Source organism: Malurus melanocephalus, unplaced genomic scaffold (assembly GCF_030028575.1).
Source record: "Malurus melanocephalus ecotype Western Australia unplaced genomic scaffold, MMel_1.1 scaffold_88, whole genome shotgun sequence".
NCBI classification, from domain to species: domain Eukaryota; kingdom Metazoa; phylum Chordata; class Aves; order Passeriformes; family Maluridae; genus Malurus; species Malurus melanocephalus.
Genome location: NW_026623320.1, coordinates 624496 through 696584, shown reverse-complemented (window position 1 = coordinate 696584; position 72089 = coordinate 624496). Strand labels below are relative to the sequence as shown.

General features: G+C 43.1%; 2 protein-coding genes across 2 annotated transcripts in view; both read right to left on the bottom strand.

The window, feature by feature from the left end:
- The window catches only part of GABRG3 (gamma-aminobutyric acid type A receptor subunit gamma3), a 155976-nt gene extending 152129 nt beyond the window's left edge, over window positions 1-3847 (bottom strand). The window contains exons 1-2 of the mRNA XM_057368128.1: window positions 3819-3847; window positions 3508-3656 (exon numbers count right to left, since the gene is read on the bottom strand). Of these exons, the coding sequence (XP_057224111.1) occupies window positions 3508-3656; window positions 3819-3847 (178 nt within the window). The remainder of the gene's footprint in view (window positions 1-3507; window positions 3657-3818) is intronic.
- Window positions 3848-14159: 10312 nt separating this feature from the next.
- GABRA5 (gamma-aminobutyric acid type A receptor subunit alpha5) lies at window positions 14160-68990 on the bottom strand. Its single transcript, XM_057368089.1, has 9 exons — window positions 68353-68990; window positions 60232-60353; window positions 58431-58498; window positions 58099-58319; window positions 42274-42356; window positions 23395-23538; window positions 17545-17697; window positions 16104-16315; window positions 14160-15175 (listed from the first exon to the last, which is right to left on the bottom strand). The coding sequence occupies exons 1-9, from the start codon at window positions 68436-68438 to the stop codon at window positions 14873-14875; spliced, it is 1392 nt and encodes a 463-aa protein (XP_057224072.1). The 5' UTR covers window positions 68439-68990; the 3' UTR covers window positions 14160-14872.
- Window positions 68991-72089: the final 3099 nt, after the last annotated feature.

Below are 72089 nucleotides of genomic sequence, written 5' to 3'. Positions count from 1 at the left end.
CTGAATTGGTTTAGTTTTTTCCTGAGATTGGTGCTTTTCATAGCATGCAACAGACCTGAATATCTCAGATCTATAATTGTAGCTGGTAAAAAAATAGGTGAAAAGATGCTTTACWTCACAAAACACTTTTCTTTTCGACCTAATCAGTACACTGTTATTAGCTGTTCAGTATGAAGTGCTTTCTTTTCTTTCTTTCTTCCTTTCTTTCCTTTTTTTTTCACTTCAAAAAGCCATGTATTTTTTGTGGTATAATGGAAACTTGCCAGATGCCACCAATAAAATGAAAACTCTCAAAAGCCATGATATTTACGGAGACAAGAACTCTGCCAAGTGTGTGGCCACAGGGGATGCARTCAGGCATTCCCCTGCTGGTAGAACACTGCTTTGTTTCCAAAGATCAAAGTCCCCTTTTAGACAGACAGGTCCTGTTAAGGTATCACTTTGCTAACAACCTTCACAGGTTAACTGTTTTGCCTAATGTTTAGGTTGTTCACTCTTTAAGAATCCTGCTGAGTGTAGATTGTTCATATGATCTGAGCAATAGCAATTTATATTGAAACTGAGGCCAAATATGGGCCAGGATGAGAGGGGAAAAAAAAAGGAGTAAGACCTGGCTTTGCATCCAAGCAGTGACCTAAACACTCTACAGTGGCTTAGATGTGTTTGGGTGACAGAGGAGGAGAGAGAGTAACAAAGTGTTCACAGCTCATTCACTGATGCTGACCTGGAGGACACAACAATTGCTAAAGTCAGTGCCCATACTATGGCAAAAGGGCACTCAGAATAGGCCTGCACAGTGCCAAGTAGTACCCAGACATACCCAAGCTAGCCAAAATATCAGCCGCTCTGAGAAGGATGAAAAACCACAGACAAGTCCCTGCTTATGCCAGCACGCACTTTGGTACATTCTACTTGCCACAGTCTTCTCTCCATGGATTTTGGTTGCAGAAGTGTCTTCCCAAGTGATCCAAAATCTTCAGTCCTAACCTTTGAAAGTGCAAAGTATTTCCTAGGCATTTTTGACAAAGGCCTTCTGTACAAAGATCATTTCCTCAGGACTGTTGCTAAAACTACACAATGTTAGAAATAGTAGATTTGCAATCAAGGATTAAAAAACTGAATGAAGAGCAGTGTCATATGAAACGGTCAGTGTTCCTGTCCTGTGGGTCAGATGATTTGTTTCCTGCCAGGTCCATGCAAATGTAAAGGCCCTAGTGACTGATATCAGTCCTGGATTGATTGCCTCAGAATTGGCAATACTTCTGCTTGATTCTGAGAATTACTCCTCTTTTCTTCTGGTTCATTCCACACTTCTTTTAATTTCCAAAGCACGCACTTTCTTATTGCATGCTCTGTGTTACCTGGTTCACTGCTTTTTTTTTCCTTCTGCTCTAGCTGGTATGTATTATACTTCAAAGTATTTGTATTAATACTGAGACCTTCAGGGCAGGAACTCAGTTCTGTTGCCAGGACACATCAACCATCCTGTTTGGGGGATAACCATCTCCCAGATGGAAAGGAAGATGTGCCTGTGTGTGAGGCACCAGCCTGCAATTCAGGGAAGTTATATGTAATGCCTCATTCTCTAGCATTCCCCTTGTGTTCTCCTTGCCAAACGCGACAGCTCCTCAACTTCAAAAGGGCAATGTTATTTATCTGCATCAAAGGTAGGAAAGGTGCAAAGAGGGACCAGGGAARGAAGCAGAGGTGAACTAACTTCTGTAGCATCTGAACAACACTCAGCTCCAGTTCTGAAATAGCCAGATTGCTATCAAAGAACAAAAATGGCCTAGGACCAAGACACTTGATAGAAATAGATGTAGTTGAGAACGGTAAAWTCTGTTTGATATATGAGGAGCTGCATAATTTGACTCCTTTCTCTAAAACAGGATTTACAAAATGTTGTGGAGAGACAGAAGGAATTATCTTGGTAACAATGACTTCCAGTGCTGTAAGATATGTCTGACCTCTACTGATTTCATGGCAACTGACACGAGGACTTTGAATGATTACTTTGCCCCACATAAGCATAATGTAATTCACTCTGCCTTAAGTCAGTGATCTGAGGACATGCTGTACAAAATAAATAAAAAAATTGTCTGAGACTGTCTTCCAGATGTTGATATGGGTGGGAAAGTGCATTAAAGCACTTCTCCATCAGATAGCTAAATCCAGTATGACAAACTAAGTAGAGAGAGATAAATGTCACTTTGTGATAAAACCAGACACATCTAACAAATATAATCTTTGTAAATACTACAGAAAATCAAAGTAATAGCTATGAAAAAGAACCAGATACTTTCCTTCATACCACAGGATATTCCTTTTTTCTGCAACTGTTGAATTATTGTGTAGCTATGGGACATTAAAAATTGTAATGATGAACATACACAGATGGCTCTTACTTCCCTCTAAACTGATCCAAAGGGATCACCTAGAAAGTTTATTTTTATCAAYAGATGTGCCTTTAGCAAACAATAGTTTCATTTATAATCACTGGTAGGAATTCTGCCTCTAATTTCTGAAATAAAATCAGGAAAAACAGGTTATATTAAGTGGTTTTTTTTGAGAATTCCTCATTCTGAGTTTATTTTGAAGCACATGCAAGATACAGTAAATATAAATGACAAATTCTCTCTGATTTCTGTCGTACAAACTTGCTGGGAACAAACTGAGAGGAAGTTGTACTAAAGCCATTGTGCTCTAGGGATGCAAATCAGGGAAAAAGGGCAAAATTGCAATAGGCAGAGCACTACAAAAAAAAAAAAAAAAAAACAAAAACCCCCCCCCAAAAAAAACAAACCAAAAACCCCAAAACTGGTTTGAAATACAAAAGCTCATTATACAAATTAAAAAAAAAAAAAGGTAGCCCGAGATGGTTACATGCAGGTATCTACTGGTTGTTATCTAAATTTTATACCTAAATGTACTAATACTGACCATGAGACACTTCAGTTACATAAGGTTTCYTTTGGAGATGTCTGACAGTTTGTGGAAGAAGGTCTCTGGTCTTGCCCTACACACAGGCAAGTCACTTTTTCTTCTCAGCATTAAGGAACACAACTTTCATGAGCATATTTTTAAGAGAATAGGTCAGAGAATAGAATAGCTCATTCTTCTCTTGCTGTGTCCTACTTTTTGCCTTTAATATGCTGAGGTTTTATTTGCTTCTCAGAGTGTGAGATTTTCAGATGCATGGACTGGTGACAAAAGACGTAAGTACGTTCCTTACTCTGACAAAGACCGGCTGAATAYTTAAGAACTAGCCCTTCTATATCCCTACACAAACTCTGTACAAGCAAACCAGATTTTAGGACCCTAACCTACCACTACATTTTCTTGTGAGAATTAGCATTTTTAAAATACTGACTTGGAAATTAACTTCAGCCAAAAAAACTTAATTTCCACTTTCCCAGACATTTGTGCACACTTCTGGAATATAGCAGAATGACATTTTCTCTGCACCTGGAGAAACTTATCCTCATTTGTGCAGAAAGAAGTACTTACTTCCAATATCTGGCCGCAGCTTTTTGTCATACTCTCTCAACAGCTTGTTTAGTATAAGAGTCACATCCGTGTCTTGTGTTTTTGGAGCTAAAACCCATTTTTGGTTAGTTGTTCCATCTTCATATTCATCCTCTTCAATCTTTGTAGAACTGAAAAATAAATGAAACACATAGATGTTATTTTACATAACTAAAATAAGAGTTGATGTTCTGGATTAAACTCCACCCTCATCTGAAGAAGTTTTAGGTATATCCCCTGGCTTTGAATGTACTCTGCCTTTCACTGGCTTTGCAGCAGGATGTTCCCATTACCAATTGTTGAGTATCTGTGGATAGGTCATGACTGACAATTATTTAGAAATTGTCTTCTGTAAGTCTCTTCAAAAAGTTATACTCTAGGAGATAAAGCAGCTATCAGAGTAGTTTGTTTTTTTTTTATCCTGTGTTTTAATGAACCTATTCCGACTAGTATTTACAATATACTTTTACAAAGAGCTAACATCTGCAGTATTATTTTATTAATACATCAAGACGACTGATTCATCTCTTGCACAAAGGCTAATAAGAGTATTAAAAATTCAGATCTGTTAATGCTTCCTGATCATTTTATCCTATTAATAAATTATTATATTCTCAGTGCCTGAATTTCAGAGTTTAATGTATTACAAGGCTTAGAATTAAGAGCTCACTCCTTGAATTTAAGATGGATTATCACAAGCACACAAATACGTTGCATAAATTAATCTGCATTTCCCTGCAGCTTTAATGACTTTTTTAAAAAAGCAGTACTACAACAAGAGTTGCAACTTCTTTCCTTCATAGGTGGATGATGTTTCTTTTAAGCGTATATTAATACAAATGTGGTGAAACTACAGTTTGCCCAGAAWTCACAGCTAGAGCTATTTTCACACAAGACTAATTTCATTTGTGCAGCTTTTTGTGCACGGACTGTAAAATGTTCATTTGAAGACGTATCTTAGAAACCAAATCTGTTTGATGCCTCTCACTGGAGAAAATCTATGACAGTTAGACTGAGATGAAGTTATTAGGAGAAAAGATAAGCTCCGTGGTGGAACCTACAGTAGGAAATCATGCATTGCTTCAACCTGCAATTGCCCGGGGAATGTGATATAATTTTSCAACATTTTTACATAAATGTCAGTAATGATGTGAGGTGCAAAGCAGTGGAGAATGAGAGGCACCAGCCTTGCTTGTTCATGGGATGTGCTACACGCATCCGTGCAAYTTTTTTCTCTCCCTCTCTTTTTCTCCACAGTGACACTCCTATCTTTTAATATACCTCAGGTGTCCAGAAGACTTGATGGACACCCTATGAGAGCATAAAAAAAAAAATTTAATCATAGAGCATCTTTAACCCTCGCATTGCTCAAAGAYCACTATTTGAGAATTCAATGAAACTTTAAACTGAAACTGCTTTACAGCCAATATGCCCCTAAGGATTAACCATGAATCACTTAATACAACTTAACAATTTGCAATTGCTCTAGGCAAAATTTCTGCATAAAAATATTTTTTAAACCTAGACCCTAAGGATCTTCCACAGAGAGTACTCATATAATTAAGTTGCAAAAGTAGAGAAAATTTAGACAAAATTTTGATTAGACAACTACTACTTCTCCGTTATTGAACTGTATTTTCTAAAAACTTGGCTTCTTTTTTTTTTTTTCTTTTTGTAATTCACCCAATGAGCATTAAAAAAACTCAGGAGAATTTTGGGAGATTTTTTTTTTCCATCAGATTTATGATAAGCCCTATGTTTTAATACACCTGTTACAAAGCCAGTCTCAAAGGAGGCATCATTTCCAAACATATGTGGTAGATATTTCCAAGCTGAAACTCTGCAGTGATGTTGAATTGCTGATAGCAAAGAAGGACAAATAATATGTCTTTTTCTGCTGCAGCCACTACGACTTTACCACAGGTATTCAGAGTGTACCTGGAAATGAGAACTGAGTTCAGGTAGTATCATGATTCTCATTTCACAGAGACTCTGCTTTAAAACAAGTCACTGAAAAGAGTCTAACTGACAGCACTGACAGACCTTTTCGATCCCCTCACTCTTACAGCTTCTTTCCTAGAACGTACCTCCAAATCATTTTAATCCCTACCGATCTTCTAGATTAAGACTGGAGGTGGGAGAGGTTTCACAGTGGATCAGACTAGTACACTAGACATATTTTTCAATCTTTTTTGTTTTCTCCTTCAGTAAGTTATTATTTCACTTCCATTGCTTGCCTTTACATAGTTAAGCTCCTTCAAGGCACTTGAGGTTGCATTTTTCATCTGTAACTCTACTGGTGACTGCCAATTCCTTTCATATTCCTGTGATCCAGAYGAACAACTATAGGACAATGGCAGGCTAGTCTCAAAATGGGAAGGGAGAAAGGCTACACGCCTTCCTCCAACTCTTCACAGGTCWCTAGTTTTGATTCTGTGAGGAGACAGAGACTGTGCATAAACTGCAAGGGAGGAAGTCAAGRGAACTCTGAGAGGTTGCCAGGAAAGGGTTTATTTCCTGCAATAGGYGTGTCCCACACTTGTCTTGGAGGATGGCATGAAGCACCCCTAGTTCCTGGGGGGATTTGGGAGATAAACACTACTCAGGTGCAGGGCAGGCTGCCAGGGAAGAGAGGGGCAGGCCTCTGAGCACGCCTGTAGCCCGGTTTGTGGTGGTTCCCACAGGGGGAGCTGAGRTGACTCCCTTGCCTGGGTTCTGCTGTGAGGGTCTACGACAGCCCCGGACAATCAAATGGACCTAAGTCCCAAAGGTCAGGGCTGAAGCTGGCGCCTCTSCCCCTCTGGCCTTTGACAGTGTATYCCGGAGCCCGGCCGGGGAGCCCCTTCCCAGGCGGGCACCGGGGGCTCAGGCACCCCGCGATTCACCCTCTCCCCCCTCAGGCCGGCCCCGCCCGCAGAGCCCCGGGGGTGGCGCGAAGGGAAGCGGGGGCCGCGGGGTCCCCGGCAGCCCCAGTCGCCGTCCCATCGGCTGCCGGCAGCCGCCGGAGGGGAAAACTTTCTGCTGGGCCGGCTGAGGACAGGGCTGGCGGGCGACCTCCGGCTTCACGGGAAGGGACAGCGGCGGTGCCACCGCGCCGAGCGCGCCGCTGAGCCGGGCGGGTCCCGGGATGGGAGCGGGGTAAGCCGTGTTTGGGAACAGAGCCCTGGCACGGCGCGGGAGAGGTGGGGAGAGCCCGCTGGGTGCCGAATATTGTGCAAACTCCGGCAAACGGGACTTCAGCCCGCCAGCCCCAGTGCGAGGGGAGAGGGGCTGGAGGGAGACGAGGGGAGCGCAGACTTACCAGGCTTGGAACACTGAGAGGAGGAAGAAAACCGGCAGGAGCTTAGCGGACATGGTCCGGACAGCGCTGGCCAGGTGAGAGGTGCGGCAGGATGAAGGAAACGTTGCAGAATGTTCACATGGAAGGGAGAATGAAGGCAGTGAGGTGAAGGTWTGAGCCTCTCCTCCTCTGTATTCTCAGCTTTATACCCTGAAGAAAACACTCTCTTGCACAACGCTCCAAGAAGGGAGGGGGGAGGCGAGAGGGAAAAGAAAAAAAAAAAAGAAGTGGGACGAGGGGGAAATCCCCAGCGGAGGGGCTGCCAATGCCAGGTATAAATCAGGCTCCGCGGGCTGACAGGTGTTGAGCGGGCACTGAGCTGCGGCGCGTCCCCTTTGCCGGCAGCCAGTTGCCGGGCGCAGCGGCGCGGCCTCTCCCGCTGCCCCGGCTGGCGCTGGCCGTGCCCCCAGGGCGGTGCAGAGCGCCGAGCAGCCCGGGCCCCGCCGGGCCGCGGGTGCGGCGGGGCGGGCCGGGCCGGGCCGGGCCGGGCGGGGGGCGGGCTGGGGCGGGGGGAAGGGGCGCACCTTGCCCCCCCCGCGGAGCGCCTGCCCGCAGCCAGCCCCGCAGCGCGGCACCGGAGCGCTGCTGGGGACCGCCCCGCATCGGAGAGCACCGCGTCCCCGCTCCCTGCCCAACAGGTACCCGCCTCGCCGGCAACTGGAGGAGCCGGGAAGTGAACCCTGCCCCCGCCCCAGCGGGCGCACACACACGCACACAGGAGAGGGGGAGCAGCAAAGCCGCCAGCCGCAGTCAGCCGGCAGCCGGCACTTCTCCCCGACATCACCGGCCCGATGCCCCAGACGGGGCGGCCGGTGGAAGGATACCCCTGCTGTTTTGCTGCTGCCCTCATGCCCAAACCCCACAATCACTTGGCGAATGCCCCCCTACCCCCGCCCGGGGCTGGAGGTGCTCTCTTCAGACGGAGAGAGAGAGGTCGGGTGCTAGTCTTGGGGTGATCTGAGYGACGAGCATCCCGATATACACACAGGTGCAGATCTATTTAAACGGTGCGGCTACTTACATGGAAGRCAAACACAACCCAGTGTGTTTCTATACGCCTCTTTATCTAGCTGAATGTATGCAGAAGTTTTCATGCATTGTACAAATGCACGGATACACATTTATATGCACAGCGTATGRCAGTAAAATGTATACACGGAGAAAAGAAGAAAGATCCTGTAGACCAGGTTAGGTGAACTTAAGTGTACATTGTGAACTTTAGAGAAAGTGAGGTTTTTCTGCTGTGAAAACTCGGAAATGAGGCAATAATCAAGTGTATTCAGGGCAAAAATAGTTTGGGTTTGGACATCTTTTTTTTTCTTTCTACTCCATCAGGAACAGCACAGATGTGATTTTTAGCGACTTCAGTTCTCTTCATGTGTGTGGCTTTGCGATAGGCATCAGGGTAATTGGAATGTTCCCCATTGTTTTCAGAATGGGAAGTGACAAAATTTCACGTACACAGTGATAATTTCAAAAAAAAAAAAAAAAAACTCTGCCACAAGTACAGCGAGTCAATGCTTTCCTGTGATCAGAAATCTCGGGAGTATAAATCTCTGCTTCTTTCTCCCTTAGACATAACTTCCACGTTCTGGGGGAGTAATTTTAAATTGTAACATTGCATTAAAAAAATAATTCTGGTGGAAGATGCAATCTTGCTTTTAGAATAACTCCTACATGATGCCTAGAAGAGCTGGCTGTAGGGAGTTCTGTTYCTGAAGTTAATTTTTGAAGGAACGACCCAGCTTAAGGAAAATCCTTTGTGAGCCAGGCAATTAAGTCGCAATTACTCACTTTAGGGAGTTTATTTTCAACCTTTCAGGTTTTGTTCGGTTTTATTTCCAACCTAAACGCCTCTTTACTGGATTATATAGCAGTTCTTTCCTGTTTAYGTTGGCTAATTGCAGTTAGCGTGAATTGCTAATAATCAATTTTTACAAAGCTTGTGCTCTTTTCCGCCACCAGCAGAGAAATGCGGGTGGAATGCTGGCCGCCTGCTGCCCTGAGAAAATAAGGGAACGGACTGCGAAAGCTCGGGGGTTGCCTGGATTTCAGCAGCGATAGCTATGCTGACGGTCGAGCAGCACGCCGACCGGCTGATGTGAAGTTTGCGGGCACAGCGGCGCTCTGGGGCGGGCGGGAGGCGGGACGGGCGAACGGGGGAGCCGCCGCCTCTCAGCGAACCGAGAAAGTCCCGCCGGTGCCGGTCAGTCCTGGTGGCACAGGGCTCCGGCACCGCCACACGGCGACAGTTTGCAGGCACCTGAATGCTGAAGGCTGGTGCTTGTGCCAACATCATTTAGGGCTCCGAGGTCGCGGTTCCCACGTCCCGGCTCGCAGTGGCCGCGCGTTTGGAAAGCAAGGACGGGAAGCGCCCTTCATGCAAGGTGGGGTTTCCCTTGCGCTGGCAAAATGCGTATATAGAAAATATAGAAAAGTGCATATGTTCACGCACACGCTCAATTTGAATAAATAAAAGCTTAGCCCAGCCCCGGCACCCCTGCCCGGGAGCCCTGCCCGGAGTCCAGCAGCGCGAACATCTGGGGCGATGCTGCAGCATCCGAGAAGGCTGCGGACCCCCGGGCCGGGGGAGTTCGCTTTGCCGGCAGCGGGAGGGGATGGCTGGTGGCGGCCGTGCCTCTGCCACCGCCCAGGTGGGCGGCACGAGTAAGCCAGATGGTAGGTGGCAGAAAGACCCSGAGGAGAGACACACCGGCGGCGATTTACGAAGATAAATGGCGAGGGCAGGTCCAGCTCCGCATGCCCGCTCTCGGCGGCCCGGCTCCCGGGGACCCCCAGGCGGGAGGGGAGGGGGTCGGGGGCGGCTTCCCCGCAGCGGCGGCTCCGTCCGGCGCCGCTCCGCCTCTTCCCCGCCCGCCAGCCCCATCCCGCCCTCACTGCATCCTGCCGCGGTGGCGGGATCCTCTGGCGGCGACGGCGGGAAGCGCTGGGGATCGGGTCGGTTCCCCACCCCGGGCTGCCTCCAGCCGGCGGCAGAGCGCCCGGTTACCCGTGCGCCGTCACCGGAGCTGCATGTGGCCATTGAGTCACTCAGATCTCGAGAAAGACCCTTACAGGGGCCCCTCTTTCCTCGCAGAGTGTCAGAAATCCCCAAGGCTCGCTAGGAGCAATATGGTTAATTATTGCCTCCTTCTCCGCAGGCTGTAAGGAAAAAGATAAGGTGAGGTTTAAGGTTCTGTTGCTCTCAGTGAGCTATGYGTTAATGCCGAAGGGATACTTCAGCATCACTCTTCATTACACCTCATGCCTCCGTCATTTCTGCTCCTCCTCATACTCACATGCTTTTATTTTACTTTTAAGCACACTCTCCACCTTTGCTGAGCCCTTTCAAATTGTGTATTCAGGTAAGGGTCATTATTATTCAGCACATGTTTTAACAAAAGAACATTTTATCATACCCTATAATGWTAGTAAAATATTTGTATTCTCCAGCACAACAAAATGCATCCACGTTTTAACTAAGCTTTCATTGCATTTTCACAGAAGGTAACTATTTTTCAACCTGAGGCATACCTTTGTGGTATCTCTTGTGTGGTGGGGAAGTGTGAGTCTCTGCAAGGAGCTGTGCAGGGAGCCAGTTAGCATAAATAAGAGGGAGATACCGAGAAGGGAATGGGACTCACGGATGAAATCCCTCCCTTGCTACAACTGGGAGCCCCCTCTCTAGCACTGAACAGTTTAGGCACCTRAACTTTTCTGAGATTCAGCTTTGAAGGAGAACCCTACTGGTGGTTTACCTGGCAAGCCCAGTGCTAGCTATATACCACCAGAAGCACAGAAGAGAACTGGGGCTGCTTTGAGATAAAAAAGGAAGGACTGAAACCTGTCTCCAATAGATCATGAAGTTCTCCAGCTGAAGGCTTACCAGAGATTTTTAAATCTTGAGCCAGTTYATTCTGATTGAAGGTCTTTGTTGCTCTTGTTGGAGCCTTGAGGTAGGAAGCTCAGAGGYAGGAAGCTCAGAGGACCTCAGAGGTCGCAACGCTTTCTGTATGCCCTTACTTCTGCCCTTCAGGACAGGGCTCTCTGCTCTCTGGTTCACAGGCAGRACAGATAGAATCCCTCCTGATGCTGTTGGGTTGCAGTTTTTCAGCAGATTTGCACAGATCTCTGGCAGAAGCATGGGTATCCAGGGCAGGCAGGGTTGCTTCTGTGAGGCCAGACCACCCCTGAGCAGCTGTACTGAGGACATCAAAATCACCAGCCCCCAGTGAAGGGAAAACTGAGCCCAGATCCACTGAGGCCAAAACTGCCTTGGGTGGCTGGTTCAAAAATTTATTATCATGTATGTAATAAACTTTAKGGAGCGGGGGGTGGGGGGGTTGTTGCCCTTTGTGTAGTAGTTTTCCAACCTAAAAATCCAGCCTATCATTGTTGGTCCAGTCCATTGCAATCTATCAGTATTTCTCAAAAATTCTCCAGATTAATCTCACTGAAATTAATTGTGTCTTCAATCAATGTTCTTCCTTTTTAGTTTGCTTTTAGCCACGGCTAATTTAAATGGCAACTTTTAGGACATGATGACTGTGAGAAATGATAATTGTTTTTGAGTAAGGCAATGAAAAGGAAATAATGCATTACAGAATGTGACACTTGCACTTGAGTCTAAATTAGGGGTAATCATAGGAAGTTCTCTCAAAACTCTTTTGGGCTTCATAAAATCTAACTTCCAATCTTTCTGTCTTGTCAAAACTGAACAAATGTCTCTAACAATGTAGTGGAAGACGCAAAATTGGTAAACTGAGAGTCATCATGCAATGACCATACTTAAATATTTGTAGTGAGATAAAAGCAAAAGGTCAGAAAGAATTCAAGCAATTTTATCATTTCAGTGTCTCTGAGAAGCAAGGGTATTGGGGGAAATACATCCTTATTACAAAGAACTTTATCTCCAGATTTAAAAAACAAATAGCTATGTAAGTGCTACATTCATCTTCTCTGCATAAAATGAATAGCAAAGCAGTTCCATTCAGTTTTCTTCAAAGTTKAATTTAGATGTTGAGCAAGAATTTTTGAAAGACAAGATTATTTCACAAAATCATTACTTTCTCAGTTTTGTACCAATATGTTCAGTTATTCCACAAAGGACATACATACTCTATTTAGAAAAAAGCAGAACACAACTCAAGATAACAGAAGAGGGTTCAGCTTTGGAAAATACATTGTTGCTTAAATTCCTCCTTGAAGTAAGCTGACACAGCTCAAATATCAGAAATTAAAAATCTCTTCCATTGTATTTGACTTGGTTTTTCGTTCTTAATGGGTGCAAATAAGGAAATTTGGCAGCAGTCTGCACACACTTACCCTACAGTGCTGAAATACTGTAATTTACTTTTCAACTCTTTTTTCATGAAAGTATAAATGAAAAACTCAATGAGAAGCAATACCTATTTATTATTCCTTTTGGCCATGACAGAGCTGTGAAACAGATGTGTGCTGCAGGGTCCCAGTTCACCCATGCTGGGGACAGTGACACAGCTCGCCCCATCCCTGAAAGCCCAAGCTTCTTCCAGGGGACACCAGAGGAGGTTGATGCACATCCAGATACCACCACAGCCTGGGGCAGGACAAGGCCAAGGTGTTTTGGTTGAGCCAGGACCAGGGAATTGCTCCCATCTTCCACAGTTCAGATGCCATCTCAGTGAGTAGTGATCTCCCACACAAACTGTTCCACTGACTGTGGAGAGTTTGAAATTGTGAAGTATTGTGTTATGTGAGGCAATAGCATTTAAGTATTCCAGCCTGGAGTCTTTTGGYTCATTGAGGCATCTTCCAAACTATGGGACAAAAGCTAGTGTTCATGCACAAGCATATGTGCAGGTAGACCCATATTTGTGGAAGATGACTTTTATGTAAGTAAAATAGATCAGACTTWGAGGTCCTTTCACTGATTTGCACAATGGAGACCAGAGAATAATGCTGTCATACAGAGTAAGAGTTGTGTGTAAGCAAATAAAGCACAGAAACTCTCAGGGGCAGACTCCAGAATTGTCCTGGAGAAGATGCTACAAAGATGGCTCTGAGTTTCCCATTCATGAAACTCAGTCACGAAAGTGTCGTGAGTTTCTCATCTGAAGAAATAGCSAAGGGACTTAACAAAATTTTGCCTTCCAATAAGCACTGCAATTTTTCACTGGTTTTGACCCCTGAAGAACCAAAGCAGATGATGAACAAGGAGGTGCGTGGCTGCTTAAAGACATATGGGAAGCCTACATGAAAATAGAGATTCACATCCTCACCTTGGCTCAGACCAGCWCTGAATAGGTGAGCGTACCCCTGCCTTGTTCCTCTTTATCAGCATCCACTCACTTGCTCAGTCCCATGGCTTTTCCATTGCCTTCAAGAATTTGTGAATTTCTAATTCCACAGCATGAAACAAAAAGCTTCAAAAACAGAATATAATTTTTTTTCCTTGACAATGTTTAGGAATGAATGGGTTGAAGACAAGACACACAAGAAGCCAGAGAACTCCCAAGTCCCAGACCAGACCCTCATCTCAAAGTGAAGCATGAACTCTCCTCTCTGTCCCCAAAAGATTATGGGACTGTTGCTCCATAGAAATATAGCACCTAATTCTGCAACTGGATTCACTGTCTTCATTCAAGACATTTCCTTCTGGGCAGCAGGGAGGATATGTCATAAGCACACACGTGATTGAGTGTGTGCCTGTGTGCTTTTCGGTTAATTCTTCAGCTTCTGTGGTGTGAATTTTGGTCTTTCTAAAAGGATAACCAGTATAAGAATGACATTTAGCAATCAAATGTTGAATGCATTTTTTATTTAAACATTAAGATTTAATTACAAAAGCTTCTGGAACAATGAAAGGATGCCAAGGAGGAAAGAGCTGAAAACTCAGACTGCATTTTCTCATTCATTGTGAAAGCAAAACACATTGTCAGCAGCAAGGCGTTTTATAGAAAAGTTTCAGATGGACAGTACAAAGACCTTTCTGTCAATATTGTCACTGAAACACCTTGCTGTCATGAAGCACATCTTTCTTTCTGATCACACTTCCTAGTGTTGGCTGATTGCTTTTTGCTGTGGGAAACAAGTATTAATTATTGCAGAATTACTGTGTTTCTTTTCTGTTAATCTCTGCTAATATAACACAATCTTCTTGGAAAAATGTCCAAACATAATTTTCTTTACCCTTATAAAAATGTGTACTGCTGCTGTTAGAAGTTTTATTTGCACAAGTATGTTCCTAATCTATGTTAATTTCATGCAATATAACTCTTAATTTTTGGAATAAATACTGTGAATCATTAGAAGTTCTTGGAATGCAAAATCCAAACAAACTTCGTATTTTCATTTAAGGGCAAAATTCCATCATCTCTATTTACACAAGTAGCATYCTGCTCCTCATGTTATTTCACTGCAAGCTAGAGTCTAGAGCAGTGAAAATCATCATAGTCCCATTAGGATTTACTGCATTATATTTAACTTCCAATGAAAATTGGGCTGACCAGTTTTGTCTGTGGAGTAATGCACTACCTGAAACTAGTAAAGGTGCTCAGACATAGCCCTACTCTTAATAATTTGGCACATTTACAACTGGCGTTACTCAGTAACTTATCAGATGACAATAGTGGAGCTCTTCTGTAAAATATAGGTTAAGCCTATATTTGTATGACTGTACATCTGAAGTATAAAAACCACGATATGTAGTACACTTGAACAGTTAAAAAATATAACTTATTTTATTTGTAAACTATCAATGCAAGATACTCAGCAGCAAAGAAGCCATGTTCAATGTCTTCTGATCTTTTATAAAGATCCGTTGCTGTAAGTAATATAATAGTCTCCAAAACATCTGAGGTTACATGTAGAAACAATCAAGGCAATATTATTTGTACATATTATTAAACATGCAAAAAACTTCCTGAAGAATATTGCCCAAACGTAGAAAGTCATCTGGATCTCAAATTTCCTTGGTAGCATCTGCTTTGTAAGTATGGCTCACATGTGGCTCCAGAGTACTTCAGTTTATTTTGGAGAGTTGGCACCTTTAATAACAGGCTCCCTATTCAAATATGTGGCCCAGTAAACTAAGTTAAAAGTTCCAAACAGCACTGGAAAAATTATCCGGGACATTTTGTCAATTTTACTGATGCTGTTGTAMGTCTTTTTGCTTTCAGCTGGCTTTTCTTCTGGAGGCTTCACTGGAGCAGAAGTAGTGTTTGAGATGACAGATGGGGCTGAGTCCTTTGGCATGTTTGGTGCAGGAGTCATCTTCCCAGTGGTGTAGGTATTAGCTGGTTTATTACCCAGTAAGTTGCGCTCCTTTTTCTGCAGTGTAAAGAACAAAATGTTATACCACAAGAACAGAAAGTGGAAACATGCTCTCAAGATATTGACCCAAAAAGCTGAGCACCATGTTCAAGCAACCTAGTAAATGCCTGTTGGCTATTCTGACTTTGACTATCAAACAGATGTTTCTGCCTTGATTTTGTAGCCCTTACTCAGGTGWGATGTTCCTTGAGATTCACTGGCTSGACCCACATCCCAACTGGCACCTGCATTTGCAGCAGCTTCTTTTGTCAGTGAGATGTGGTCTTGCACCTGCAGAGGGTGCTGCCCCATGGGCAGCTGACAAGATGGGAACCTCACTCCCCCAGCCGCAACAAAGAGTGCAGGGAAGGGCTCGTTGCCCCTGCCAGCTCGTGCTCTTTGCATGGCTCTTTAGGGATGCCTGTGCATACGAGCCCTCTCTAGGAGATGATCTACTAAGAGTCAGCCCAATTCCAAAAATTTCATTTCAGCATGGAATTCAAACAATTTCACAGAACCACTGTTCTGTTTTCACAGAACCACTCCTGCATCTCTTTTTTGCTGGGGATACTGTGGTGAGACTGCAACTCACAGAGCTCAATGTGAGCTTTGTTGTTTATTTAGGAGAGCACACACGGAGTGCTCTGCACAGATATATTTCATAGTATATGTCCACTATTATCAGAAGTCTGATCACTGAAATCCAATGCCCAATATCTTTCTGTTAATAATCCTCTTCAAACAGATGATAGAGACTGRCAGTCTATCTCCATGAAGAGAAGGAGTCATATTTCCTGGTATATTCTCCTCTATAGGAAGGTAAAAGTATGCAATGAAGTAAATGCCTTTTTCACAAAGAAGCTGAAAATTGACCATTCAGTTATTTGAACAATGTAGAATACCTGCTTTTTTAATTTTAGGTATTTTAAAAATGTAAGTTAAGCACCTTAATTTTTGCAGCTTCCTGGGCTTTTTTGCCATCCCATGCCCAACTCCTCTTGGTRAAATAGTTGACTGTTGCAAATTCAATCAATGCAGAAAATACAAAGGCATAGCAAACAGCTATAAACCAGTCCATTGCAGTAGCGTAGGCCACTTTTGGCAAAGAGTTACGGGCACTGATACTTAAGGTGGTCATGGTGAGGACTGTTGTTACTCCTGCAAAGAAAAAAAATGAAGAGTCAGAGAACAGTTTGCTAACCTTTTTTGGGATCCCGAATGAGTTATGAGCAATTCAGCAGGATACCTAAGAAGGCCACATAAAATCAATCAGTGTTTGCACATCACAGTTTGAAAGAGTAAGAAAAAATGAAATCCTCCAYTCTGAGATGTTTAATTCTGTGGAGTTCTGATTAGTTCTAGCTATAGTGTATTTAAGTAAGTATTTTTAGGGCAACACAAGCCCARCATTTATAACTGTCAGAATGAAGTGGGATTACTTATTTTGTTTTTAGACAGATTTTGCATGTATGAGTGTTGACTGTTACTTGTTTCCCTGACTGTAGCTCCTCCTTTCCCATATGCCAGTAAATGACAAAACAGCCACTGCTTTCATCTGTGGGAAGATTTCCCCAAGAGCAAAAAACTCAGCTTTCAGTTACGGCTTTGTAATCCTAGAATCAGTCRGCCAAGTGATGCTACTACCTGTACTATCCCCATACAGCTTGCTGAACTGATTTTTGAACAAAGATGTCCACAGAAGAGTGACTCCTTTAAAATGAGCTGAACAAAGTTTTACCTAATAAGCTGTTCCCACTCGCCTTGTTTTTTATCTAGTAAAAATCTTGTATTCCATCAACCTTCATTTAAGAAAGTGTTTATTTTCTGCAGTCTTCTAGTGATAAACCAAGTAATTTAATGACACCCTGAAGGTTTTTTCCATAACAATTTCTTCAGTAAATATACATTTTTCTAAATGCAAAATCATATTAATTTGTTTGATGGTGTTAGAAATAATTGTCACTAATTAACCCCTGCATGGTTTTCCTAGATAAACATCCTACAAAAAAGATAAAATGTCTTGAAGTGAAATCTACTTCAAATGCTTAGCTAGGGTATATATTAAATATAATAATCTGTATGTCTTTTTGTTCTAAACCATCCAGTATCCACCAAAGTGGAAAGAAAACCCAATACAAATTACACCAGTCTGATCTTCTATCTTCTGTCCTTACTCACATAACTGATTGACCAATTTCTGTCATAACTTTACAAAAGAAGCCTGGACAGGATTTGAAAATGTATTTTGAGTTTAAATGAAAAGAGAATGAGAAAACATTTACATCTCAAGCAGAAATAAACAGCTGTGAACTGTGGTTTTGTTACAGCAAATCACTTCCACAGGCCACAAAGATCTCCTGTGKTCCAGGAGAAAGTGGGATACTCACCAAAGACAGTTCTAGCAGGGACAGATTCTCTGTTTAGCCAAAATGACACTTGAGATAAGATCACAGTCATAATGCAAGGAAGGTATGTTTGGATGACAAAATAACCAATTTTTCTTTTCAGATGAAAATGGGCTGTCATAATAGTATATTCACCTAGAAGGAGAAAAATGTGCACATGAGTAAAATAAGGAAGGTTTACTGATTCAGGGACTTAATGAAGCCAGCTCCAACCCCCCATTTGAGGATAACACTCGGCCATTCTTAATTGCATGAAAAATGTCTCGATTGCTACATTGTGGAAACTMAAGATTTGAGACAGAGGTGCTGCTAGATCCTCACAGTCTTCACATTCMGTCTCCAAAGGAGACAATTACTGCTATTCCTACTACACTGAAAAGCTGCAGTCTTCCTATGCACCGGGAATGTTGTGATGTCTMCAGGCTTAAAAAAATCTGGTTTGCTGGCACTGCCTCAATACTGTCTGGTTTTGACTCAGCCCTATAAACTCTTGTAGCATAGTAACAATTAAGGCCCTCTACTCTTCGAAATCTGATTTATCAACAGGACTTAAACCTCATTAGGGAAACTGTTATGACCAAGCCATCAGTTTTCACAAATGAAAATCAGTCCAGATACTCCATCTGCATCACACTTTAAGGATTGCATGTCCCAGCATCTTCTGCAAAAATTGCCACTTTGCATATGGATCCTGGGATGTCTCATTGATCGGAGTATCCAAACCCTTCAGATTGCTGCTCCAGAAAAGGAAAAAAATTAAAACCCCTMTGGGGAATGCAGTTTTCCTAGAATTTGGTACACTTTAGCCCTTGGAAAGATAATCTGTTTCTGCATAGACATTGTGTCTAGTCTGGTCGACCTGCGCAGTGAATATTGCACTGCCTGCATGCAGAGTTCCCTAAAAGCTGCCACAGCAGTGCTGCATTCCATGTCTTTTTACTATGCCAATTCACAGCATTGCCTAAATATGCCTTTTATTGGCTCCTCTGAATGTCAATAAAAGCCTAAAAAAATGCACTCAAAAATCAACAGACCAGCTGTCACCTTCCCTAATGTTTCAAAAAAAAAAAAAGAAAACCAATTCTTTCAGATTGTTCCTGGAAAATCATATAGCTGTTACTGAGGGCTATTTTTGGTGAAACTGTACCCTGGTTCTTTCAGATTGTTCCTGGAAAACCATGTAGTTGTTACTGAAGGCTATTCATGATGGTAACTACTCCCCAAATCTAAAATCTAGCTAAAARCATGCTACTATTTGCCTAGGAATAGTCACAGTAAAATCAAACTGTAAGATTAAAAATAAATCCATCCCTTCAAGCCCTAACAGTTTTCCATTCACACTGATAACAAATTAATTTAAAAGCATGCATCATTCAGTCAGGTACTGATGAATCAGAGTAATGCCTGTTTTGAAATATATATTGTCCTCCAAGAACAAAACAACTATAGCTGTAATCTCTGTTTCAAGACTTGACTGTTWGTCTCTAGAGAACAAAAGGAAAATATCCAACAGACTTATTCTGCCTTGAGTGAATAGCCTGAGTTGAGCTGTGGCCACCACTGCTAAGCTATTAGATTTGGCAGATTACTTCTAAGTGACAATATGGCTAATTAGCAGAGAACAGGTTTACAGTGAAAGGCTTTTTGCAGGTAAAGCTGCACGGATATATTATGCTTATCTGCATCAAGTTTACAGACCTTGTTCATGCTGAGGATTTCAGACAAAAAGTGAAATTACACAGAAATACCTTAACTGACATCCTCCCTCAATCTTTATGTCTTTCTCTGGAGTCTGATTTTCGTGGTGAAACGGTTCCCTGAAGAGTGATGTGGAAATGGACACAGAATGCTGTGAAATGGGAGAAACCCCTGCAAAGSAAAGCCTAATTCCCTTCCATTTAGTGTAATTTTGAACCAGGGAGGCCGAATATGCAATGGTCTCAGGAGGAACTCCACTTGCTCTTTATTTAGGAGTATTTAGTTTGTGGATTACCCATAAAATATGACAGGAGCAGCAGGGTCTGCATGCCTGTAATCTGCTTCTCAGTTGCTACTGCACTTGGATGTTTTTGAGTCACAGTTTCCCTGCTTGCTGCAGAGTGACAACGTGCATTATCGATTTTGACAGTTTGCTCTGAGAGCTGGAATAAAAAAGAATCTACACAGCTTCAGTAGAGCAACAGGACCCTTTTCTTTTTACTTTTCAAAATTCAGTGAATGAATGCATCCATTCTGGTGGCCCTCCACAACTGGTTTTCTTTAACCCATCAAAGCTCTTGTCTCCACTGAAATAATAACAGCACCTTGATTTTGTACTTACTCTTCTCCAGCCAGTATCTTCTCTGATTTCCCGTGCTGTCTCTTTCAAAGATGCCTATTCTAGGAATACTTCCTCCAGTAGATTCAGGGCTTAAGAAAACCCCACAGCCTGGTTTTTAATGCCTAGGGACTGCTGCTTGAAGTAAAGCTAAAAGCTGCCCAAGTTGGCCTTTCGTTTATAGAACAAGATACTRGCTCTGCTGGAGTGGCAAAGCTCCCTTTTATTTCTGTAAGGCCACTGTTTATACTTAGACCGTAAGCTTACTCGAGAAAGAGCTAATATTYATTATAGGTTTATGTAGCACTTAAAAGACAATCCTGTTCCTGATGGGGTCCACTCATCACTGCAGAAAAAAATTGTTAGTAAACAAAAACAAATCTAGTACTAATGAAAAGCCCTAGAGCAGGAACGGCTGCACTTCTTCACGGAGCTGTGCTACAGTGCTGCTGCTGATCTTGAAGGGTTTTTTATGCTTTAAAAGCTGCTACAGTATTTTTTGCCATCTAGTTGCTCGAGTTCTGGAGATCACGCTTACAAATTTTCCAGGATCTTAGAGACGTTATTCCATTGCCATTATACTGAGATTCAATTGAATACCGTGAGGAGGCTAGACCAGCCCCCAGGATTGTTTGTTTTACTGGATATACCTGAACTCAGTTCTATCAATGTCTGTTCTGGCAAGATCCTGACATTAGGTCTGTGATGCCATTTCCCCAACTATGCTGACATCCGGAATATTTTGGCCCATAACGCATGTTCCCTTTTATAGTGATACTGAGGAAAGATTCATCTCAAGTAAAAATCAGAATTATTTGGTTCAAAATGAAGAGCTGAATGATTCTTTTATTATTTAGGCTTTGGATATTACAGAGCTCAGGCTCCAGCTGGCAGAATATAAAAGAGTGGGTTTATGTTTTGTTTTGTGCCACTGCAGATCCTAAGTTAGCTATGAGAGATTCTGGGTACTGGGAACAGAATTGGGCAACCATTTGTGGAAAGCAGCAAGATCCACTTGGACTCAAATCTCCTATCTGATTGTTTTCAGCACTTTTATGACCAGGACATATCAGACGTTGGTTCTGTTGGAAGCAGTGTGAGTAGTCAAATGTCTTTCTTTCAGGTGAATAATATTTGGGGGATGTTAGCACCAAAAAAAAAAAAAAACACCACCAAACTAAACCCACCAACAGCCAAAAAACCACCAAACAGCTGGCACAAGACAGAGCTGTTTTCTTTGGATTGGCTAAAATGTTCCAAGTTTCAAGACTGGTTGGACAATTAGGAATGCCAGGGTCTTTTTTTCTGAGAAGCCAGCCAAAGAGCAAGCTTGCTTACAAAATCAGCAGAATCCCAAGGAATTGGTACAGGTGTGGCACTTCCATTTAAAAAAAAGTCTGCCAGAAAGAAGAGCATAAATGACCTATGACATACACAAACATTTTGTCTATGCAACAGCAAGAGCTGCGTAGTTTGACTTGTGTGTCATAAAAGCCACAGAAGACCCAAGCACTTGAATTATGCAATAGCTATTTGTTTTTTCTTTTTCACGTTCACTAATTTCAATAGAAGGAGGAAATGCCTTCGACAGCCACTCGTAAGTAATGCTGATTACTGGCCTCCTACGAGCTTGATGAAGTCTAGAAAATCCATCGTTGACTGATGCTTTCCCTGTGCAAAATCGGATTTTTGTATTTTGCTAATCCCCGGTTACAATCTGTGTCCTGCTCTTTGTGATCCACCCTGCAATCAGAATCCAGCCAGCCCAGATGTAACCCAGGACATTAATATAAAATCTTGACGTTGGAAACACAGCATTTTTTAGCATAAATCTTAAAATACAGGAGGGAGGTGTTTACTGTGCAGAAACTTTGGGATTTGTTTTAAGTGTTTCCTTGGGCTGAGGAGTACAAGGAGCTTTCACAGGCAAAGCGGCAAACTGGAAGTGGCCTGGAGCTGACACGCTGGAGCACTCACTGACTGCGTTGGATGGTTTTCTTGCTCTGAGGAGCGGGACGAGACTGTAGGAGATGCTCCAGTACAACTTTTGGATCTTTTTCTTGGCAACAATGAAGGCGAGAGGGGAGCTGCCATTCATTGCAGAAAACAACGCAGCTATGATGGTGAACTGGTAAGGAAAAAAATGTCTTACTCTTTGATGGGAGATAGTGTTATACTCGTTCTTTTTTGCAGAAGTAATCACACTGTCTATATGTTTCTCTTGACTTTAGGTATCTTTGCTTTAGCATCACATTTGTGTCTTCTGAAGTGGGTAAAAGAAGGGGTGATGTCTGTAGGATAGAGATGGCAGATGTGTTTAGTGGCTGCCCACGGCAAGCCTTCCCTCACTTTGTGTCCTTTTTGGAGCACAGGCTGCAAGCTCAGAGGTCCCCTTTTTACTTGCCGGTTGGAGCACAAWGCTTTATGCATCTTTATGTTTCAGTCCAGCTAACTTTGTATTTGTTTTCATGCCTCCTAAGTTTCCTGCAGATWGTAAAAGGTTCCTAATGTAATCTATACCTTGGATTCTACAATTCTGCCCATCATTTTTCACCAGGGACACAGTATTACCACCACCAGACTCTGCTGGCCTTGCCATGCCTTGCTCTGTCGGCAATGTCCTGCCTGCAGGAATTATTCCCAGGCATATTGCTGCAAGCTGCCYCTTTCCCCAGCCCGAGCCCCTTTCAATCCCCAGCAGTGGAAATGCCCCTTTCCTTCATGGCATCCTATTTAATTTCCACTCTTCCCCCTCCCGTCGCTGGATGCCACTAATGGTTTCCAGCCGAGTGCATTGTGTAACCTGGTTAAGCCCCGTCCTACTGAGTGCACGTGATCCGCTGTCCCGGCCCCGACCCCCCCGGGAGACCCCCCCACCAATGCACCCCCAGGGCTGCCCTTGCGTGGAGCCTTAAGAAGCAGGGGGGGCACGGCTCACGTGGCTGCCCGGCCTGGGATTAAAGCTTCTTTGCCTCCCTAATGCTGCCACATCTGGCGCCTCCGCTTGCAGCCGGAGAGGGAATGGGAATCCTCGGGGTTTGCACCTCCTCTCCGGCCACGTGGTCCCCCGGACACGCTGCAGGGCCACGCCATGCCACAGCCCCCTSGCCCCCCCATTCCCCTCCCCCCAGGCGGTTTCATCAAGCAATCATTTTAAAGCGATGATTGAAACGGATCAAATGCGTGGGTGGCGTTCGCCTCCCGGGGTGGTTCCTCCCACGGGGAAATAAGCCAGCAGTAGCGCTGGCAGCCTCAGCAGGGGCCATCGCCAGGAAACTGCGTGCAGCTTCTCTGGTGCTCCTGTAAATAGCAGGAGCTTGGATGCATCTTCAGCCACAGCCGTGCCATGTACCTAAGAACCAGCACACAAGCCTCTGTGTTTAAATGTCTCTGCTGAGTGGCCGTGAACCTGCACAGGATCTCCCTGGCACTCACATCCCGCAGGTGCTTCCCTAGCCTTATTGCAAAATAACCAGAGCCTGTCAGTCTCCATGAGATGGAAATCTTCGCCTTACCTGTACTAGTACTGATGTTTTCCGTCCCCACGGTCTGTCCTATCAGGTGGTACTGGTTAAGCCGTGAGCCATCTTCAGCCACCACCACAGACGTTGTGGTGCTATTAGTCCACACATAGATCACTTCAGAATTGGGGTAAGCATCTGCCAACAGAAGGGGGAAAAAAGATGGTGAGGAGTAAAAACCACTATGTATATATTTTAGTGGAGCCTTAAATGATAATGACAAGGAGAGAGAAGAATGGAGGAGTGAGAGTGAATGGAGAAAAACAAATAAAGATGATATAATCATGGTCCCATATGCCCAGCTCAAAAAATATTAGGTTGAAGTCTTCTAATATAAGAGATGTGTGGGATGGTTTGTGAAAGGCTGGAACAGTGGAGGTATAAATATAATCCATCACAACCACTCAATTTAGGAAAGCAGCTCAGACCTACACTCACCTCACTGGTGGCTCCTAAACCCCAGCAAGCTGCAAAAGGCATTTTCCTCAAGTTCCCCCTAAAAAGAACTCAGACACTGTGAATGCCTGGACAACAGGGACCCTCTGTGTCTTCTCCTGTCTCCAGGATAAAAGTCTAAGTGACGTCTTGTGCAAGTGTAGGGTCTGGTGTGTAGGCACTGACTGGAACATGTACATGGGGGCAAGGGCATAGGTCTTGCATGTGGATAAAGGAAGCTGGAGTCTGTCTGACTGTGCCTGTGATGCTGAAGAGYAGAGACAGGATTCAGGGATGAGAATGCATGAAAGAGAGCAGGAATGGGACAGGGAGCTGGGAGGAGGGGGCAGATGTACACTGGAGATGTGTATGTGACTTCTCTCATGTTAGTTTACAAGTCTTAGCAGTTAAATGTGATGGCAGTACTGCCAACTCATTCCTTCCTTGATAATGCTGCGGTAACTTTTAATGCCCTAACACCCAGAGTGATTATGGTATTATAAGGGAATCTCAGTTTTCTTTTACAAAGATAGTCGATGCTGGTTTTAGTTTTTAAGCCTTCTCTGCAGATACTCTCAAAAACTCCACAAGCCAACTCTATATTTAAACATATTTTATTAATATAAGTAGCTCTTACACTTTTTATAACTGCTCTATCATTGAAAGCTTTCAGGTCACATTCCTGCAGGCATGTTATAGTAAGCTAGAGTACACTGTATGAAAATCTCTGGAAAGCAGGCAGGGCTTACTCTCCAAATGGAAGGTGAAAAACAGGTACACTTGGAAGTGGTATGAAGTCAAATATTAGTATCTCACCTTCTGCAATTTTTAACTTGGAAGGTAGGAGTGCAGAATGTTTCTTTCTGGAAACAACCTGACATTGTAATTCAGGAAAAAAACCCRTGCTGGCTTTCCAGATCAGGACTTGAGTGTCCAGTCAAGGATGGGCTGAAGGATCATGTGTACTCGCTCCATCAGATTGCRCATTTTGTTTGCCAGAGCAAGTGAGTTGTCATGGAAAGGTGCRGCTCCATGGAGGACTTATAAAAAATTCATAGGCAGTGGGTCAGCATGAGCTTCTGAGGCACTGCAAGGGCAAGAAATATGCTAAGGTGATCCTTGGATCCACACAACCAGGAATGTCAAGCAGAAAACGGGTAGTGATCCTGGTCTATGAGCACATGTATATAGTACAATGAACTTTGTATCACTTGCATGTTAGACCAGGTAGCARGGAAGAAAGCAGAATCTTCTTTTTCTTTTATTAATGTTGCTGTGTCATATGTGGGAGGCAGGACAGGCTAGGTAGACCTCCGGTGTGACTGTTCATGGCTATTCACCCACACCTCAGAAAATGCATAGAAATAATGAGGACAGAGCGGGCGAGAGAGTTCAAAGGAAGGTTGCAGGTATGTCCAGGGACTGGAAAATAAGTCACGATTTGAAACTTAAGCAGATCRACTTATTTAGCTCACTGACAAAAGCTGAGATGTAGCTCAAGCTCTGAGTATAGATACTTCGATACGGAAATCTGAAACCAGGGTGAATCCCTTGGACTACTCACAAAAGGTGCCTGAAAGATGGTTCCAGGCAGATTCAGATGAAGAACGGGGGAAATTTCCTAACTGGGTGGGAGGTCTGTAATTATATAGTGGATAACCTTCTGAGAAAAAATAATAAATTATGAACTACTGTCACTAGGAAGATGATGATAGGTTGAAAGCTTTTTTTTTTTTTTTTTTTTTTGTCACGCATCTGACAATTGTTGCATGTTGTATCCAGGGCTGGAGCTGATCCCGGGTTTGGAAACTGAGGAACTACAAATCTTTCATCTCTTGTTAGCCATACAGGACTGTCCACATGCCTTTCTTAGCTTCTATTTGTAGCTCTGCAGTAAAATTAGTTTAATTACATGTCATGATCTGCTTTGAAAGGCTAAGAAGGAATGTCTYCCCTATTTCAAAATATTTAATCACTAAAAGTGATGGAATTTCACCTTCCCTTTGGAGCTGAGATACCTTATTATCTCTGAGATAATTACAAGTTCACAGCATGCTGTAAATAATTTCAAAGCCAGATCTGGAGAAGACAAGAGGGAGGAGATGGGTCCATTTAACAAATGAGGCAGAAAGCCCTCCTTTTTTAAATGCTTATCTGGTATATGTTGTTCATGTGCTGATAACCCCAGTGAATGTGGGACTTGTTTGGGGAGATTTGGGATAGTCAGAGCATTTGATTTTTACCTTTTACTTCCTATGAAAAAAACCCTCCAGCACTGGACTTCTTTTTCTGGGATGTTTCAGATGTATCCTACCTTAGCACTTTGCTGTCTCTGCAATGATCCCAGCCACCAGGATAATTGGATTTGTCCTGTGTCCTGATGGTGACAGACATTAATTCATCCTGACTAGATGCTTCCCAATGAGAGTACTGTAACCAAATTCACTAAAATTGCAATCTCACCGGAACTTAGGCCTGTAAGGCTTAACAAGTACTCAGATGCTTTGGTTTTCTGCTCTGCCTGGCCTGAGGGGAGCTGGGTCCTAAAATAAATCAGCACCTCTGCTGTGAATTGCATCCTTTTCTGGGTACTTAAACACAGGGTTGGAGGCTCCTATCCTGGAGAAATCATTCAGCTCCTCTTGTGAGATATCTGCAACTCAGGCAGAGGCCACAAGGTGCCAAAACTCCATTCAGATCTCACAGCTAAGCCTAAGCAATGCTCCAGGAAGCTGCATGAGGCCAGTCCCTGCATGGGAGGAAAACTCTTGTCTGTAGGTCCTTTCTCACAGGACCTTTCTCACAGGATCTATTGTGAGGCTACAAGACAGGGAGCTGTGTTACTGCTTGGCCAGGAGTAGAGTATCCATGGGAGAAGGGAGAATAGCCCAACTTGAAGAGACTCCTGTGCAAGGACAGGATGGTTACAGCCAGAGCTTTGAGACACAAGAGGATGCGTTCCTGTGGAGCCCAACCCAAACCAGGGCAACCTGCAATGATTTTACCTCCTCAGCAGAAGTCTGTCACATCAGGAATAACATGAATTTACCCCAGTCTAGATAAATTTCGATGGATCCCATGTATGACATGATCCTCATCTATCTTCCATGCAAATATAAGAAAACATGGTCTGTGTTTTAAGGAGTCCTAATGTAAGATTTTTGACTTAGTGCCTCCTTGCCTTACTACACATCCAGTCTGACGGGAAAAAGCCACCCCATGCACCTTGACGTGGCAGCTGACCATCTTGTTTCTGGTCATCTAGATAATCCTCCAGAGGGATATGCCTGTGTACTTTCAGCAGGTAGCTGTCTTTCTACTGTGAACCTTCTGCCACATCTTCACAGAAGCCTCAAACTCCAATTATCCCAAACTTGACAATCAGAAGCTCCAGCTCTGCTGCTGATAACCCCTGCAGTGTAATTAGGCACAGTCACTGAAAGCTGAAACTGTGGGTGTAGTTTAGAATAATGTTATTTTTCTATTGTTGTGGAAGTACTAATGGAGAGATGGTATTATTCACTGTCATACCAAATTTTGTAAAAACACTCTTCCACTTAAGCAAAGCTTCCAGTAGATTGCCTRCTAGCCATGCCTGCTGAAGCACTAAAAACTACAGGTCTTGCTGTCTAATTATGAGAARGKTTTACTGATGTAAGGAAATGTGGAWATATGTCATCTCCTTTGCATGACACACAGGGTGGGATGTTTCCCAAAGGTCTCACCAAAGGGTGGCTCTGGGATAGCAGCTGAGAAAATGATGCTGGTAATGTTGCAAAAACAAACTCAGCTTCAAAGCCACTGCAAATCCAAAYGAGACTGCTTGGTGTTTATTCTACTTTAAGCAAGTGCATGTCTTCCAGATTGATGACCAAATAATTAACCTCATGTTGTTTACAATCATTTTGTTGCCTTGTCAAAGAAAGRAGGAAGCCTTGTTAAAGGCTTTCTCTTCTATGCTCACTTCTTTCAAAAAGAAAAAAAACAACATATAAGTTGAGATGAACGGCTAAAATTACAAAGAACTATAATGTTATTAAATGTGAGGAAATGACAACAGACATTTATTTCTACTGGACAGTTGATAAATGGCTGCAGGCTTATCACCTACCAGAATGATGAAAGAAGTAATATCTTCTCTTATATATTTATTGACGAGCAGATCTATTTTTCTACATTCTAGCATCCACACACACCACACAATATGAAAACAGTAAAGATGACCTTTGCTCTTCTCCCACACTTTTCCTGCTCCTGTAGATCTGGCAAGGAAAGCCATGGTCTTTCTTATGCCAGCACACAGTGGGCAGGGGAGAGACCACAACTAGAGAGGAATTACATTAAGAAAAAGTCTAGCAAAATACAGCAGTTAGTGGGTAAGATGTGGAGGATTCTGGACATTTGCCTTGGCATTGAGGATAGCCCTTATTTGCAAACTGTAAGCAGTGCAGAATCTTCCCTTCCACTCAAAAAGCAACTCACAAGCASGGAATTTTCTCCTGCCATTGTCCCCACCACAGGGCAGTGGTGGCATCTCRCTTTTCTTTCTCCTCTATATTTGAAATAAACACCAGAGGGGGGGGAGGGGGAAAGTGGTGATGGGGAAGAGTTTTTTGTGGTACTTCAAGTCAAATAAACCTAAAGATGGATGGATGAATCCAAACTTTGAATCTATGGGACCTAGATGCATTTCTCAGACTGATTTTTTTACCCTGTAACTCCAGGAAAAAAAATCACCACTGATATCTGCCAATGTTTTCATTCCTGCATTACAAGGCATAAAATAATTGAGGAACAAAGAATCCTCTCTCCAAAACACCCCCTAAACCCTTTTGASAGACCTCACAGGAAGCATAAAGCAGTGCCTGTGTAATTAAGGCAGCCTGCGCAGCATGTATAGGTGCCCACCCAGCATGCTTGAGGTACTTTCCACAATTAAACAGACCATTTATCYACCAGCCATGGCTGAAACTGCCCTTTCAGAATTATGCTAGTTGGAGGCTGAATTAACTTAAAGAGATACTGTAGAAAGATGACTTCTGGTTTGTTTTCTATTTTATTCATTCCAATTCTGCAGTTACATTCTAAGCCTTTATTATCGTGACTTTCAGTACATGCCACAAGGATTGTCAGACTGCCTAATCTTGGGAGTAGTGCTAATCCCTGTCAAAGCCTGTTGATTGGGGAAGATGTGCATAAATTGTCAGCTTTTTTAGAAACTCTAATTACAATCTGAATACACATACAAATATCTATCTTATCTAACCATTAATGTATTTGACTCACTTAGAGGCTGTTATATAACTCACTAGTGATCCAGATTTACAGCCTCTCAGACTCCTGCAGGCTGCAAAACAGCGCTGCGACTAAGCCATCATGTACCAGCTTGAATTCTAAGAGTCAGGCTGGATTTCTTGTGGTTTGTGCACAAATACTTTGTAGCCCATTAGAAAGCATCTGTCAACAGTTGTGCCTATGTGACTCAGGCCAGATTTGAGCTCCATAATTGGAATTTCCCATTAAAATGACTTTATAAGAACGACTCGATGTACAAATGAGATCATGCTATAGGAAGAGCAATGGAAAACAGATTTAGTAAAAATGTACTTTTAAATATAGAAAATAACTAGTAAAAGTTAGAAAATAAGAAAATAACTAATAAAAGACATGGTACTAAATATGCAAGGTCTAGTTCTTGGGGGAAATAGCTTTTTATAAAAATATTTTTAATGTAAAATAGCAATTTAAGTACTAAGAGAAATATATTCAGATATTATGATTAAGAGCCCAAAATAAACACTTTTCTGTAGTGTGATGAATTCTACTGTTCCTTGATAATTTTAAGGTCATGGAAATTACTTTAGGGACCTGAAATCCTTGGAATTGAGACTGATTGCTTAAACTGGCATGAATTTACAGCATATGGATAAACAACATGCATGATTTTAAATACATGTCACAGACAAGAAGTGTAATGTGTACAAGTACACGGGACTACAAATTCATGAGGCACAGAGTCGCAGAAAGGCAGGGACTGGTGGATACCTCTAGTGATCATCCAGTCCCACACCGTGCTGAAGSAGGGACACCAAACGCAGTTTATCCAGAACCATGTCCAGTCAGGTTTTTAATATCTCCATGACATTCAAATCTCTSTAAGCCAACTGTCACTCTCTCTTGCCAACCTGTTCCAGTGTTCAGCCACTCCCACAGTAAAAGCATGTTTTCTTCTGTTCAGATGGAATTTAATGTTTTTTAATGCCCAGTGCCCGTTATTCTGTCAGTGGGCACTACTGAGCTGCACCCAGCTCCATCTTACTCATCTCTCRTTCCCCAATCCCTGATACTTATACAGATGGTTTAGGAGCCTTCCTTTCTCCAGGCTCTCTCAGTCTCCTCTCATGGTAGAGATGCTCCAGCCCTTCAGTGATCGTTGTGGCCCTGTACTGGACTCTCTCCACAAAGTCTWTGTTTTTCTTGCACTGGGAAGCTGGGACACCCACTCAGAATGGTTCCAGATGTGAGTAAAAATGAAATACATAGAATGAAACTTCTTTGGAATGACACAGTAACATTGTCTGTGACAACAGAGGACATCCAAGGGCAAAATAATTCATGAAAACTGATTAAACTCATGACTATATCCATGAAAAATTACAGGACACCACTGGCTGTGTGTAGAAGTCCAATCATAYTAAAATGTTCATTTCTTTCCTTTCTGAATTTAAAATAAAAATAARATTTGGCAACAAAAGCAGAAATCTATATGTTTTCCTGATACAGTTTTATTTGRTCTTGTCACATTCTGCAGGGAATAGTATAGGATGTTCAGAAAAATGTGCCAGACRGGTCTCGAGAGACTTCATTACTAAGCAACACTAATATACTCTGCTGATCATTGCTAAAAAAAAATAAAGCCGTAAGTTAGATCAAAATGATTCACTTTCAGAATATAATTTATAAGTCACCTCAGGAAAAGGTGGAAATAGAAATGTGGTTTGGAAATGAAATGGAAGCACAGACTGTACCCACAAGGTGGTGAAACATACAGAACTGAAGATGTCTCTCAAATTCATTTTGAGACACTTGAAAAAGCATTTTCTTTGGATTTTCAAAGCAAAATGGATGGAATCAGATGGAAGGTCCTGCAAAATTTTRGAAGTTCCAGTTCATAGGAGAAAAGTCTAAACATGACCTGACTTTGGGGTCAAAAAGCAAAGGAAAAAMCCCAAGCTGAAAGCAACCTTATGATTTTGGATGTGGGATTTATGATTAGCACAGGCAAGTCTGCTGGCTGCTTTAATACAATAAATTGACTGTCTGCAAGTTGGTACACTAAATCACAGTCATACTGATAATGGATGTAACACAAATACTAATGAACAATGTTGTCCTAATAAGTCAGTCAGGCATAGCACCTTCACAGGATGCTACTGCACCATTTAACAAGAGCCCCATGCTAGGAGCTGTGCAGGGTAATACAGAATGTCTCCTAAGAACGATCATCAGTGACAGCATCAGCTCTTTCCTGCCCCATCGTGCTCACCCATGCCATGGGGGAGCAATAAGAGGGATGCATCTGTTGCCTTTTTCAACCTAGAAATGAAACTCAAGATGAKTTTCGTATAGGAGGAAATATAAAAKCGAGYCTTTATTGGAGCTCCAGGGGCAGTCATGGAAGAATATCCACAAAAGCCCAGCCCCACWGGGGTRAATACAGTTTTATAGGTTTTGGGAAATTAGCATAATTGATAAAAAGCACCAATTAGGCRAAGTGGTGATGCAATTTCCCCCAGGTCAAGCCCCTTCTCTGGAGCCTCCTCCCCTTGGTAMGAGCTGTACTTSTTCAKTAAAATGTGTCTCGAGGACATTGGTGCCCAGGAAGAACCAAGATAGGACAGGGGCCTTGTACCCCTATGGGCTTAGAGCTCTGGAATGTGTTTGGTCTTTTTAGTTGGGGAAAAGGGTAGGGAAGAGTACTGAAAAGGTTAMAAATATATAAATAGAAAAAGGGCAAAAATCACTCTGGCATCATTCTATTTCCCAAGCACTGGGATTGCAACTGGGAGTGACTACTTGCTGTGAAATCTGACACACAGGCATTAAAAACCAGGCATGGCACACTGAACTAAACTGTGTGTCTTGGGATAGCAGGTTCTCAAGGCTCCACTCAGAAAAGGAGGGAAAAAGCCAGCAATAAAAATGTTCTTCCATGGTGCAACCTGGAGCATGCCAAACAGCAAATACATGAGTAGGTGTGGACAATTAAACTCTGCCACTCGTGTTGTGGGATGCCTGCCACAAGCTGACCGAAAGGGGTGTCTCAGCAGGGTGTGCTGTGGGGCTGTTACATGGCCAAAGTACCAGCAGCACCAGGTCATCCTGCCAGAGTTCCTGCTCTCATCTGAGAGCTGAYGTTGGGGAGCAAGTTATGCCTTCCTTCTTTTGCCTCTTCCTGCTTCCTCTCACTGCAGTCAGTAGTTGCAACACAAGCTCTTTGTTTATTTTCAGGTTTAGTGGCAGCTTTCTCTGTCTAGAACTAATCTGAGAATTGATTTTACATCACATCTAATGGTGGCTACACAACTGCTTTTCATATGGAATGTGTCAAAATCTGGTGTTCCAGCCTCTGATGCTGTTTCTTTTTCCCTTTAATGCCTGGCATAAATACCCACTGTAAGAGGACCAGAGCAACAKAACAATAGGATGTGTTGGGATGATATTTTAAATGCTCACTATCCTAGGAACATTTCTGACCTTACATTGGTCTTTCTAGGCCAGGCACGGGGTAATTCCAAACCAGTTGGCYAATTTGAGTGTTGYACTAACATTAATGAACTTTGAATTTACAATCACAATATCAGGCACTTATATTAACTGCTTCATTAGGAAAAACAGCATGGTCATGAGGATCACGTYAAGACATTTAATTTACCTTTTGCAAGGCAAACAAAAGAATCCTCCAAAGTGTCACTGATACCATACTCACTTTGCATAGTACCTTTACTCTCTAAGCAATCTTGATTTTATGAGTACCCTCATTTTTCAAGTTGCCACTTAATATAAGCAAAGTTAACATGACCAGCTCTCCAGAAGTGCCACTGGAGGGTTTTTTTTTGAGAAATGCAGAGGGAATTTTAGRAATTATTCCAGTTGATCTTCTAGTGGAGAATGCCTTCACAAACATGGTMTTTTTGGCCACATAAAATGTTATAGAATCAAACTGTGACCTCATTGTAATCTACAGACATTCTTCTCACCCACTAAAGTGGCACCAGGAACTCAACCATCATAGTTAGTGCTTCTGCTGAGCTCCCCATTCACAGCACTTATAAACTTGTATGGCCTGGAACCAGATGAGTGTGACTGGAACTACTTGGCAGAGCTAAATATATACCTCTGTTTCTGAATCTTATCCCTTAATGAAGACATTTACAAATCTCAGAATTACTGCTACATTAATAACACTGTGTTAATGTATCATCAATAGGTATGTAGAGAAAGCAGGCTGAAATACTRTTATTCAAACACTTTAATACTGCCTTGAAATTGCAGTCACAAGGACTTATTCCCTACACCAAAGGTGCAGTCATCAAAAACTCAGAAGATGGATTATAGACCTCTGTCATGTGGCACAGTGCAGCCCTGTATTTCAGAGAAGGGGATAAAATCTCCCCAGGCCATCAGTTCAAAGTGGCCAACCTCAGTGATGGATACAAGGGCCTCTCTGAGGCGAGCTGATGCTGCCCAGAGGCACTGCCATTCCACCTGCTCTCTGCTGGAGTGCTCAGGCACACATCCTCTCTTTGGGAACTGTCCCCTCCCAGTCACAGAGACCCAGATCCAAAGGTGCTCATGGGCTCATTTTCTCTGTGCACAAATAAAACATCTCCTTATTTATAGCYATCAGCTGACCTATTTTAGGAGGAGATTAACCTGAGCCTAAAAATATCTACTTCTCTCCCCTAAGATGGTGACAGCAATCAGCTCAGCTGTATATATTTACCCTACAAAAATATAAATTTAGGAGGGAGGAATCCCAGCTTTGCTGACATGATTATCTCTAGGATGTTTTCAGCAAAATGGTTGGCTGCTAGRACAGGCTGGCCGTGAGCAGACTTTCGGTGGCAATGATGGGGAAGGGGGGAAAAAACAGAAGGTTTATCACGTTTTCCTTCTTGTCAGTCCTCTTCTCATTTCTTCACGGGGCACAGCACAAAACAACTGTTTCCTTTGAAGAAGCTTGCTGGGCTGGGACTGCAGCAGCACTGGATCACAGCTTGGACTAGCTTGGCTCTCTGTGTAGGAGAGGAGGCTAATGTGGGATCCAGCAATTTAGGCGGAGGACTTCCTAGCCCACTGGAGAGTGAGGTGTCATAAAGAAGCTGCCAGACTAGAAACTGAAATCCAAGTTTGAGCAGTGTGTTGCAGCTTTTTTCCTTTCCCAACAACCCTAGGCAAGTAATTTTGTCATTAATGTACTGCAGTAGCACTGGGAGGCTCTAATTGAACCTAGGGACCCATAACGACAGAGGCAATAAAAGCAAGTAATGAACCACTCTATCTTTGCTCAGAAGAGACTGTAATTGCTCTTTGCTTCCTTTATCCCCACCTGCAAAATGCAGCAGAGACCTACCAACCTCACACAGGGATCATGAGAATGATTCCAGAAATGTTTATGAAATGCTTACAAGCCATGGAAACAGCCACCTTAGAAAATAAGAGACATTAAAAACCTGACTTGTAAAGCAGTGGAGCAGCATCTCCCCATTAGTTCAATTTACAAATAATATCCCATTTGCCAGTGGCACAGACCCATGATCCATGGCTGGCAACCCTAAGCCTGGCATGGCATTTTGGGGCATTTTGAGACTGGCAATGTCTTTGCAGGTTTGCACCCAAAGGCCGTTTGAAAGCTTAAGTGAATAAAACGCAGTCTCTGCATGTTGTTTTCTGTTGCTGACAACTCAAAATGGTTCCCTGTAATCAGGCAGTTGTACAGCCTTTAAATTTGGGCTGTAATCTCCAGAGCGGGAAATGTGTGCTGGTGTTTGTACCTTCAGCAAAGCACCCTGGATCTCCACGTGGCTCTACCACCATCCTGTCTAGACTGYTTTCATGTGAGATATAAACCCCACTGCTGAGTATCTCCACACCAGCTCCCACCCCTGCCTGAATTTTTGTTTCCTTGAGCTCAAAACCACCACCAGTCAAGCTTTTCTACCCCAAAAGCCTGACTATGTGAGCCACCTCATGATGAGGAGGCTGCTCCTGGGGCAGGCAGAGCACAGGCTTTCAGTGCCRGCTGCTCGAGGGGCTCTCAGCTGCTACAAAAGCTGCTGCTGGCACCCCCAGGAAGCACTCCTTACCCATCCAACAAAAAGTCCTTCATTAAGGATGGTCCTGCCTGCATGGAGCCTGCTCTGGGCTGGTAGGGAGCCAGCCCTCGGCTGCTGCATGTCAGCAGAGTCTGCAGCCCAGGCTCAGTGCTGGCTGCAAGACAGATGGGGAAGATAACAGCTTTTGTTCCTTCTGCCCTCCCCTTTTCACTCTGTTATGMACCTCAGAGGGACTTCTAAGCAGTGGCTGGCTTCTAAGCAGAGGGTGACAAGTAGGTGGTGACTGACCCAGAGCTGGGCCCTGRTGTGCAGGAAGGCCATCACACAGCCAGGGGCCTGGGCTGCTGTTTTAATATATTTTAAAAATTATCTCAGTTCAGACATACAGTAACCACGTATATATGACAAAGTCTTTGAAAAGTTAAATACTGACAGCGACTACAAGTCCTTGAAAGAAATACTAGCAACTTCTCCAGTTTTTCTAGAAGTCCTAGATGTGTATCACTATACAATGGGTGAAGAAAAACTAACTCATCTGATCATTTTTAGGGAGCCTTGTTCCCTTTTGTCAAACTAAAAGGTGTACTTCTATGACAAAGTGATAAGTTATGGTCATACTCATTTGCAAGTTCTGATGCAGACTGGGATCCTGTAACAGCTGCTGCAGAAACCCACCACATGGTCCCGGCCCAGAACCCTGTGTTTTAATTTCTAAGTAGATTCCTGTTAAGAAATGTTCTTAGATCATTAGAATACTTGAATATTACARCATTTTCTCTTACACACCATTCTTGATGAATTTCCTGCCCTTTGGRTGTTCTGGGCTGCATTGCTCCACCCTGACTGTGGGACTCAGTGCAAGGAGGAAGGTTCTGGCAGCACTAACTGCCCCAAATGCTGGACTAAGGAAGCTACAGGGCTRTCCATACATACCTGAATGACTACAGGCTATGATGCAACACCTGTGAGAAGGCTTGAGTGCCTGACAATATAACCCATGCACTCAGTGCACAAGAAACAGCACAGCTCATACAAGATGCTTGCAGAAATGGTCAAGATGTCTCTATGTTGAACAGCCCTACTGTTTCATTGATACCRTTTGAAAAATGGAACTTCAGCAGAAATAACTCAAATAGTCACTAGGAGAGATCTAAAATMTCACCACCTATATAATGTAACATCAAACTAATCTACAGCAGTGACTGTTTCTTCTGAAAAGAGTATGGTTTTGTATTTCTCAGCTAGCAATGCAGAGAAAAATGATTAGGGTAAAGYACACTTCCCTACATCTGAGGTAGCACTGCAGAAAAATAAGAACTTCTAAAATATGATTCATCTCATCCTTAGGCAGCTATCAAAAATAATTCTAATGAACCTCACTGCAGAAGTACTTGTTTCCTTTCAGTGGTCATAGAGGGACTCCACAGAACTAACTGGGCCATATTTTTCTATCTGAAATTGTCACAGATCTATCCTGTCCATTCCCTAGAGCTTTGCTGTCAATACAAGATTTTTGATGTGGGCCAAATCCTGTTCTCATTCTGCACTAAAAGATTTAATTTTTAAAGAACACAGTCCCATGACAAGTCATCTATCCATGATTCCAAGGAAAAGAGAAGTAAATAACAGAAACAGCATTAGGTGGTCTCCACCTCCTCCATTCATTCTAAGGGCTGTACAGAAAATTATTTCAGGCTGCATGCCTGTGCTTTAATAGCTAGCTATACATAGGTAAAACTACACAGTTGTCCAGATGGCCTTTTTGATGCTGCCACAAGCACCTCTTTCATTGTGTCTGGAGATCTAGCTTCTAAACAGTTAAAAATTAGAGGGAAAATATGCAGACTAAATAGATGGTTTGCAGATGGTGGTAGTGTAGAGAAGAGAGATAATAAGTATACATCAAATGTCTTAGAAATATTTAGTTTTAGTATTCACCTAACTTCATCTTATTTTAGTCATTCAACACCCATTGCAATGGSGTGTCTAAGGAAGCAGTGATAAACCTTACAAAAATGTAACAGAAGGTACTACCTTAGTGAGCAGAACACCACCAAACCTATCCATTCTGTATTGGCTGAGTTATGCCTTAAATTGCAAAATCACCACTTAGTCTTGAACTTGGCTGCTCAGCATTTCACAGAGGACCTCCCCAGCTCTCTCCACGTGTCCTTTTGTAAGGAAGGTACTAACACAGCCCAGCAGAGTCAACACCTGTGCTGCTCCCAGGAACAGACTCAAGGAGCCTGTCCAGCTATAGGGACCAGTAACAGAAAAGCTCTGCCTCTACATATGAGACTGCAGTTCCAGCTATCCTGAGAGCAACCTTGGAAAAGCTTCCTAAGAGCCATTTCCACTTTTCAAAGTCTCTTAAAATTAACATTTGTCTTTATTTATTACTAATTTAATTATACTCTTATACAACACTTTTACACACAGGTTTTGAGTGGCTGAATACATTCTTTATCACATTTTAAGAATTAAGAATTAAAGTCTATTTAGAAGGATACTCTTTTGAAGTTCTCCCTCCAGATTTGCAGTTTTCCTGCAGCAGCTGCAGGTGCTTRTGGGAAAAAGAACAAAATCAAGAAAAACCCTGTAGGTGCCTTCACYTCAGTCCCTTCCCTGCATTATAAGGAAATATCAGAGAAATTTTCCAAAAATACTTTTTTTTTGAGAAATTTTTCAGTGGCTACGAGTGAATAGCTAGTTTGTGAACAGTGAGTGCCTAAATGTTCAGAGTTGCAATAAAATCCTGTGATACTGGTGAAGTTACAGTCTCTTCATTACTCTGACTTCACCATGCTTATTAGAGGAAAATAATTTCAGTATATCTCCTGCTACAGTAATAGTCTGTGCACTTTCCTTTATCAGAAGTCATGCTGTGACTTCTTAGTTTGAGGTGTTAAAAAGGAAGATGTACATAAACTATGTTAGCTACTATCTCCAGACACAACAACTTGTTTCCTTACCAACAGCAGGTAAGCTCCCTTGTTGATCAACAGTGATCAACCTTCGCCATCCTCATGGCCAACTTAATATTCATCAGGAATAAACACAAGACCTGTTTTTCCTCTGCTCATGAGCTTGGGGATCTCATTATTTTCAGAATATTCATTAAACTTTCTCCTTACTCTAAAAATAGGGTGGGGTGGTTTTTTTTTTTGCTGCTGACTGACTAGTCAGCTGCTTCATGTATTTATCCATTCCACAATACAAGATCTGATAACTCCTTGTACTCAGGCACTGTGTCTTCAAGAGACAGTTGTCATAAATAGACTCCACCTCACAGTATTTGACATTGTCAAAGTGCCASTTAACAGCAATTAACTAATTCATCTTCAGGGCAACCCCGTGAGCTAGGTAACGCCGATATAATTAACACATGAGTAAAATGAGATTTAGGAGTTAAGTCAGTTGCCTGGGCAGAGGCCTTCATGGTCCAGTGGATTAGACATCTGCCTCTCCAACCAAAGAAGTTGAGTCTAATCCTTTTTCTGACATTGATTTGCTGCGTGACCTTACGGAAAGTCAATTAACTTCTCTGTTTCAGCTGCCCTAGAGATAATGATGCTTACCCACCTGGTGACACMTGGGCGTTTGGAAAATGTACTAAATTATACTCTTAAAGTATTCTTASGGACTTACAGTGGAAGAAGTGAAACATTAAAGCTAGGAAGCTTTAATGTCCTTGCTATTTTATCTAATTCCTCTTCCCCATACCAGAAATAGCCTGTGAGTAAGATCAAATTTCTTAGGTTAAGATGCTCCTAGTGAAACTGCTTCTGGCATCAGGCATTTTCATCACATCCTGTTTGACCAGCAGTTATTTAGAGTACAGGTCAGCACTAGAATTGCAATGGAAAGGCGTTTTAAATTTGGCCATGGAAGACAACAGCACCCTTCCCATGCTGTCATGAGGTAACAAATAGACTGTCACAGCCATCCCCATCGAACACCCTGGATTCAAAGGGAGCAGAGCCTGCTGCAGGGACCCCMAAGCCTGTGCTCAGGCACCATCCCCAACTCCCTGTGAACGAGACTTCTGCAGGGTAATTTCTACAGGTGTCCTGACCCCTAGCAGGGATGCAATCCTGTTGGAACGGGATTTTTTTTGCAGCTGAGTGAATAGTGGTACCAGTATACATGTACCTCCTGGAGAAGAGCCACCTGATCTTGCCATCTTGGAGCAGTGGGGAGCTATACTTAAGAGAAGGGAACTGAACCTGATCTGTTAAGTTCATTAGAAGTTGTCCCTGAACTTCTGTCCTTTTCACAATGTGTCATAAACTGTTAAAAAATACTGCTTCGGTAGTGGGCATTTGAGCTACTTGGCAGGTGGCATGCACAGGTAACTTTATATCACATTTTGTGTATTTAACCTAGCTTTTAATTATTTCTAGAAAATATTCTGTTGCTACATGTAATGTTGCCTAGGCCTGTAAAATCTCCCACAATTCTAATGTTGCAAGAAACCATTCATGTGGGATGTAAGAATTCAACATTTACCTTTATTTCTGAGAGCAAGATTAATTTTCCTTCTCTTTAATAATGAAGGAAACATCAGGTACTTTTTTGCCTTATGCTTGCTGAATTATAGCAGACACAGTGTACGCTCATGCAGCCAGAAAATTAATAACCTGCCCCTGCCTTTGCTGCAACACTGATCACTTCTCAGCATCCTTTCTGCTGCTGATCCGCCGAGTGCCAGCTCYTTCATTTCACTGCCCTGCTCTCTTCATCCTCAGACTGGTTAGCACCAGTTTCTTCTCCCCCCTCCCAGCTCCACTGATAATGTGTTTAACATTTACTTTGATGCTGTTCCTTGAGGCTTTTCAAGAACCTTTTTAGAAAGAAACCATTAAAAAGAAACCCTTTAGGGAAAGAACGTGAGGAAAGCTAAAGCAGAAATGGTATGTGCTTATGTATCATATGCCCCTGTAGGCTTTGTCTTGCTGCAAATCTGGAGATGACTCAATGCAAACCCATACTGCTGTAAACAGGGAATAAATACTGTCCTCTTCTAAAATATGCCAGGACTAGTTCAATAAACCCTGAGTTACTGGCTGCTGCTTGTATAAACATATGTATTAAATTCCAATGAATTACTACTGAGCTGTCAGATCAGTAAAACAGATATTCCCAAGGCTGGAAGACTGTCTATAGCATGTCCCTGTATATTTATTTACTGCAGAGGCCACTGGTGTGGCTAGCACAGACCAAATGGTTCCAAGTCTACAGACTGTGAAAGAACTTAAAGGTGACTTGAAATACTTTCTACATGTATTCTAGGATCCTGAGCATGGCAAGGAGCATAAACTAAAACTGTATTCACCCCTTACAGGCTTAAAATGTAACTCCTTTGTGCTGGTTTTGACACAGATTATAATTACCTGTGTGCTAAGAGGAGATTAATATGCAACACATTTGGCACAAGCAGAATGTATAATTACATTCAGACAGATTACTGGGCACTCCTTCTAAGCATTTGTAGCTTATCTTGTAATGTATCTCATGCGCTCACGTTTCATTGTGGGTTTTTTTCTTTTTTTGTCTTACCATGTGGAGAGTTAGAACCTGTACCTTACTGCACCTGATCTACTGATCCACGGGAACATCCATTTAACTTTAAGGTTGAGCTTCAGATATCTGCCACTGTGTTTAAATATGTATCTTTTAGTATTATCTTCCATATTTTGCAAGATTTCATAAAACTAAGCAACATCCCAGTTCTGTAGTCTACACTAGAGACCAACAGACATAACTTCATCCATTGAAACAGCAAAGGATATGAAATACCAGGAAGGATAATTTATTTTTCTTATTAATTCTTTCCAGTGGCTTTTTGAAACCCTGTATATAAACAATTACAGTTTCCTGAAGATGTTTTTCCATTTTTAAGTTTGGAATTAAATGGGCGATTTGCATACACGTTTTTTTTAAGTTGAGTGTAAGGCTGTACGGACCTTCAGATTTACAGGCTTTGCTGTAAATTAATGGTGCTGAATGAGCACACTTGAACTTGCAGTGACCTTGTAAAATACTGGTGGCTACTCAGAAGAAACAGAGTCTATCTGAATTGGAAGAGGGAAGGGAAATCAGTTGATCTTAAGTTTGGTAATATGGTAATAGTTACTGTAAACAGTGATTTTACTTCTTAGTATGATCACTGGAAGACAATGTATAGTCAGTATTAAATCAGGGCAGATACAGACGATAAAAGCAAAGCTTAATCTTGCTAGGATTAGTGACTCTAAATTGATACGGCTGAAAAACATTGCAAAATGCTGAAGTTAGGTGGCTCCAGGGGCTAGCAAAATGCCTYGCCTGGTAATTATCAAACATCTTCAGAGACAATGATTGCACCTGGAAACTCTGATTTGATTACCAAAATTAAAAAAAAAGAAAAGTCTATTGTAGTAGCCTCATTTGTACTTTAATTAAGAGCTTTGTTCTTAAATATAACCATCTGATTCCCTGGGGTTATTTTTAAAGTAAGCTTCTGGCAAGGCAGCAGTGTGGTGGATTAGAGGCTTGGAATTGAGGAAAAATCATCGTTCGGCATACAGTTTAAAATAATGTCTGCATATATACAAATACATGTGTATGAAACATCCTGTAACAGGATACAGGACTGGATTTATTAAAGCCAAATGGAAAGATATTTCCTCTTTTAATATTCTAGATCTCTTTTAATATATGTGATGCAGATACTGCACTGCAGTCTGATTCATGTAAATACCATAATAATTGCACATCAATCTGATCAGCCCAGTGAAAGCTCTGTTTTACTACCAATGTAAAACCAAGTTATCAATTTGGCTGTCTGCATCTAGAACTCTATCTAACAGTGGCTGTTACACTTTATGTGGATAKGTGACATATCACCCACCAACTCACCATTCATCATGGAGTGTGCAGGCATGAGTTGAAAAGCAGCAGGCCCAGATAGAGCATAGTCATGGAAAAGGAGCAGCAAGGTAGCAGCAAGAGGGGCAGAATGGGGATGCTAAAGAACCATGTTAARAGGGGAGGGCTGGGGGAGAGGGTGAAAGATGTGTACGAGGGTATTTTTCTAGTTCTTATTCCAGAAACTTACAGCTTCCAAATTTTAATGGGCAAGCATGTGCATCCATGGGGAAATCTTCAAGCTGCATGGGGCATTCAGCAGAGATGGTCAATCTGTGGGGGAGTAAAAAGAAAACACGTTATTTTTTTTCCCTGTGCCTTCCCTTTGGCCCACTCACTGCAATACATGAATGCTGACCCAAGTACACTTTTCCTGAAGGCTCCTCGCTCCTGCTGTTAAACCACAACTCCTTGTTAATTGAATGTGAGATAAACCAGGAAKACCACTCTGAGTGTGTGCCCCAGGCCTTACCTAGTAACCCTGAGACACATGAAATGATTTTATTTATGTAAGCTGTCCAAATAAGATCATTCTTTCTTATTAGTAGTACGTAAAGAAACTCCTGTGATGAAGCTTCTGCCATATACCTTACACTTATCTGCTCTCTGTACATACAACTGGACTGCAAATTTGACTCTGGGGTATAGCACTGCTACAGACATAAAGAATCACTGACTTTATWTGTAGATATAACTATTTAAATCCATAATATAAATATTTATAAAATAAAGTATATAACTAATTATAGCTATATATAAAGTTAGATATAATCAAGGATATATATGCATCAGTTTATATAGCACTATAGTTAGCTTCTGTGGAAATCACATGCTATTGGGGTAGTCCCTTTCAGTTCAACACATTGTGAATTATCTGGGCATCCTGTCAGGAAAAACAACAGGGTCATCTTCCYCAGCACACTGCCTATGGAAGAAAATCTATCCTGGACTCCCCAGCCACTATGTGGAAATACTTCATCTAGCCTGGACATAGGGGTAGGGAGGGAAAAACCCTTAGGCAAATATAGATATGTCCCGTGGATGTTCTGCATGATTGACAGATCAAGCTGAACACTAAGGAAAGCATGAGGTAAATTTCTGAGCAGTGCAGCATCAGTTATATTGATATCAAATGCATCAAATACCTCAAATATCTCAAGAGAGCCAAAACTTGCTTCTAGCACAAGGAGAATCTGTTTTSTTTATGCCATTTTGATATTTGCATAATACAGATAATTTGCTCAGTATAGTGGGGATGAAAATCTCATTTTACATTATGAATATCCTTATGGCTTTCTCATTTTATGCTGTTATTCCACCTCAGAGGCAACAAACCAGAGACATCCAAACCTTTATAGACATCCAAACCTATATACTGCCTGGTGCTGGGGTGGCACAGGGCTCTGCTGGAGGGCAGCCTGGTTCCTAACCAAACTGTTGCCTGGGGAATGAAAATCTGCCCAGAAATCCACAAGACCCTACTACCAGAATGCAAAAGTACACTTTCCTATCACAAAAGCAACACGGAGCCATACATGCCAGCTATATATAGTCATCACTTCCTATCAATGCCCCAGAGTGCCATAAGAACKTCTATCCAAAGGGATTGTAAGGGGCAATAATCTGTCTGTGTACAGATGGCACAGTGTTCAGCCAGTCCAGTTCAATAAAACACAGCGATGMCTTGCCAGGGCACTACAGCTACACAGATAATAAACTGGGGGAAACAGCTCCACTCTGCTAACACACAGAAATTCTGGAGCTGTACCAATGGCTGGAAATGGCAAAATAAGCACAGAAAAAATGTGACAGTACCACTGACTAGAGATCATTTTCTGAGAATGAGCTGGGAAACTGGAAGGGAAAAAGGAAAACAGCACACAGTAGTAGAAAATGTAAAGATAATATGCCATAAAAAGCAAAAGAAAAAGAAATCCAGTTCAGAACAGAGATAATGCACCATTTGGTGAGAACAGACARAAGGCTACAATACAGAAAATAAACTGCGAGAGCTGATAAACCTGCACTTAAGCTAAACTGTTCGTGAGCTTTATTTTTGTAAAAACATTTTACGATCACTCAGATATGGTGTGGTCTGCAGTGGAGACTGCCCTTGGACACCAAAGCCAGCAAAGCCAAAGTTACCAAGAGTGGTGTGTGGGTGAATTTAACAAGCTGGTTCTAGTAGCATCCTGCCTAGAACTTCCATTTTTTCACAAAAATCACTCTAATGGGAACTTGAAAGTAAGGCTGTCATCCCTTCAATGCATCATTATATTTTTCATGCTAAGCACTAAAAATTTAATTTTCTTAACAAATTCAGAAACCTTGCTTCAAGAGCCTGTAAGAAAGCTGGTGGGTTTTGCTGCAGTCCATCTCCTGTCTCTTTGTCTACCAACAGTTTAAGCATGTCATTTCAAAGCTGCAGCTTGACAACATTTTAATGTATACACTTGTTATCTGCAAACATCGAAGGAGGGGATACCTATATCCATCTTACAAAGACAGCAGGTGTAGAATTAGGAAGTGAAGGAATATTCAGTGCAGAATTATGCATAAGACCTGTTTCATCTCGCTGTCCTATGAATTGTATCCAGCTGCCTGCATCTCTGGAAATAACCCTTGTGTGTAATGAGGAAGGTTGTAGACATTCATCAACTATAAATGGGAAAGAGAAGTGAAGATGAGTTGCACAGAGACTGTGACCTCGTGGAATTTAATTAAGTCCTTCCAGAAACTATTYTTGCCTGTCTTAAATAAAAGGGCAGCAGATAAGGCTGGAAGGCATCTGGCTGCCACTACCTGACTCAGAAGCCGCAAAGACTCTTGTGGTGCCAGGGCTACTCCTCTGAATTCCTCGTCCCCTCTGAATTCCTCGTCCAGCAAAAGGCAGAATATCCCTTAAAAGGGTGATACCTGCAGCAGTCTTCTGGGTCTAGCCTGGGAGTAGGGAGAACCAAGTTCAGGAGCTGTTAATGTGCTTGGGGWCAGCCTTTCCTTCCATTAACACAAATTCTTTGGATTAAAAAGTTCCTTTTGCTCTCTGTCAATGATATCTGTATACTTCTTTCCTTTTCTCATGCCTCTTTCTTAGGACCACTCCTAGTCTGGCCATCTTGAACAAATTAACTAGCTCTACCTATTCCTTATATGCTATTAAGAACTATTGAGTTGAGCCTCTTAGGTGATTTTGAAGTGCTCAGTGAACACTCTCCCAGAAACCTCTTACAAAAGTGTGCATTACCTGAGGCTTTTGAAGTGTCTTGTAATGGCAATGTGACAAAAACCTTGACGGAAAACTTGTAAGAAAACCTGGGTTTTCAAAACCTGACTCTGGGTTTTGATACACAGCACAAATGTCACCACCCTGAATTTCTGTAGGTGCCCTGTGTCCAACAGGAACTGGTTTTCATAACTGTGTGAGGACCTGCAAAACAGTCACTCAACTGACTCCTGTTCAAAGAGACTGGATTTTTTACTGCATACAGAAATAAAAGCAGCACAGCAGACATCAACACTCTGGGGGCTGGCAGCATGGGTCATTGCATACAGATTTGCTCTGAGATGCAGAGTACAAACTATATATTCAGATCATAGCCCCAGGAGTCACAAAGGAATTGATATATGGGTGTACTCCTTYAAATATCACCTGCAGTGACATTTGCACACTTTGGCCTTTAACACTGTGATAAAGCTTGGGTCCCTTTGTATACCCCAGTTTACACAGCTCATTATTACACAGTCCTTGGTCACAGCCAGCAAGGCTTCATGCCTTTGTTCTTATCAAACCTGATATTCTCTAATCACAAGGTATCTTGTTATCAAGGGAAGATAGCTGATGTAATCTATTTGGATTTCCATAAAGCTTTTGCTACTGTCTCTTGCAGAATCCTCCCGGACAAAATGTCCAGCACACAGCTGGATAAACACATCGTGACGAGGGTGAGCAACTGGCTCACAGGTCAGGAATAAAGGGTTATAGTAAATTAAATTGGGTGACATCAGAACTGGTGACTGTCACTAGTGGGGCTCAGCAGGGCTCTATCTTAGGTCCTGTGCTCTAACACATCTTCATAAATGACTTGGATGCAGGACTGGAAGGGATACTAAGCAGGTTCACAAATGACACAAAACTGGGAGCAGCTGTTGCCTCCCTGGAAGGCAGGAAGGCCCTGCAGAGAAACCTTGACAAATTAGAGGGCCTGGGCAATCAMCCACAGAATGAAGTTCAACAAGAGAAAGTGCTGGATTCTGCACCTGGAATGGGGCAACCTGGATGTACAGACAGACTGGGGAAGGAGATGCTGGAAAGCAGCAACACAGAAAGGGACATGGGAGTCTTGGTCGATGGCAAATTGAACAGGAGTCAGCAGTGCCCTGGCAGCCAGGAGCACCAACCCTGTCCTTGGGGAGCATCAGGCACAGCATCACCAGCCGGGCAAGGGAGGGGATTGTCCCACTCTGCTCTGCTCTGGGGTGGCCTCACCTTGAATATTGTATGCAGTTTTGAGTGCCAAAATATAAGATATTGAACTATTAGAGAGCAACCAAAGGAAGGCTGTGGAGATGGTGAAAGGGCCTTGAGGGAAWGCCATATAAGGAACAGCTGAGAGAGACTTCACTTATGTTACAACTTCCCTGTGAGGGGAAGAGGAGAGGCAGGCACTGATCTCTGTGGTGACCAGTGACAGGAYCCAGGGAATGGCGTGAAGTTGTGTCAGGGGAGGTTTAGGTTGGACATTAGAGGAAGGTTTTTCATCCAGAGGGTGGCTGGACACTGGAACAGGCTGCCCASGGARGTGGTCACAGCRCCAAGCCTGACAAAGCTMAAGAAGTGTTTGGAGAATGCTCTCAGGCACAGGGTGTGATTCTTGAGGATAGTCCCATGCAGGGAATTGGAGTTGATGATTTTTGTGGGTCTTTTCGCACAGCATTTTCTGTGATTACAACAAAATTGCTCCTGGTTTGTATTTACCTAGAAGAAAAAAAAGAAGGCCTGGGCATGCATACATGAAACAGTCTTTGCCTAATCCTTAAAATATGGTGACTCCAGAATGATCTCACTATGCCCAGTGCAGCACAGTTATCTGAGCTAGAGAGAGTCCCCAAACCAGGATTTTTCTGTCACAGCACACACATTGCTCAGAAGTCAGTTCTTTCCAACAGAAGCATTTAAAAGCTTCCCTCCTCCACCATCATTCTGTCTTGATAAAAGCCCTGTGGGATTAGTTTCACTCAAACAGAGTCTATGACAAGATTATAAGCGGCTGTTAGAGGTCCCTTGCAATGGGAGGATGAAACTCTGATTTTATTGAAGATAATGGTAAAATTCTTCCTGACATCAATGAGGCCATTATTCACCCAAAAAATGTAACAAACCCTGATCACAGTTGCCAATTTATTAAAGAAAAAAAWTTGTTTTCATAATGCACCAAATACTAACACTGCTATCCAAGTGTTAACCAACAAAATGCTATTGTGTATCTTAGCTATCTGAAAAAAAATKTAGGTCTACAATTTTATCTATCACCTTTAATTGTACATGAAAGCTTTATCAAAGCTTCATTATGTGTAGCCTTTACTTTAAGAACATAAAGTGATTACTGACGTTCTGTTTCAAGACACATAAGCGAATATCCATCTAAGAAAAGCACAATTCAAGCAGCAAGACTTGTTCACTTCAGGAAAGTCACCTTCAACCATTTCCACTGGGGAATTAAGCATGACAATGCTTTCAAGAGATTGTTCCTTTTAGCAAGAAGGAAAAGAAGGAGGTGTTAAGGATGTGGTAAGGAAATTCAGTTAGTAGGGAGGCAGACTTTTGCAGTAAGTGTGCTTCAAGGTGAGGTGAGAAACCCTCAGCAGAAGTCCCCGAGACAGAAGGCACCCTGCCCTGCAAGACCCCACAGGACCCCCCAGCTGTTCCTGTGATCTCCTCAATGCAAGGAACATCTGCATCTACTTGTGGGGAAAGAGTGGGGGGACTGAGCTTTTCTCTTACCCTGAAAGCACAGAAAACACATTCTGACGTGTTATCTACAGCCAGGCAGGAGGTGAGGGCAGTCACCTGCCCAGGGAGCCCACAGACAGCTGCAAAACTTGCTTTTTCTTATCAGCCACTAACTTTAATATGAAAACAAATTAAAACAGAGAGCTCGAGACGGAGAGGGGAGCAGAAACGCAGTCACCAGTGGCTTTTGGGAGAAGATAAATGTTGAATATTAAGAATTACTGATGAAGGGGACACAGAGAAACTTTAGCTGATGCTGAGGCACCATGGCCAGAGAGATACAAAGCTTTTCTGCTTATTTGCCCTAAYCCCCAAACCAGCTCCATCTTCTCAGCTCTTTATTTCTATGCACTACCCTTACCCCTGTTTAAAAGGAGCATTTGAATGCTGTGCTTTGACCCCACCTATGCTGGCAACGAGTACCTGCTGTGGGGCTCAGGTGAGCCCAACTGCCCTTCCTTAATAAAAGGCAAAATATTTGCTTGAAACTCGTCTTAAACCTACCTCGACCTATCTCCCCATCATGCCAAAAAATACTTAAATGGATCCAGCCTTTAGGCAGACTATATCCCGCTCCAGTGGGCTTGATGGCGGCCTGAGAAGGGAGATTTCAGGGTTGGGTCAGACCCTTTTTAGGAGCCTACTCCAGGAGAAGCTTCCCTGGGTACCTCAGCAGAAGGATTTGAGCCCTCRTGGTATCTGCACTATGCACACTGACACATGGGGACAGGAGAATAACACACTTGATGGTTTGGGTTGTTTTTTTCAAACTGTGAACACATGGTTAGCTTTGTGAAATTACTCATTTGACCTTGACTGATGACACAACTGTTCAGCTGTTCTGCTGTGACACCTTGGGAACACTTCAATAACAGAACTTTTATTTCTTTCAAAGAGTTTTAAAGCAAGACTTGTTTCAAACCCCAGCACAGTAAGTGTGTAGATCAGGTAACTGATGTCTTCCTGTGTTCCTTAAGTAAATGTAGTGCCAATATAAGCAGACACTTATAYATAAATATATATGTATATAAATATATGCATATATATAGAAATATATATGTGTATATATATATATGAAGACCTGTCTTGGTTCTGAAGCACTTGCCATACAATCCTATAGTGATAGTGGCTTACAGAACACCACAGTGGACAGATGCTCACTCGTGGTATGAATGGCTGTAAGAGCCACCCCAAAACCTGCCCCTGGTTGTCAGCAGCCTGGCTCAGGGAGGGAGAAGTGATTCTTCTCAGTAACTCAAACAAGTCTTTGCRCATGAATTTCCATCACTGTGTTGAAAAGAGGCCAAAATACATATTCAGGACTTCAATCTGCATGTCCACATGGGATGTTTGAGGCAGTTCATCACTGCTTCCTACTTGTAAGCACTCAGTTCCTTGGAATACACTGTATAAAGTGAAGAGAGAACAGAAAGTAAAGCTAAGGCTAGAGTGATGTGGTCTGCAGAAATTTCTATCTTAGCCCATTTTTCCTTCATAACCACTCTGCCAAGAATATGACCATGTCCCAACTTTCCTAYGGTGCTGAGATGCTGTTATCTTTAAATGACACCAAAATGCCCTTTAGAATGCTACAGGGAAGAGACTATAGAAGACTAAGAGCTCCAGTTATTGATGCATTTGGGAGCTGTGAATACATAATTCAGATGCATGGTGTACTTGACAGCAARACTCATTTTAAGCAAACAAAATCCTTAGCATAGCTCCTGCAGAAGTGCGAAAACAGACTTCAATTGCCTAGATTAACTGTGCTGAAGACTAAGTTATCCTGAGATGATCTGAGGTGGACAGAATTGATCTCAAAAGCTGTGCCACTATAGGAATGACCTCCCTGCATGTGGAGTACCTTGACACACCCAGAGCATACTCCCTCTTAGTCAGGGGAGATGTTCGCTCTCTAGAAACAGGAAAAACAGAAAAAGGCAAAGAAATAACCAGCAGGATATATAAATTATGTGAGACTAACTGGTGCAGTAAAAAACAASCTTTTTGACAGACAATTCCTTCTTTAGGTTCTCTTCCTACAGACTTTATTTTCCTAAAGAAATTTTATCAAGAAGATCAGTATGGCTATGCAGCTCTGAATGCTCTAGCACAGTATCACACCCATTTACCTGATAGTTTCACTTAAAAACCTCTCCAAGCTTTCTCTTCCTAATGATCCCTTACCCATGATGAATTCTCTTTTGGCATCCTGTGAGGAAGGCTTCCAAACTTCTCCTCTGCAGTAGCTTCCTTTTATAGTGAATTCTTGAACTATAATCAAAAACTCTGAACTAGAGCTAGCAATGCTGAGAAGCTGATGCAATTGTTGATGCAGGTGAAATGGGAAACATCTTAACCAGCCCACGCTTCCTTACGCCATGCCACACATTCCCTGAGTGTGCACGTGCTGCAGGTTTTGACTATGATCTCCTTTTCTGCATGGCTTTTTGCAGTAAATTCAGCTGTTCTTGCAGTGCTGGGTAAGACTGAACTATGAGCTGTTTTTTGCCTCTCAAGAGAGGCCAGTCCCAGTTACAGGCAGAACCAGCCAGCAACAGCAATACCTGGTGCCAGTGACTGCACATCTGATCTTTGCTTCCAGGGGAAGAAAGCCCAAGTACAGGAGAAAGACAAGAGCACAGAAAGCAGCCTCCATGAGAAAGGCTAAGCCCTGTGATGGACACAGTGCAGTYATCTCCCAATTTTGATATCACCTGCTAGGCGATTTGACCAGTGCAGATTTTCCGACTGACCAAAAGCACTTTTGTCTTTCCAATTCTGCCTGTCAGTATGGGAAGTGTTCTCCTGTGGATGAAGGGCACCTTGCTGCACAGACATCCTATTGCATTCTCCCAGTTCACACACCCSTTATATTTCTATGGACAGGCAAAAATTACATGAGGTATTTTCTGCTGAGAAAAATTAGCTGGATTTAGACAGTAAGGGTGGGAGAAGGAGGGGGAGGAGAAGGAGCAGACACCAGATGGGCAGTACCAGCCCATTTGGGCTCTCTTACATCTAGACTGGGATGTGCAGACATGGCAGGCTAGGTAGGAAGGATTATGAACTGGCAACCCAAAATGCACAGCTGAAATCTTTGGCTATTATCCACTGTTCAGAMCTGGAGCTCAAAAATATCACAGCTTCCTTTCACCACCCAAACACCTGCATTTAACCCCAGCCTCCTCTTACTAATCCACCTCCAAGGCCACTCCCCATCACAATCTCCTGCCTTTTGTGTAGCATTAATGCTCATCACACCTCTGCAAAAGAGGGAAGCAGCAAGCCATTGGGATAAGAGGGTCTGTCCCAGGGAAATGTACACATTCCTGTGTGTATGTACGTGGAGTAGGTTGTTTAGCCATCCAAGCAGGACATTATGATCTGGGGTTATTTGTCTTGCCTCGGAAATGTTACAGGCTCCTGATCAATACAGCCATGAAGGGCCAGGCAAAGGGTCAGACTGAGGGTGTTCAGCACTCCAGGGAAAGAGTCCTATGATTCCTCAGCTGTTTAACACCATAAATAGTCATAAACAGGCCTCAATTTAGCATCTGTTTGCAATTTATACCACCACCCGTGCTAGCATCTGCCACAGGATAATCACCTGTATGTTACAGTTCAACCTCAGAGAAGGAAGGGCTGAATCTCCTGGTGACATTTGTTTCCCAAGCTCCTCCTCAGGTGCACTGTATTCCTTCCTACACCCACCTTGACAAAAGCAGAGGACTGAACCCAGTTTATGTTTATGCTCAGATGGGGCTACGCTTGCACAGCCTTGGGTTTTATGTTACATGGAAAGTCCTCCATAAAACAGCTACAGGACCAGCTGCTGGCCAGAATATCCCATAGTTTTAGGTTGCTGAACTCATTTCCAGGCTACATGAGAATGGGGGTGGGAAATACTAAAGGAAATAACTAAGCAAGATGGGACTCGTGTGACTAAACAAACATATCAGTTATGCTATACTCCCTTTTCTGCCACTGTGGAAAAAAACAAAACAAAACAAATSCTAAAGTGTGAGTGGAGAGAAATAAGTATCTTTTCACTTCACTACTAAAGCAGACATGTGAAATAATGTAGACTTCTAACTCCATAAGAATTTCTCTCTCCTGCATTAGGAGCAAATCTGAGCCAAGAGGCTCAGCTGCAGTCACCAGCACTACAGATGAACAGAATCAGGCGAATCCCACCCATCCTGCCTGCTKCATTCCACCACAGTGTATTTTAGATTACTTATTGGCAGTTGGATGTTCCAGCACAAATATAATGTACTTCTAAGCATGGTACTTCTGATTAGGCAGRTAAAGATTTTAAGTTCAGTATAAGTGAAATGACCATGGACTGCACTKCAATGTTATCCTCCCTTGATAACATAAAAAAGCCAGCAGAACCATAACAATTCTTCAGCAGCCACCAGGTACTTTCAAAGCCTCCAGCTTCAGAAGCAAATTGGGCAGAGCCACCAAAGCAGCTGGGCTTTCCCTGGGTGCTTGGGGGGCACCATCCATGCATACCCAGAACATCAGGTCAGCCCTGCTGATTTGTGCCTATAAAGCAGGGGGAACACAAAGGAATCTGGAAGAAATTGTACCAGCTAACCCCAAAGGAAAGCTGGGTCTGCCTCTGGGCTCAGTGCAGATCTGAAACTAAAGTTGTACCTTTTGTAGCCCCTCAAAGCCCAAGCAAGTATCCCCCTCATCCAAGAACAGGCTGGTTGTGGTTTGGTTTTTATCTTTTAATCAATTCTGCCCTTGCTGTGCGAGTTCCCATCTCTGTGATGGAGATCTCTGCAGGGCTCTGCCCATTTTTACTGCCAGCAGAATAGGCCATTGTCACACACTCTACATAGSGACTATATTTGGACAGGTCATAATTGCCCATTTTGAATGTATTATATCACAGTCTCCTCTGATGCCTTTCTCTCCCTGTGGGTAACTCCAGCCCTAGATTTTTCAAAACAACAAGTCTTGGTTCTTTGAAGGACAACTTTTGAGAAATGGGGCCATGGGCAACCAAAACAGAGCGATGGGAACCAAAAGACTGGGTGTTTAAACAAGAATCCTGCTGCTATCCTCTGGGAAGGGCCCTTCACTTCATATATCCCTGTCTTTTCTTGCTCTGTCAAAATCTGAATTGATGAAAAGTAGCTGAGAGTCCTTGCCACCACAGCAGCTTTTCATCACTCTGCAAGTTTCAACCGCATCTAAGGAAATTACTTTTTTTTCTTCCACCTTCAGGCAGTTTGAAGCTTGAMTACGAAAGAAAATGCAGCAAATCTAGCACAGGGAAAGGAAATGCGTATTTTTATGTGTTCGTAGCTTCTAATTAGTTTTGTAATATTTATACAATGCCTAAAGAGCATTTATACAAAGCCTAAAAAGCATTGGCAGATCTCTTTCTGCAAAAATAAATGGACGTATAAATGAAAAATTTCCCATGAAATAAGAAAAAAATGCATTCAAATTGAACAGAGATGTTCCCATTTAGATACCTGGCTGGCTGAAAACTAAGGATTCGTTTAAAATAATAGATTTGCTGGTCACTTGTCGCTCAGGGGCACACTAGCAAACCAACATCTGGGAAAAGCTGCCTTCTGGCAAAGTCAGAGCTTGAGAACGCACACATTTTTCATAGAGTAATTTTCCCTTACAAAAGAAAGAAAGAAACAAACAAAACCTGGCTTTCCCACTGGAAGTCTTGAAAGCAGTACYGTCTGATCAGCTGGTTTTATGATCAATAGCTCTACAGCATAAAATGGTTGCTAATCCAAGTGTCCTTCTTGGAAGAGCAGACTTGGTGTGAAGGTGCACCCAGGAAATTTGTTCACTTGCACACACAATTTTAACGCTCAGTGCTAATGCAAAAATCTCTATTTCCCGCCTAGGTAAGGCTCTGTGTGCCCTGCAGCAGAGCAAGCAGTGTGGTTATGCTGCCATCAAGTGGAGAGCAACCTACACATTGCTGGATTGTAAATATCTGGAGCAGCAAAGATAACGGCATTTCAGGGCTGTACTAAAAATTTTGGAGTTTTTAACACCATACTGAAAAATGTCTGCATTCTCCAGCTGGTAAATTATTCATATGCAAATTATTGAGACAGATTTCACTGTAAACTCTCCCAGGTTCTCTGGCAACCTTCAGTCACCATGAGGGAAAAATCTGTTTATGCACTCCTCAGATATATGACTATGTCCTATTTAAAATCCCRGATTATATCAGATGTGTGGAAGCCCCAGTGGTAAAAAAAGGGATTTAGGGTCCTTTCAAATTGACAGTGAGAATGGAGCTCTAAGGAGTGCCCTTGTGATGGCACAAAAGAGGTTTTTCGTTATCTACAAGCTGATAGAGAACCATTTAAAAATACCTAAAAGCTACTGCTGGAGAGTTAATTYATGGTCCAAAAGTTTAGCTCTAGTGAGTGTGCTCTACTTCAATTTTTGGCTTCTTCACAGCATTTTTTTCTGGCATTCTACAGCAAAGTTTATCAAAGCTTCCGTCTTTACAGCCAATTCCCACTGAGCAAAAAAAATGCAGCTCACTGAAACATGATGGTTCTCTTCTTAGCCTGAAAATCCTGCTCGAATCACTGTTCCCATTTTTCAGAATAGCTTCATGGAAAAAACGAATTTTATACTTCTTGCAATATTTACTTCTCAGATAAGATAAACTAAATAGATTTTAAGTTTTTAAATGAAAGAATCTAATCTTTGCCTCCACTCACAAAGCTATTTTCTGTACATATTAGTGAAATAKGAAGTACATTTTCTAGTGCTTTTTATACCAGTACTCTTACTAAAAAAGGAAAAGTAAAACATTTAAAAGTGGAGTTACAGACAATACTCCCCTCTAGGGGCAGAAACRGAATTTGCAGCATTTCATTCAGCAGCGCATCATTTGTAAATCACATTAGCGAAATAAAACTAATAGGTTCTCCCAAGTGAAAGACAACCAGAATTATTAAGTCGTTCCCCACAGAGAATGCTGCTGCCAGTGAAATCTGTCGAGAGGACATGTTGTGTTCCTATTTTCACACACAGAAGGGCTTTAATGCTGYACGTACACAGAATTCTGCCCATTTATCAGATTTCCCTAGCAACACACATCCCATCAACTTCTGACCTAGACAACGTATCATCCAACACAATATGCAAAGAGTACATTTTTCTTTATAAGCAAACACGTGTGTCATGAAAACGTAAGTCCTGACAAGTGCTAAAGCTGGAAGTTTGCTCCGCTCATCCTACTTGGTATATTTGGAAGTGAAATAGGATGGAAGGTCAGCATCGGCTCGGCTGCTTTCCTCCCCTTCATTCAGGCAGCCAGATGCGAGGTTGCAAAAGCAATTCAGGCATCTCTGTCAATGACAGAGGGTCCAATCCTCCCCGCACGGAATACTCCTACGTACAGTCTGGGAAGCTCGCAATTCCTCCTTGGAAACGAGGAGAATGCAGAGCGAACAGAGGGCTGTCTACACATCCCCAGATCCTGAGAACTGAGTAAGCCTGATGAGAGCTGCAGGAACTGGGGCTCAAGCCTCAGTTGAGACCCAGAACCTTCACAGTGCGCTACCACCGAGACAAGCAGCTCTCCCCCAAAAAAGCGCAGCGCTGTCTGTCTGCTCAAGGAAAGCCATCCTGGGTAACTCTGCTAGCTGTAACCTTTGTCAGGACACTCCAAGGCAGCTGAAGGGGCTGCCTGCTTGTCACAGTCACCTCTGAGCAGGTTGGGATGGGATCCTCAAGCCACCTTGTGGCACGGCATGGCTCATGCTGCTGAAACACCCTTCATGAAAAACTGCTGGTTCTAAAGGAGCACAGCTCCGTGCATGTTACAAAAGTGGGCTCCTGACTCATGTTTAAGCAGAATAGCATAGACACTTCGAAGTTATTRCTTGAAATAGTGGAAAGCAAGCTATTTTAAAAGCTTTGCGCTCTATTTCTCATCACATATGGAGCAGTTAGTGGAAATTCTATTTCCACAGACAATATTCTAACAACAACAAAAAAGTTATGTTGCATGGTTTTTTTAGGTTACAAAAGCATTCTGTTTCTTTCTGTAGTCTACAAAATTGTCAATCCCAATAAATCCAGGGACAAGGGGCTGAGTGGGACAATGAGAATGTCTGTGTCAAATCCATATTTTTMAGCTGCGTGTGCTAAGCCTTTCCTCAGTAGGGTACCTGTGGCACCTCACAGTACTGTGCCATTTTCACCAGAGAGGCACCTCAGCATGGCAACAGAGATTCAGCGATGAGCTCGCCTGGGTCCCACTCACCCAGGTTTCACTCTCAGAGYTGTTGTGGTTTAGCTCCTCACCCCATGAATCAGGGCTTCACAGCTTTTCTTTAACACTGCAAAAAGCAGTGCTTGCACAGAAATCGTGCAATCTGCCACACAAATGTTTTGCTCCAGGCTGAATGTGAGTCTGATCTGGATTTCCCTTACACAAGTAATTTACACAAATAACTGGGAATTGCCACTGCAGCAATCTCTTGAGTGGTAGCTATGTAGTCTGGGCAGCAGTGAGACTGGTTTTAAGGTTGGCGATACTAACTTTTTTGCAAAGTTTCTCTGATACCTATTCAGACTTTTAAGTGTGTCTGGATATCCTCCCATTTTTTTTGGTTTATTATTGAGGTGATCACTAATTTGGGAATAGTAAGAACAGGAATACACAGAGTAGAAGAGAAAATCAGAATTTCCTTTTCTTCTTTTAAACATGATTTCTATCATGTCTAAGTCTTTTTAGTGSTAATGCAGTTACAATTAGAATGGTCTAAATCTGTAAGGACATTCGTAAGGATATCCCCTATTTCCTTTTCTATTCAGAAGAAGGGATTTAAGACTAGGGCCAAAAAAATAAAACATTACTAAAATGCCTGAAATAAAACCTGGGAAGCCCCAGATACCTGTGTACAGAACCATGACCCCGTTGAGCTTCTGGAAGCTTTACCCATTGGGCCTGTGACGAGCTTGGGACTCACCCTCCCAGCATGCAGGACCATGTGGCCCCACAGCAGGACATGGCACTGGCCAAAACTCGACTTCCCACACTTGGCTGGGCACTGCCTGCTGAAAACCCARTCATCTCAGAGCCCCACTTCAGGCTCCTGAGCACTTTGCTGGGTCTCAGGTGCCACTCTGGGCTTGTATATAGAAAGCTATAACAACGCTTTGTTGCTCGGTAGGTTTTTCCTTKTATCTCTTTTTCAAGTTGACCATATGACTATGGTTTTGGAGAAAACCCTGTTGAAGACAGACAGCAGCCTTAATTACTATAAGCTAATTATTTTTAATGAGCAAATTGCCATGCACTGACGTGGGATTTGTCCTGGAAAGAATTTCAGACATCTAAAATCATCAATATTGTATCTTCTGTGTAGGTTATGCAATGATGATGCTTGGCAGAATACTCRAATAAGATGAATACAACTCTGAAGATCTGAGACACCCATTTAATTCTCTGTAATGTAATGTCCCAGCTTTGTTTGCAGGACACTACTTGCTAAAGCAGCTTCACAATGCTGCTAGCTTATGTCATTTATCCCTATGATCATTTGCCTTTTAGMACTATTAGTCAAACTAATAAAAAGAAAATATAACAAAAGTGCCAAAGGTTCGAGATGTACTACCCCAGAAAAGGTCTCAGTTTCTGGTCTTGGATACTGTTCTCCTGCAGTCTGCACTACAGCTGCAAATACAAACAGCGAGAGAGAACAGATCGTCATAAAAAAGCTGAACTGAATCATCAAATCTGTTGAGAATATGCTTTCCATTTAATCAAAAGAAATATTTAAGCACTAGCAGTAGTCAGAAGCTACAAATTAATTGGTACTTGTAGGCAGCAATTATGTTTTCCATTTTTCTTGATATTCACATAAATATATGTGAAAGATTCGTTGTCTGGCTCTACTAGGAGTGGAGAAAGTGATGGTCCCCACAAGTAATTACAGAGTTATCTRGGAATAAGCATCAGAAGAAATCAATCCTGGCTATTACCTCATGGTATATAGCAGAGTGCCATCATCCTCCAGGCGCAGAAGTTTGTTTGGGGTTGTCATGTTGTGAGCGATAGACTTCTTGCCATTGTGGAAAAAAGTGTCAGGGGTCCAAATCTTGCTGGCGAGCAGGTTGTTAAGAGGGAGGCGTTGCATAGGTCCTTTGAATCGCAGCCTTTCATCTTTCCAGCTTTGTCGGAAAAAAACGTCAATGGTGTATTCCTGGCACAAAGAAACACTCAAGGTATTGCAGGATCTGAATAGAAACCATGGTTCCAAAAATGACTTCAGCAAAGTAAACACAACCRAGTTGGCTGCCACATGCTAACTTACCATTTCTGTGTCTGACACAGGACCAAAACTGGTAACATAGATGTCTGTTTTCACCTGAGTTATTCTCTCTGTAATAAACACAGGTTCCACATTAGTAATTGCTTTTAAGTGCAAATACACACTTGTGATGCATTTTTCTATTATTTCCTGAACCACTCAAAAATCCCCAAGAATTTGAAACTAAAAGCATGCTCGAGGAGGCATTTCATCCCAGATCAAATGCAGTTGTTGACCTTTGGGAGTCCAGGCTCTGTTCTTRCAATCAGAAAGAAACCGGCCCTTTATGGCTGCATTTCCTCTGACTGACAGGTTTTGATCATTGAWACACAGAATGGTTTGGGTTGGAAGGCACCTTAAAGGTCATCTCGTTCCAACCCACTGCCATGAGCASGGACACCTTTAAATAGACCAGGCTGCTCTAAGACCCATCCAGCCTGGTCTTGACCCTTCCAGGGATGGGGTATCCACAGCTTCTCWGGGAAACCTGCTCCTTAGCACGCTCAAGGTAAAGAACTTCTTCCTAAACCTGATCTAAATCCACCCAGTTCCAGATAAAGAGTTCCTCCGCATCTTTCTCTAAGTGCCTTTGGGCAATGGAAAGCCTCTACAAGGTCTCCCCAGAGCTTTCTCTTCCCCAGCTGAAGAACCCCAACTCTCTCATTGTGTCTTCACAGGAGAGGTGCTCCAGCYCTCTCATCATCTTGGTAGCCTCCTCTGGACTCACTCCAACAGGTTCATGCCCTTCTTATGCTGGGGGTTTAGAGCTGGACACAGTACTCTGAAAAGCAGAGAGGAAGAATTTCTTCCCTCAGCCTGCTGCCACCCTTCTTTTGAGGCATCCCAGGATGTGATCAGCTTTCTGGGCTGTCACTGCACATTGCCAGCTCAATACCTACCAYAGGATGAGATTCAATGTATCTTGGAAGCACCTACTCCCCTCTGCTGGCTTGGGTGATCTGCCCAATATCAGACATTTATCAGAGATGTCCCAAGTTAGGTGAAATTATTTCCACCCTCAAGTCTCTCTAAGTCCTTCTGGTATATTTTCAAATCCAGGTCYAATTTAATTTAAGGGCAGAAATTTCAGAAGTTCGTTACATAAGATAAAAGCATCRAGCCCTATTTTCAAGCATCTCTGTGTAAAGTGAGAGGAGAAGGAGAGAAAGGGATGAAAGCAATGTGTTGGTCTCACAAGAGGAAAGGGGTGGGGGTAGCCAGATTAAAAAAGGGCCAGGAAGAAACATAACAGATGGTTTACACATGGGTAGAAAATGAGAGAAATCTGGGGGAAAGAGAGCTGAAGGAGGGCTCAACAAGGTTAGGATGGCAACCACTATTCACATGCTACAGTTTTAAAATAGCTGCTGTAGAGGTTATCAAAAAGACATATCAATACAGATTTGCTGCACTTGTCTAAATATGGATGTTTTGGGGACCTGTTTTTAAAAGAGATGTGCATTGCCAACATAATTTTATACAGGTTGACCAGTAAGGCAATCTAGCAGCATAATATCTTAGGAAGTACCAGAAACAAAAACACAAACTGTATCCAATTGCAGAAAAAATGTATCACAGATGCTCTCCTAACCCAACCTCAGATGACCCCAGTGACTGAAAGAACACAACTTTCAGCATTCTTTTCCTTGTGCCCCATTTGCTAGGAGACAARTCTACTTTCTGGACTTAGTTTATCAAACACAAGCTCCTTGTCGTGGCCAGGAGCAGGTACCCACTTGAGAGGGCATCCTGAGGACAGCAATCCTGTCCAGCGGGGGAGCGGCCGAGCCAGCGCGGTTCCTACCTCCCAGCCCTGGGCGCAGTCTGTTGTCGTAGCCGTCCAGCAGACCGTCCAAAATCCTGGTGAATATTGTGATRTTATCATTGGCCTCCTCTTTCACTGATGGTGTTGGCGTTTGTGAAAAGCTATTTTATGCAAACAAAAGGAAACATGTCAAAAGTCACGTTGGATTTAAGGAGCTTTAGTCTCAAGGGAACTTTGTGATGCCAAGGCTCTGTCCTCTCCTGCCGCTCCTGAACAGCAAAGGGAACTGCAGCCATTTATTTCATCATTACTATAAATCTGTAAACAGCTTTCCCTGGTGGAGGACCCAAAGAAGGACCCAAGCCATGGAAGTAAAACCCTGGGGTGCTGTATAGGAGGACACAGCCCTTTGTCCCCTGTGCTACCCTGTCCCACATCAGCCCCACCTCTGCCCCAGGGCTGGCACTGCTCCATCTGCTGAGCAATGCAGTTCACAGCAAAGGCTGTTACTGGCTTTCCCCAGGTTAGCTCTCCATTCTTTGGGAACTACTACAATCAGCTGGCAGGGAAGCTGCATGAGCAGCAGAGGTTTGGCTGGGGATGCACCTTCTGCCTTGAAGGTGCTCTTCAATCTTTAAATGCCAAACAGCTTCTAATTTTCGAAGTTTCTGTAATTTATTACCAGAACAAAGGATGAACTCTAACCTCATTTGAGGATAACAAACTCCCACTACATTCAAAAATCCCACTGGGGTATCACTGGGGTATCTGAAAAACATACTGCTGTACAGAAAACCCAGTTCTTCACTCCTCCTCTCTCTTTTGCATAAATTAGTTCTCCCTTGTAGTATGCAAATAACGGCAATGTGTAGTGGGCCTCATTCCATATCTTTTGGGCCAGACTTGTTTTTATTCTGAACTCTTTTTTATTTCATCATTTTATCCATGGCTGAGACCTAGGAAGCTGCTCACAGTGCAACTAACAACTTGCATTTTTAAATCTGTTTGATTTTCATTTAAAGATGCTTAGGAGAATCCCCTGCTTATTAATGCCTTTGCTTACCTAAAGAATAGACATGGGAGATTATCCATAAGCATGCTTCACCTGCAGCAAGCAATGAGCATCCCTCAAGGCAGCAAGTTTGCTGGCRTTTGGCGATTATTCAAGATCCAGCCTCTGCTGAAATCGCCAGCAAATGCTCCAGCTGTGACAGGGCACATCGCCTCACTAGGAACTGGACCCTGCCTCGTGCTCCCTGCCAGCAGGCAGGAATAGCTTACACTCAGCAACCTGAACTCCATGGGAGATACGCACCCAGAGATTAAAAAAAAAAAAAAAAAAAAAGAATCCATGTTTATTTACTACTAGTCCCCAGGGAAACAAATCAGTAAATAAATAGAGAAACTCAGAGTACCACTCTGACAGCTTGCCTTGCAGAATGCTTGTAACATTGTTAGGTTTGCCTTACCTAACAGAGTAGGATTCATACAAAGAAAGACAAAGGGACCTCAGCCTGGGTTTACCTGCAGAGGTTTCCACGATGAGACTCACTGACACCCCTGTAATGCATCTGGAAGTTTTAGAAACACCAGACCTAGCTCAGAACAAGCTGCTCTCAGCCACATATCCCCTCACAGACATGGGGACACTCAGTCCTGCACTTGTTCCCTTTACAGATTGTATGTTTTGTACAGTTTGTTTGCAAAAGGAAAGGATTGCAAAGCCTCTCAGGACATGGGAGTAAGGCTGGGTGTGGGAGCACAGGTCTGATTCCCTGAAACACCAAAGCCCATGCACATGCCTGGTTGAGGAGGTTTCTTGACCTAAGTGCAGCTGGCACTGCTGCAACCCCCAGCAAGCTCCACACTGCAGAGCTCAAAGCCACCAAGGATCTCCCCTTCGCTGCAGGTGGAGKCACAGCCACAAATATTGCCTATTTTTCATCTCTCCATGGTGATAAGACCAAATGAATTCTGTTTTCTGTGCTGTGACCACAACCTCTAGTGAGCAAYTGAGGCAGACAAGATCACAGACATGTCTGAGTATAATGAAAAACAAGTTAATCCGGCAGATGCAAACTGATTACAGAAACATTGGATATCTTTGCAGTCTGGACCATTCCACAAAAAAAAAAAAAACAACTGTATACTTTTTTGTCAATATTAATTGCAGGGATTTACTGTTTAAAAGTGAATATTCACAAGTAGCAGCCTAACAAATGTAAACGAGAGACAGAACTTATAAGCTTTCTCTACATACAGCAACCACCACCAATGCTTTGATAAAATCCTAGTATAAAACATGAAAATTCAGTACACCTAGAATACTATTTTCGATTTTTCTCATGTATTTTATCTTCTTTTTTCATAAGAAAGAGATATGCATCATGCTGTCTGCCTGCTACAGCGTATCAATGTAGGAACCCATTTTCATTTTCCACTGCATCTGACAAAGGAGCGGAGAGATCAAACTTCATTTCATTCCTTCAAGTTTCCTGAGAAGCTKCGACTAGACAAGGGGAGAGCAATCTAAATTAGTGCCTCATTAAGTAAAAATGTGAGGTTAGCAGTCATCTATTCCCTCTGGCTCGCTGACTGGGCCACTCAATATGCATGTAGCTCAGAAACAGCCTCAGCARGACCAGCCCCACTCTGCTCCGATAATTAAGAGATATGGAGGAGACTTGCAGGGTCATTATGAAAGATCTTGGGAGAAAAGGACAGCAGAGGTAAAATKTAGGTGTTGCAATAGGAGATAGGAACAAGGGGTGTCAAATGTGGAGCTGGGATTATTGCAAAGATGCAGCGCTGGGGGCACAGGACACAAAGCTTCACTASTTTCTCTGCTCTCTAAAAAGCTTGTTATTTTTAGTGCTTATGGCTGAATTCAAAGCCAATTGAACTCTGAGGGAGGATTTCCACTGAACTATTTTTGTGGGGATGATACAAAATATACTTAGTTCTCATAACTGCTCCTCTGAATCTAACAAGAGTAATTGATGCTGCTTCCCTCTATCTCAGCTATGTACCTCTTTGGCAGGAATAGTACACACACCCCATATATCGAAATACTTTTATTTCTCCACAATAAAACCTATTTAATAGAAGAAAAAGATGGAGAAACAACAATGGTAAAGACTAGTAAAGAAGTCTGCACTTCTGCAAAATCGCAATCCAATTTAGATTTGGCAGATCACTTCACCCAAAACAGAAGGCATCTGATTCTGAGTTTCCGTGAAATGTCAGTATTATGTGAAGTTGCATTTGTAGATAGATTGCTGTTTGCTCTTATGTAAGTGTTACTTTTGCTTTCTTAACAGAAAGTTACCATTTAATTTCTGTTACTGAAATTGATGGTGAAGTGCATGTTTGGGAGGTTGACTGAGGTTGTCACGACACAAGATACGTAAACTGTACTTGCAAAGTTACGTGCACAGACTATACAGCTCAATGAATAGAGGGAAAACAGGTGCTACACACCCTAAACTAATTATACCCACACAGTTAAGGATTAGGCTTTGTCAACATATTAGTGGATAAGCATATTATTGCCTCTCTGCAGTGAAAAGTGTTTTTATAGCAGAAATTTTCAGTCATGGATAAAAATAAACCTAGGAAAGARTCTTAGGGAAATGCTAAGAAAATTCAGAGATAATTGCATTTAAAGCTCATTATTGAACATAAACTAAACCAACCAGGAATACTTCTCATCACATTTATTTAATATTGCAATTTCAGGGTAACAGAAAAAATCAGAAGCCACAGAAGGGGCCCATCAGTGTAAAATGTAATAACTCTAAAGATGCTCAGCTACCTCTTCCGATGGGTTCATCATTTACCCCTTTAAACACCATGGTCTTTTTTGCCATCTACTATTCATAGACATGTACTATTCATAGCTTAGTTGTATTAAGAAAAAAATGTATAGTAGATATTTAATGATTTTCCCTAACCTTCTTTAAAAAAAGGAAAAATAACTGAATAACTGAAGAGTATTTTGATATTGAAAGATATATTTCTCTCTCTCTCTGCATAAGTAGTGTTTCCAATAAATTGCTTTAATAGGAYTGCAATTATATCTGAACTTCAGACAAATTAACAGTTTGTGGAAAAGGTAGTGGAGAGCACACTTGCAAACTTTTGGATAAAGCCAGCTGGCCAGACACCAAGGGAAATAGTTTCACTTTTCTAAGCTAGCTTCTTGCCACCCCTTCTGCATGGATTCTTGATATTTAAAAATGCTGGTTTTATGAATCTGTGAACCGAAGACTCAAATCTTTCACTTCAGATTAGAACAGAGGACTAACTAAAACAGTGAAACTTTAATACTACCTTCAGATTCTTATAAAATTCTTATTATAATTCTTATAATTTTTTTAATTCTTATAATTCTTTCATTTAGCAAGAGCAGTGTTTTACTATCTTCCGGAAAGCAGCAGTTTGTGAGCAGTGGAGTGAAAGCTTGTTTCTCATAGGGTGACATCTTACAGTCCTCATTCCCTGGCACCCTAATGCCCCTTTCGGTGTCCTGAAGCCCTTCCAGGGTCAATAAACACCTCCCAGAGCTCTCAGCTGCCCAGGTCACTGACCTGCAGCTGCACTGGGGGGCACTGTGTGCCAGGGCTTCTCCTGCACCAAGGATGTGCTGGATGGCCTGAGGGACACTCGTGCTCCTTGGCCAGCTGGCAGGCCAGAGATRCTGAAGCTGTTCGGCTGCTCAGCAGTGGGATTGATGACTCCTGTAGGCAGGTCTAGATATCAACTTAGTTTTCCAGTTATTAAAATTGTCTAATGGGTTCAAAAAGCTATCTGGAGATATAGAGRCTGAAATGAAGACAGAGGGGAAAAAAAATAAACAGACAAGCATGACTGCATAAAGATACAATAATTCTTACGAAATGAGTGTTTAAAAAAATGGGGAAGAGCTGCCTAGCATTAYAAGTACTCAGAAAGAAATATCACAGCAGAACTAAGTGCTTAGGGCTGCAGAGACTAACTTGAAATAACAGCCCGAAGGAGAGGTATGTTTTGCCTAAATAGCAGGATTATGGTCTTAGCGATAAGGGCTGTGAGCTAGAGAAGAATGTGAAACTACAGACTGAATTCTTCAGAGTGTGTAGAGCAATACTGGGTTGGCTGCACATAATTGGGATCTTCTGTCCTCTGTGCTTCTACTGTTATAAATATTATTAGCAGATGGCAACTATACTGTGGGTACATGACACACAGCTGTGTGTTCATGTACCACCCATATCCTGTGGGTACATGAACAATGTCCATCCCCGTTGGTTTTGGCTCTCAGACAGATTTCTGAAATTGCACGCCCAAAACCCAAATACACCAGGACTGTGCATCACCAGTGTGACCCCATGGATGGCCTGGGGCTCGCAAAGTAAGGGCCAGGACACAGTAAGGCTGGCCAGCTTCGAGCCTGCCATGGGCTACCTCAGCTCAGGCAGACATGCGTGCAAGCAGCCACACATGGCACCGCGGGCCCACAAGGAAGCCATGTTTTATCTCACCTGAAAATACTCTTCATGGCTGTATTTGACTTTTAATTATTCSCTAGCTTTATTGTCAATGTTTACTTTTGAGACAATTGTGAACTACTTTGAAATGTTCAAGTAAAATACCTTAACTTGTTAGAGCATTATACAACTCAAGGCTGAATTTAAGCAAGCTTGAAAAAGCTTTGACTTGTGCTAGACCGTTTCTGCTGAAGTAGATTCATAAAACTGCTAAACCAACAACACAGGGGGAGGGGACTTCACAACCTCTTCTCATTTCATCTATATATTTGAATTTTAATTCAGTGATTTTTCTTTAGATAGCTGCTACCAATTATGTCTACAGTCCTCCTCTACTGCCTACTAATGTGGATAATTCTCGATAGTCATTACACATTTATGTTAAACATTAATCACACTCTTTTGCTRAGATTTCTTAAGTAGCCTAGTAGATTGAGATACATAATTTCTGTTTATTTTACCAGGCATTGTGCATCAAAATCCCCCAAGGTGGCTTTGGCTATGTCAGCAAAAACTGTATTTATGATTTAATATAAATATGGAATGACTACRGAGAACTGTAGAAAAACCTCTGCCTTCATCTATAAAGTCCTACAGTATTTTGGTTTTTAATTTGTGCTCCTTTGACCAATCACTTGTATCTAGCACATTGCAAAACACACTGCAATATAACTGCGCAGCAGAAACACGGATGAAGCTAATAAAGAAGAGCCTAGTAGCAACAGCAAGTGTTATCAGTATTAGATTCCTGCAGTTAATACAGTAGCCTACATGTTAATTATACTACTCTGTCCTAAAGATTCAGTCCCAAAGCACTTAGCAAATTACACTCTGAAACTGCTTCTGCCTCTGAAGCAGAAGCACTGGAGCATCCTGTGTCTTTTGAGCAGGGTCAAAATTCAGCCCTAAGGCACTRTGTGAATGGTGCAGTGAATTGGAGCTGCTTATCTCTGCAGGCCTGGACTAAAATTACTAGATCAGAAATGGGGGGCGAGGGGGGTGGGGGGAATTTATGTGATGATCTCGTTTTAGTGCACAGAAGCTTTTTGACTAACTTGTAGAAAACAAGTATCCCAGTTTCCTCCAACTGTCCTGTTCTGGTCATCTGCCAGGTCACAGGTCCCACTGATTTCTACCTAAGATTTTGATTCAGGCTTTGCTTTGGAAGCAAAAGGGGTTTAAATTCTCTGGGTTTTGGGTTGTTTGGTTTMGTTTTTTGTTTCTTTTTCTTTTGCATCCTTGTCTATCTATTCCTCTGTTAAAGCAGAAAYACAGTTAAAACAAGCAGGTCACACTGAACTATTGTAATGCGTTGCCTTCTGCAGGGATGACAATCAATCAAGAAAGACTAAAGGTTAAAGTCACCAAGATTTTCTCARTGTCGAAATACTCTGTCAAATTACAATAATGTAAACACAACTAATGCAAAGCCAGTCCCACTCCATCTCTGCCCTCCTAAATTCTGTAACAAAGTCCTGGGAGACTTTTGCCTTAGACCATGGTAAAAGCAGGACCAGGTTTTTCCAAGATGAATAAATCAGTGTGCAACTCTTTGCATCCTGTGTAGAGTGCAGTCCTACAACTGTTCATGTAAACCTCCAAGGTCTGAGGCTTCCACCTACCTGCAGGACACGTGCTGGATACCAGGCTAAGCTTTGCTTACAGCCTAGACAGTCATCACTCAAAGTTTGGTCTTTCTCCTCATTCCAATCTGGAACAAATCAGTTTGCTTGAAATCAGAAACTGATTTGCATCTCCATTTTGTATCTTCTTATAGCAAGGAACGGATGGGTGTGCTTGTGAATCAGCATGTTGGGAGGATTCATTTTTTTCTGGTGAAATCATAAATAATTGTTCTCCTCCACAAAGAAGAATCAACCTACGTTTCCCAAGCACTTGCAAAATGCTTTTTCCAGATTCCATTGTAMAGCTCAAATTTGGAAAGTTCTTAAGATCTTTGGTTATAGGAAAAACATATAAATAGATGGTTTCTAACTTTATTTTTCATTTTCAGAGAGCTATAGTCAGAGTATCTCTTTGATACACTTTTCAGAATATCACCGTCAGGAAACAAAAATACGGAAACAGGATTCCTTGCTCTATGCTTCAGGGAAACAATTTCTAAGTGACCCAACAAGTATCAAACTCAGACATCCTTCTACGCAGTCGCTATCTTAGGTCACTCACGAGGAAAGCCAGTAGCAGCTAGAAACACACATCAAGTCCTACTGTTGCATTTTTGGGCTTTTTTTTTTTTTTTTTGCACTACTGCCTATAACCTGCACCCATCAGGTGAGAGGGAAGGCACAAGACCCCCACACCACAGACACAGGGGCAGAGGGCACCACAGCTGTGCTAAACCCAGGTCAGAGCACTCGGCAGCTGTAGGCCTGGTCTGAGCTCCTCCTGCCCCACAAGCCTTTCCACAACAGGGCTGCAGGCATAGAGAACTGACACTAGCGAGCAAATTTGAACAGGAGAGCAAATCACTCCCTTCCCCCTGACACCAGCACGTTGGGATGAAACGCAAAGCCCTCTTGTTTTGTTCAGATGCTCTGTACCACACAGAGCCAACGTTTCTCATTTCCTTAAAAAACCCACAGCAGAAATTCAAATGCAATTGGCAACTCACCCGAAGTGGCTGGCTAAACTCATGGAAACGCAGAAGAGGAAGAAGTTTTTGATCATGATAAAGTCAGAGACCATCCCATTGTCCATTCCAGAGGAGAAGAGGAACGCAGGTGGTTGCTTTGGTGAAGCAGCTGTTCACTTTGTTCTTACACTGCWACAATGCAAAAAATTATTAAATTATTGCACGGACAAAGAGCAGGATAGCAGAGTTCACCTAACACCGCATCTTTCACAATCTGCATTTTTCAYAAACTTATCTAGGCTTATGTAAACATCAGCTGTTTATGTAAAATTGTATATTTTCAAGGACACGTTTTACCTTCTGCTGTCAGCAAACTGCAAAACAGGAAAAATTCCTTGTGGCCCAGCTTTTCCCTATATTGGTCTGTGGTATAAGTAACTRAAGAAATAGCCACCATTTTCCAAATGCCAATTTCAACCCTTTACCTATTTCAACAACTTCCACATGCCTGCAAACCCAGGGCTGTGTGCAGCCTCCGCATCCTTTCCTTCCATCGCAATTTTTTCCCATTAAATACCCGGCTTCCTTTTCCAAAATCCCAGTTGAAATGCCAAGAAACACCTACTGCTTCTTGGAATTCATGCTGCTGATGCACGGCTTAGCAAAAGGAGGGTGGGTTGTTGGGGGGGGGGGGGCGGGGGGGAAGAGGGTAAAAAGTGACCTTCCTCGCAAAGGCACATAAACCTCACGCTAGCACGAAGAACGACAGTAATGTAGCTGCTCCAGCGACTGCTGCTTTTTGGATACCTGCCTCAGCGACCAGATCACCAATTTCAGCATTGTGCACTAACGTTTTCCTCTGTGCCCTATTAAAAACAAACAAAAAAACCAAAACCACAACAAAACCCCCCAGAAGCCAACGAAACAAAAAGCAAACAAAMCACCCCGAACCCAAGAAAAACCCCAAAACAACCCCCAAAAACACACCCAGAGGGGAATTGCCTGGATTTTCCACCTGAACCCTGTGCCCCCGTGCTACATCGCTCAGCAACTTGTTCTCCCACCCCGCCGGCGCCGCAAGGCAAAACGCCCGAAGCAAAAGCCGCCCCCCGAGGCTCCCCCGCCCAGCCCGCGATGCCCCGCACCGTGTCCCGCTCGCTCCGCACCGGGCACTGCGGGGCCGCCGCTCGGTTCCCGCAGCCCCGGCCCGCCCGCACCTGTCCGGCGCTCGCCGCTCACTCGCCGCCGCCGCCCGCGCACTGCGCCCGGGGAGACGCGCACCGCTCCGCTCCGCTCGGCGGAGGGTGGCACCTGCCCGCCCGTGCCTGCTCCTTCCCGCCTTCCCTCCCAGTCCCCGCGGCACCCCGGGATCGCCCCCGCCCCGCCTGCCGGCCGAAGTTTCCCGCGGCCATGTGCGCGGCGCGGGGCGCGGTGATGCCCGCCCGGGGGACTGCGTCCGTGGCTCCCCTCCGCCCTCCGCCCGCCCGGCAGGGCGCTGGAGCCCGGCGCTTACCGGCCGCCGCGGGGGGACGAGGGCGAGGGGGCAGTGTTCGCCCGAAAGTTGCGGAGCGGCAGCAGGAGCGGAGCGGGAGCGGCGGCGCTGCCTCCCGGCCGCTGGCAGGCGCGGCCCCGCCGCAGCGCCGCGCCCGCACCGCCCCCGCGCAGAGCCCGCGGCCGGGAGCGCGGGGCGGTGTGCGGGGCGAGCCCGGCCCTCGGGCACCCCGGCGGGGACCTCCCGGCAAGGGGCCGCTCCCGGACCCGGCGCAGCTCCGGGAGGCTTCAGCGGCTCCCCGAGCTCCCCGCAGGCATCTCCCGCGAACAGCCCCCACCGAGCGCCCCCGGGGGCAGGTCCCGGGCCAGCCCGGCCGGCACCGACCGTCCCCGGGGAGACGGAGCCCTTGCCACAGCCCGGGCGAGCCGGTGTCGTGGGACCGTGGGGCAGGGGCACCCAGCAGGGAGAAGGCTTGCCGGAATATAGGCTCCTTGCACCGCACGTGTATAAGCGAGCATTAGTATACACACACCCCTACACACCCAGATCTGTATCTACACTCCTCTTCCAGTGGACCTGACCTAAACCCTCATAACCCTTAAATGCYGAAGTGGGAGTTTTATATCCACAATATAAACTCTCTTTTTACATCCTCATCATTAGACATCCATAGTTAATACATCAGTATTACAAATTCCAGGATACCTGCAATAACTTCGACATTTCCTTGTGATTATGTATAGTTCTAATCCTAAAAAATGGATGCACTGTTTCACAGCTTCAGTGATAGGGGCATTACACTCGCTACATGTTCAAATCACATATAAAATGTACAGCTTGCAGGTGCATTTTGAACTACGTGAAAGATGAAATGAGTGTTGTATAGTTCCAGTTCGTGGGGATTCCTGGAGATGAATGCAATGTTTTGCAGCGTGCACATGTTGCACGTGATAATATATGATTCCAGTATGTACTGCTGTGACTGTACTTCAAAATAACACTCCAAACTCAGYTGTTAAATTATCAGATCTAATGAGGCAATGCATATCTTTCAGGCAACATTATGGTTCAATGAAGCACTTGCTTTTTTCCTATATCCATATAAAAGCTCTATGAAATTAATTCCTCCACTGAAATCAGTAGTGGTTCTATAGCTCATTGCCACAGAAGGTGCTGCTCTAGATCATGGTCTCACTGTCTAAGTTGAAAAGTGGTCCTTAGGAATTTCGGTTTACATTTTTCCCCACCTAAAAAAAMCAGAAATGTAGCCCCAGGGAGAATTTCCTATGTAAACAATGAATCATTTTCCTAGTATCAATCGAGTAGCATGTTCTGGGGCAGTTCTTTGTAATTTCCCTCTTCAGCATTCCCTTGAGACTCATCAAGGTTCAGACTAGATAATCTTTAAAGGTCCCTTTCAAGCCAAACCAGTCTATGGTTCAATGACTCTATATCTGGTGCTTAGCTGTGTTAGACTTTTACAGCAATGATTTATGATCTTATATGCAGAGCCAATGACATACGTTGTTCCTCGTTGTTCCTTAGTGACTTCAATAAATATGAGGTTGTGAATGAATGTTGCTATCAGAACAGCTTTCCCAGGGCTTAAAAATATCTGAGTTAAGTAGTATGAAGCGCCAGTAGTTTCTCATGATAATGTTCTTGCCTAGGAGTGTTTAAGCCACATTTTTACAGCGCTTTGATTTCCAGTACAAGCTATTTATATCTCGATATAGGTGATGTTGTAAAAATATGTGATCTTTAAATAATTTTACCAAAGAGATGTGTAGGAATATTGGCCTAGGCTTTGGTTTGAGCTGGTGAGAGCTGTGTGCTTCGGCCTCTCACTCCAGCTCCCTGGCGAGCGGAACTGAGTCTCCGTTCCTCTGACTCCCTACATCTTCTCTGCGAAGCCATATGCTGCAGATCCGCTTCTCAACACCGAAGGGAAAAAGCGTTTAGGAACCGGGGGAGCGGAATAGTAACAAAATATTTAAGGAAAGCTTAAAGGAAAAGATAAACGAGGATGATAGAATTACAGAACSGTTTGGGTTGRAAAGGGATCTTAGAGATCACCTAATTCCAACCCCTGCCACGGACGAGGATACGACGGAAGCGCCTTACTCGGCGAAACAGCGAGCTGAGGAGTGGCGGTGTCCCGCACGGCGGTGCCCACCCGAGCCCACCCGCTCGTCCCGCCGTGTCACTGTCCCTGGGTGGACGACCCCGGCCAGTGGCTGCTGTTGGTGCCGGGGCCGCCGGAGGGCAGCACAGCTCCACGCAA